Source organism: Athene cunicularia (assembly GCF_003259725.1).
Source record: "Athene cunicularia isolate RWA chromosome 5 unlocalized genomic scaffold, athCun1 chr5_part1, whole genome shotgun sequence".
In the NCBI taxonomy this organism is placed as follows: Eukaryota; Metazoa; Chordata; class Aves; order Strigiformes; family Strigidae; genus Athene; species Athene cunicularia.
Window position 1 is genome coordinate 41,529,124 of NW_020799101.1, and position 72,089 is coordinate 41,601,212.

Below are 72,089 nucleotides of genomic sequence, written 5' to 3' on the forward strand. Positions count from 1 at the left end.
AAGCATAGTGTATGTAGAAGGCAGGTTTGGGGAGCAGATGTATATGAATTTATCTGCAGACCTTACAAGAGAGGGGCTTCAAAATGAGAGCTTGCCTCACTCTGTAAAGAGCCTGAAAGCGGAATTCAGCTTTTGTCTTTCCTGATTATCTAATAACAGAATCGCTAGAATCACAGAATCATCAAATGGTTTGGGTTGGAAAGGGCGTTAAAGGTCATCTAGTTCCACCCCCCTGCCATGGGCAGGGACACCTTCCACTAGCCCAGGTTGCCCAAAGCCCCGTCCAACCTGGCCTTGAACACTGCCAGGGAGGGGGCAGCCACAGCTTCTCTGGGCAACCTGTGCCAGTGTCCCACTACCATCACAGGGAAGAATTTCTTCCTTAGATCTAATCTAAACCTACCCTCTTTCAGTTTAAAACCATTGCCCCTTGTCCTATCACTATATACCCTTGTAAAAAGTCCCTCTCCAGCTTTCAAGGAAGAAACCTAAAATCTGTAAGCAGAATTATGGCACAATTTCAGCAGTAACTAAAAGGATCTGGATCTGGTGATGAGAACAGCTGCACCTAGAGACTTCTTGGACAAACAGCTGGACCAGACCCAAAGGAGGGCTGTAATTGCCTCATTATTATGTTAGCCACTGAAACATGCAAGTTGTTTTGCACAATCTCTTTTCCAAATGATGGTGGTATGGCTACCACTGTTTTTACAAGCTTTTATGGCAGCAATGATGCAAAAGCCCTAGTCAAGACTGGAAACCTAGGGTATTAATTTCTGCACAAATGTGGGAAAAAAACATTAACAGAAGAGAATTATGGAAAATGAAGAGGAGCAAATGTCAAAATCATGCCATGCCTGTCTGTGTGCACAGACATGTGCTGCCCTTGCACAAGGAGGACGCACTGCTCCTGTCTGAAGGAGCTGTCATTCTGGGAAGAGAGGCCAACAGGAAGATCCAGTTGGTGACTGCTCCAGACCCCGAGGGCACCACAGGGCTGTGATGGCCCTGACCAGCCTCACCTGGGGCTTCTCCATGCCCATGGCCCAGGGGTCTCTATTTAAGCTCAGCCCAGCGCCATCAGCCTTTTAACCTCTCAGCCTCTTAACCTTCTTGTCAAACCCATTCCAAAGCTCATTGCCCTGTTTTCTACTGCTGTCTCATCCAGCCTTTCATTTGCTTGACCTGTGGCAAGCGTGGGAAAAAGCTGAGAAGGGAGCCATGGAGCCTGGGCAGATGGGAGAGAGGGATGGAGAGGATGCGAAGGACGTGTCCCAGCTGGCAAACACTTCACTGTGGTCTTGCTGCTAATGCAAGCAGCTACATCAACAGGTTTGTTCTAAAGCGCTACTCATCCTCAGAAAAATGGACCATTTGTTTAATAACAGGCAAATAAAAGTTGGGGAAGGTATGGCCAGCATTCTGGGCACATAAAAATCAGAAAGGAAGCCAAAAAGTTTTTGATGAGGTTTAAATGTGGGCCTTGTAACAGTGTTGGGAAATGATGAAACATCCTAGGCATCCATCATTACCCTGATTTCAAGACAATAGGTCTGAGGGCCTGCTTGGTTGCAGGGTTAGGTCAGCCTTTCCTGCCAACCTTGCAGCCGCTGCGAGCCCAAGGAGCCCCGTACCAGGGGCACAGGAGGAAGCGCTGGGGTGATCTGGGGAGTTGTGTGGACAACAGCCGAGTTGGTAATGCACAGCCAGGAGCCTTGAAGTGCAGGTCCTCCACCTGGCTCCTTCTCTACTCGGTGCCTGTAGCTGAGTGGCTCAGAGGGATGGCTTTGCCCAGAAGACTGTTGGCCCAGCCTAGCGTGAACCCTGGAGACCTGGGGCAGAGACTTGCTATGCTTTTCCCAGCACTGGCTCAGTTGCACTTGACCTGTCTCAGGTCTCTTGTTTGTTAAGCAAAGATGATTGCTTTTGCCCTTCTCACAGGGCTGATGTGCTGTTGATGACTATAATCTCATTTGCTCAGTGCTGCAGAGTCACTCTGTGTGGACAGGGGCTCTGGGGAGTTGCTTGCCTTGGCCAGTGTTCCCTCATCTCCTTGTTAAAAGAAAAACCTATTTCTTGATTCCTTCAACTCCCTCAACACAGACACATGTGATATTCCACAGTGAGCCTTTGATTTGCATTGACACCTTCCCAAAGGGCCGCGGAGGGGTGCCTAGCCTAGAGCAAGGCTCGGCTTTCTCTGTAGGATTTCACAACGCCTTATTTGTGCTTGCCATACTCTGCTGCTCACGGTAAATGAGTGACTTTGTTTAGGATGCTGGGACACTTCTAGCCTGACCTGGCACTCAGAACACTTACCCTGCAGCCAGCTGGCTTGCTGGATAACTAGATCAATCTCTCTCCCTCCCTATCCCTCCCTGTGTTTCTTATTCCCCGTGCATGGTGCTTCAAGTGCTCTGGATGAAAACCTGCACAAGGAGTTGAGCAGCTATGGCTATTCCCCTTCTGCTCTGGTGTAGGCAGCCTCCAGCACAGCGATCCCCACAGGTACATGCGGTTCTAACCACAGCACCATGCTCAGTTCAGGGAGCACAATGGACACAGCCACAATCAGCGCTGTGTTCACTCTGCACGAGGCAGGCAGAGCAGGAGGAGCTTTAGCCAAAATTTTCTCTTCCATGAAAACCACCCACAGGGCTTCACAGAGCTGTGTGTGAGAGCGTGTGTGTCTAGAGACACAGGACGCGTGTTCCCACTTTAGCCATTCAAGAGCAACAGTGTAAATGGGCTCCCCAGGGAGCCCTGGCTGCCTTGCTGCTGGAAGAGACACAGCTGCAACGCATCATTCACGAGGAGAAAGCGAACATGGGAGAAATGGAGGTTGTCTCTGATGCGTTTAAAAAGCTGGTAGTATTGAACTCAGAGCTACTGTTTTCAGCCTCGTCTCTTATTTGATTTTGGGTCGAAATCACATGGTGAGGTCATTGATCACAGCCGTACAGCAGTGTCATTTTTAAAGATTCAGTTCTACGACTTATGATCCTACGAGATCGAGCAGAAAGAAAATCTTGACCTTGAAATGGGGAAAAGCCTCCAAACTCTTAGCCTGGCTAACTCGAAAATAGCCAAGAGAGCTAGGAAAAAACGTACCCAAATATATTTCAGTATGTATAAATAGGTTCTCTCTTCTCCAACATTCTTCCCTACAAAAGGAAATGTCATGTTGAGTTAACTTGTGACCCAGATTAAATTACATGTATTTGTTTATTTTACTTATGCTCCTGTTTACAGTATGTTGCACTTGGTGGACGTATTTTTGTGCCTGCTGTTGCATTCCAGTATCAAAATTATTAAAATGCATTTTTGTATTTGCTGCCCAGACTCTGTCTGAGGAATTGTGTAACAGTCACTTAAATGAACAAGCTCTGTGTGTGTGTGTGTGCACTAAGAACTCATTGCTCTGCAAATTAAACTTAATTATGCATACAGAATAGTGATGAAAGACTTTCTGCTTTTTATCAGCTGCATGATTTTAAGAAGGAGGAGGAGATGGGTTTGCTACCCAGGCCAGTTCCAGGAGAGTGTTTTGGTTGGACCCAACGATGACATTTTAACTCTTTGTTTTAAGGTCTATTATATATATATATATAAGGCACTGTAAGCTACCAGTCCAAGGAATATTTGGGACGCTCCTTTTCACCCTCTCAGCATGCTTTTGCTGCTCTGGACATGTCTTGCAAATAGTGAGCGTGAACGCTTTGGCGGACGGTGGATTCCGTGGGCCTCGGAGGGTGCTTGCCGCATTGTGTCTGGCTGTTCCTGCAGCATGCTTCTATGTGGCATTGTTTTGGACTCCTGTTTGGGTGACGCATGCCTCACAGATGGGGATGCCTCCTAACTGCTTGGGAATCATCGGTAGCTGTTTGTAATGCATTACTTTATTTGATAAGAAGCTATTTTCTCACTAGCCACCTGGATGCTTCCCATACAAACTGCACATGCGAGGGTCTATTCATGTTGGCCTACACAATGGATTTCCTTTCCATGAGCATTCTTGGAAATAAAGCTCTGCTTTTGTGAATAACAAGGTTTATGGATTCCACCTAAACAAAGCAATGGTTTTAGTAACAAGAACATTTGTGGATATTGTTGTGTTGCATTTTCCCAGCTCCAGGTTATTTCAGCAGCTCACCAGTGGCTCCAGTTTTTGTTTGAGTGTTAGCAGGTATGTACAGAAGGGTTGGCTTAGGAGAACGTTGCAGGATGGAGACCAGAGCCCTGGATTGTTTTACTGCAGGAATCGGGTTAACTCATATGAGCTCATTCTCTGCTCTTCATTGCATTGTGTTTGGCAGTTCCTGCAGCATGATTGCATCTAGGTTAAGTGGCATTGTTCTGGAGTCCGGCAGGGAACAATCCTGTATTGACTAAGCGTGGGGGAAGGACAAGATGATCTCTTAAGTTTTCACCATTTTTGGTACCTGTGCTTCACTTGCATGTCCACTGTTTTAACGTTTTTCTCTGCCCAAAGGTGATAACTCTACATGTAGAACAGAGGGGATTGCTCCATGAAACAGTGCAGTTTGGATCAACCAGGCTAGTGCTTTAGGCAGAATGACTTGCCTTCCATTGACTTGGCTGGGAGAGACACTCATCCTGTCAGGCACTGGGCTACAGGCCTGCTTTGAGTAAGCAAAGGACCTGACTTGCCCAGCTATCAACATCTGTATTTGTCAGCAGTAGTGCTCCTCCTTCCCACCACCTCCACTGAGTGCTGCTCTCCTGAGGAGAAGTTATGGGAAAAGCTGCAGTGCACCAGGGTGGAAAAGCCTCTTACTGTCCTGAGTGTCACGCAAAACTTGGAGGGTGGCATCATTCAGGCTCACTGAGGTCTGTATGAGTGTCTGCTGAGCAGAGCTTACGCTGTACAAGCCACACTAGGAGTGCAGTTGGAGCACTATCACTATGAACTTGGACTTCCCTAGAGAAAAAAGGACTGCTCCAGACCAACAAAGGTGTTTGGACAACTAATGTCAAAGAAGGTCAGTTTCTGACACTCTGAGACTCTGGATCTTGCTTTTTGTCCTACTGACACCCAAGCACTCCTTTACAAACCTTCACTGGTTAACAGTAAAATGGAGCTTTCACTGTACATGTTGACCGTGCGTCATAGATCTGAGTACAGATCAGGCAAAAAGACTTGGTTAAAGGCCAGGAAAAATCTGCCTTGAACAGTAAAAGCAGGGAAGCTTATTTTTGACTTGGAAGTGAAAGGAACTGAAAAGTCTCATTTTTTTCTTTCCTCCCTGGAAATGTTTCCTAATCTAAATGGTGAGACTGTTGTAGCAGCAGGAATGTGAAGATGTAAGAGAGACCTTCACATGTAGCTCTTCCAAAAGCAGTGCTCGGTTTTCCCCAATGATCTAGAGGAGCTTCTCCACATGACTTGTTGCTGGTAATGAGTCTTCTTGGTTGCCCTTTTTGCATTGAACGGGAGCATCTTTAGCTCTTGTGGGGCAGATGTTACAATGGAGCTGACAGGCAGCAATGGTCCTGGGACAGGTGGGATATGTGTTGGTGGGGCAAAGGGTGTAGAGTCACTATGTGAGTGCCTGAGATATTTATATGTACCCAAAGACTGCTCAGGCTGCAGGAGGGCAGAACTACGCCCAGGTTTGTCAGTGGTGTGAGAAACTCTGATCATCTGCCTGTTACAGTGATCTGGGAGGCTGGGATCTGCACTCACCTCCACGGCGGGACCTGCAGCACTTGCACCTCTGCAACTTTGAAGCACATAAACTTACCTCTGAACCTTTTGGTCACAAAAGAGATGAAATAAGCAGAAGTGTTCCAGTTTGACTTAGTTGGAAGCAGCTGCTGAAGGTAGACAGGCTCTTGCAGTCCTTCTGAAATTGTTTTATAGGAAGAACCTTGCCACCAGCAGCTCCTTCTTCCATTTCAATTTCTGTCTGTCAGAATCACTTTCTGTTTTCTGTGCTTTCTGTGCAAACCCAAAAGTTCAGAAACAACCAGAGCGGTTTCAAACCTGTCACACAGATTTTATTTTATCATGATCATGTTTTATGTGGCACTTCCTACTCACCCGTGGCACTCAGTGTCTAGCTGACATGTGGTGTGTGCCAGGCACTGGGAAGGGTCCCCCTCCTACCAGCTGCTGGGCAGGAGTTTGCACAGGTCTCCCTGCAGCCCTGTTTGGTGAACTTGCACTTCTGTGGCCCCTGTGCAGGTCAGATAATAAACATGCCTGTGGGTCAGAAGCAGCAAAGGCCCCTCAGGGAGCTGGCTGGATGATTCAAAACAGGGAGAACCTGGAAGGATGGCAAATCAGGCTTGCCATTACTGGTTTGTGCTATTCTAAGAGGAGTCAGGTGAAAAAAACCTCTGTCCCAGGGCAATTTTAGAAAGATTTTTACTTTCTGCTATGGCAGGGGCAAGCTCCAAGGATGTACTGTGTTGCTTGTTACAGGAAACTACACATGCAACTTCTCATCCATCCACAGAGGCTTATTTAGCTTGTGTTTAGCTAAAGGCATCCAAACACTTCTGAAAGGAGACGGGTGTCATTTCCATGCTCCAGTGAGGGAAGCTGGGGCATCAAGCGATGAAGTGATGGATTCAAGGCCACCTGAAGACGAGTGGAAACTCGAGCATTAGGTGCATGTACTCTTCCCAGCATAGCCCCCCATAGCCTCGTGTAGCAAACCCCAGAGCTCCTCCCCTGCTTAGAGAGGCGGGCAGGGAGCGGAGCTTGCCAGAGGTGTTCCTGCGGAAAGGGAGAGGCACGTTTCTCTGGGGTTGAGTTCAGCAAATACCCTGGCAAGGAGCAGTAGGTGCTGCTGCACAGGCATGTCAGAGAAAAGTCTGTTTGTGCCAAATACATTGGAGAAATTGTTTTGGAATGGTTCAGTGGTGTGAAGACATAGCCTCAAAATAGCAGAGGAACTGTAGCAATACGCTGGGGACATGCCAGCTGTCTGCATTAGAGAGGAGGGTGATAGATGAGGAAGGAACATGGGTACATTTACTTCACCACATTTTTCCCCAGATCTCTTTTAAAAAATTGTGCAGGAGAGGACACTGTTTCCCAGCCATGGGTACTTTTCATGACTGCGCTAAGGCAAGGTTCTGCCACTGGGGGAGCACGACAGAAATGCTCTTCCCCATGGGGCTCCTTTGACTCTGGTGGGCGTCAGAGGGTGGATGGAAGATACTGGATTGGAGGTGGGACCTTTGGTCTATATTAAGCTTAAGAAGCAAGTGAATCCTGGGAGCTTGGGGAAATTTCTGACTCCTTTCCTGCTTACTCAGGTGGGATCAAGACATGCTGCTGGTGAGGGGAAGGGCTGCACAGCTATACCCAGTGCCCTTCCTGTGATGAGGTGATGTGGTTGGAGGAAGGAGAGACGTTTAGAGGTTGCAGCCACCCAACCTCCCTCCTACAAGCTCTCCCTAACACTCCTCTCATGCACAAACACAGCCCTCATTGGCAGCGTGATGGTGCAGCTGCCGTGAGAGATCCAGGCAAATCTGATAATAGGGAGGTGGAAAAAAAAAAAAGCAACCCAGGAATGAAAAGAGCCCTCTGTCATGTGCGGGTTATTTTCAAAGGGTGGCATTGCTGTTTTCCCAGGCAACAGCAGGCTGCAAGGCGAGTTGGGTGGGCAGGTGACCAGGGTGAAGCAGAGAGCTACCAGCTCCAGCTGAGATGGGGATGCTGTTTACAATAAACAGAAAACTATAAGAGGAGGGAGGGATTGCTGAGAGGGAGCTAGGGAGATCTCCATGGAGACACTTAACCTGCTGCTATGGGTGCCCTCGGGGATTGGCAGTGGCCAGGTCCTTAGGAAGAAAAGCGCCTGGCATGAGCACGGCAGGATCCTCGCTGCACACGCTGCCCGCAGCGAGGTGGAGCTTTCCAGGCCTGCTATTCAGCACACAAGAAAAATGGCATTGAAACGATGTTAAGGTTGAGACCCAAGCCATAGAAAGCCAAGAAATTCAAAAAGTGCAGGCCAGCTGTTTGCTCTCAGCAAGGGGCCCAAAGCCCTGGGAGGAGGGGGAATGGGCAGAGGGGAGGGAGGGCAGTGAGAGGATGCTGTCTGTGCCTGGGCTGACAGTGCGGTGGCTTTCCTTGTGTCTGAGTGTTACAGAAAGTATCGTCTGCGTATATACTTACTGTTATTATTTCTGATTTCTGAGCAACACTTGAGAGTGTGAGTGATGTGAGAATAGAGATTTTGCTGTAGGATAAAGGACTACATGTAATTTTGTGATTCACCCTGAGGAGGGGACAGCACCTGCTCCTCTGCCTGGGGATATGGGCAAATCGCTGCTTGCTCCCTGCCTGCTCCAGGCCCTGGGGAAGGCCCGGACTAATATCCTGGGCTGAGCTCTGAAGACTTTGCTTTATGGCACTGAAGTCAAAGTTGCTCCCTCCCTTCTTTCTAGCCCTGGGGTAAGTGAGGATGTGTGCCCTGCTGTGCATTTCATAGTTTGGGCTCATCCGCTGTCGCTGTCGTGCCTGACCATCCTATAGCCATCGTGCTCTGTGAAGGGGAGAGGGGTCTGAGGCTGTGGTTTGCTCAAGGACGAGACTCAGGCTGCTTACTTTAGGGTCTCAGAGGGTGTCTGCACAGTGAGAAGAGCAGAGTCTTGACCCCAAGTTTACTTACAGTCAGCGTGCTGCAGGTACACCCTCCATCCTTGGGTTCAGATATCCACCCCCACTTTTCCTGAGGGAAGTCGGGGAGCTACCAGCTACTCCTCCTTTCCACGCTGCAGTGCTGTCCCAGACAAAGTGCAAGATTCATGGCATTAGAAGCAGATGAGGCATGGAGCAGCTGTACTCGGTGAGCCGCAGTGCTTGTCTGGCAGGCACACATCTGGGCTGTGCTGCACCAGCATTCGAGACCGTTCTGCTTGGAAGAGGAAGGGAGCGAGGGATGCAAGGATGGAGTTTCTATTTGAACTGGTGCAGGAGGGTGAAGGGAGATGACAACATGGAACCAGCCCATTTATCTTCTTTTCTGAGAGCTGGAGTGTCAGCAGTGCATACGATGAAGTGATGGTATGGGTTGTGCTCATGCACCAAGTGCGGTGTCACAGGGAGATGGAAACCACCGAATCCACCTAGCGTAAACAAAGGAAATGGGGAAGTGATTTACTGTAAAATTAATAAAAATGCAATCCATCTCAAAAGGGAAACGCACAGACCACACCTTGGGGTTTGGGAAGGGTCAAGAAGACAGAAGGGGGAATAGGCTGGAGAAAAAGGGTTCCTCTCCAGCCTGGAGCTGGACTCATCCAGTGCTGTCATGCTCTGGGGTCTCTCTTCCCAGGAATGGTGCAGCAAGCCCAGGACAGCCTTGAGAAAAGGTGGCTTTGTTTCAACCCTGAAGCACCGGGCTCTGTTTCTGTAAGTGAAGTAGAGAAGGACAGGCTTCTTCCCCCCCAAGTTATGTTTTTTAACCATTTCAATGATCTCTTGGTATCAGTAAAAGAGAGCCTCAGTGACATTCATGGCCTTTCTCAGGGGATGCTGATGGTGGAGAAACCACCTCTGTGGTGTCAGTCCTTGCTTGCCTTCCTCCTGGGCACATGGCACAGGGCAGCTGGTTTGGGAGCACCCTCTTGTCCTGTGGGCATGTGAGAGCCAAGGGAGTGGCTGGCGGGATGGTGAAACCAGCCGGCCAGAACAGGAGTCCTTTCCCTTTTTCCATATTCCCTGCAGGGAGCGGCACAGTGTCAGCAGGTTGAGTGAGGTTTTACCCAGGGAGGTGGTGGAGTCCCCATCCCTGGAGGGGTTTGAGTCGGGTTGACATAGCGCTGAGGGATCTGGTGTAGTTGGGAACTGTCAGTGTTAGGTCAATGGTTGGACTAGATGATCTTCAAGGTCCTTTCCAACCTAGTTGATTCTGTGAAACAGTCACATCTGGAGTGTTTCTCTGCTGCAGCCCTGTGCCTGGCCCTGCACATTGGCTTTTGCCAGTAGGGGTGTGAACAAAAGCAAAATACACAGAGGAAAAAAAGTGAAAATGACAAGGGGGCTGCAGGGACAAACATTGCCTGACTCTCTTCTTTCATCCATGAATTTATTTCTTCCAAGTCAGGCAAAGTTTCTCCAGATTTATTCCAGCAGAAGTCAAAAGGGGAGTGAAGCCATGAGAGAGACAATTGCAATAATCAATTATAATTTGTATATTTTGCTGTTAGCTTGGCTAAATGATGTGTAAGTATAGACTGGACTGTTTGCAAGATTGCAAAGAGGCTGTGTTGAGATGGGTGATGGAGATTAACGGTTCCTCCTGACACCTGACACGTCTGAGACAGTTTCAGAAGGAGAGAGGTGTTGGTGTCATTTAAAACTGCTCTGGTGGAAATATTAAAAACTAGTGTCCAAAGGAGTATTACTGGGTTGAGACTAAGCCACTTTGTCTCAAGATATTTTCTGTCTCTAATCTACAAAATTCTTGGTAGCAGGAGGTAACTGAAAGAGTAGACATTTGTTTAAATGTGCATAAGACAGATAAAGATCAGGGAGGAATTGGGAGTAATAGCCTGACCAGTCATTTATGTCCCTTTTGTGTTTTTAACAGGAGACTGGCTCTTCAACATCCTTCTCTTTGCATTTCTTTCCCTCCCACCATCCAAATTCCACCCCTTAGAGCAGCCCTCATCAGCCCTCCTGCCACATAGAAACTTGCAGGTCAAGATAAAAAACAACCAAACAAACAAGCAAACACCCCCACACACGTTTGTTGCTTTGTTAATGCCTGTGGCTAGAAGACAACCAGATCTCACCCCTCAAGGCATCCTCTGGCAAGAAAACTGCTTCCCCAAACCAGCCATCACACAGCAACAAAGTACTTCCCAAGGGAGTTTTCCTCTGACTCCCAGGTCTGTCAGGCGTGGGACACCAGCACTAGTGGAGAGATGGTCTGAACAGAAGTAGCAGTGGGAGCTGCCCTCAGGACTAGAATGGCTTTTGGAGGACATTAGTCTTGACAGTCATGTTATGTAGCCCAGATGTCCCCTGATTTTCAAATGCTATCTTTGAAATCTCCAACACATCTTCATTCTTACCACCATGACAGTCCTCTAGGCTCTTCCCCTTTGGGCTGTTATGAAGAAAAGCTCCATAGGGGGGACAGAGAGGGATGAAAGATTGGCCAAATTTGAATGGATATGTTATTTCATGAGCAGATCCAAAGCAAGAGCAGTAGGCCACTGGTTTAGTGGGAAGGCATGACTGAGGGGATATAATCAGCAGTTACCTGAATTACTGATTGGCGCTTCCCCACAAAGAGTCTCTTTTCTGAGCTTTGGCTTTGCATATAACCTTTAAAAGCAACAAAGTTACATAAACGAAATGATTAATAGACTAAAGAATTTTTACATTATTTTCAACATGATGTTTCTTTTATGAACCAATGCCAGCTACTAACGCAGGCACAACTTCTTCTGAAAATGCTGGATAAATGCCTGCTCTTACTGGTTTTCCACACAGCTGGAAAACATTCCTTGAGTGGAAAAGTCCCTGGGCAGAGAGCATATATCAGAAAAGACCATCTGTGGACACCATACGAGGATGCACATCTTCAGAGCCTTTCCTGGAACCAGGCTGGACCTGGGGAAGGTGCATTTATAGGGCACCTGCCTCTGTCACACCATTGTGGTTTAACCCCAGCCAGCCACTAAACATCATGCAGCTGCTCACTCACTCATCCCCCTCCCAGTGGTATGGGGACAACTGAAAAAAAAGTAAACCTCACAGGTTGAGATAAGACCAGTTTAATAACCAAAATGAAATATAAACTATTATAACAATTATAATAATAAAAGAATAATAGTTGTAATGAAAGGGGATATAGCCAAATTACAGAGAAATAAACCCCAAGAGAAGACAAGTGATGCACAATGCAGTGGCTCACCACCCACTGACCGATGCCCGAGCAGTGATCTGCCCCTCTCAGCCAACCCCCACCCCAGTTTATACACTGAGCATGATGTTCTGCGGGATGGAATAGCCCTTTGGCTAGCTGGGGTCAGTTCTCCTGGCCGTGCTCCCTCCCAGCCTCTTGTGCACCTGCTTGCTGGCAGAGCAGGGGAAGCTGAGAAATCCTTAACTTAGGACAAGCCCTACTTAGCAACAACTAAACCATCAGTGTGTTATCAGCATTGTACCCACACCGAACCCAAAACACAGCTCTGTACCGGCTACTAGGAAGAAAATTAATTCTATCCCAGCTGGAACTAGGAGAAATATTTGCCCAGAGCTCCTCAGCAAATGGTGGGGCAGAGCTGGGCTGGCCTTTGCTGAAAACAAGAGCTGCTTACAAGTGGTCAGGCCTTGTGTTTGCAGAGGATCTTCCACTCAAGGCATTCTTTCTTCTGAAGGACATCTCCTTTGGTGCTTTGGAGGCAATCTGCCCTCTACCCAAGAGCTCTCCTGCAGCTGTGTGAGGTCATGCTGTGGTCACCTGGGGTCATCCATGCTGTGACTTTGCTCTCCGGCAGGTTTGGCCCTGCATGCTCCATGCAGGGAAGGTGGCATCACAGATGTGTGCTTGCTGTGTGCATCTTGGGAAGGCCGTGGGGTCACCATGCCTGATACGAGCGGTGGGGGGGCTGGGGCCATGGGATGGATGTGCACTGCAGGACCAGGACACAGTGGGATCTGCCACGACTCTGCCCTGGGCACCAAGGGAGAGGCAATGAGTCATGAGTCTGGATCTGATTCATGTCCTGCCCTGGGAGATGCTGGCCGTGGGCTGCCCATGCTCAAGCTGTAGGGAACTACTCCCACCAGGTAGAATGATTCAAGCAGGCCCTCTTTTTTCTTTTGTTTCTTTTTTTTTCTTATTTTCATCTTTTTTTTATTATTTATTTTCAGAGTCCCCACAGTACCAGAAATAGTTTTGTTGAAATATTTTGGTAGCTCCCTGACCCAAAGAGCCTCGAAGCAAAATCTGCTTTACTAGTTCAAAACAAAACCATTGCTTCTGAGGCACAGGGGAATAGATGGAAGAGGCTATCTTTAGTAGTCTTAATGTATTGTAGTCTCATAGTGGTTTTGTTCATTTAAATGTAATTTGGCATTAAATATAATTTCTTCACATAGTGTGGAAAAAATGGACGCTAGGATTCTTTTTCAGTACAGAGACCCTTAGATTAATTGACCAAAAATTATTGCTTGCACATAATATTTTATTTCCAGCCCATCATATTTGCTAAAAATATACGCAGGGCCCTGTGACAAATTGTAATGGCTCCAGACTAGCTCTTGTAATGAAACTGAGGCGGTCTGTTGAGCAAATCAACTATTTCATCAGCCTGTATTTATAAGAAGCTACACTGTAGTATGATAAATTCACCATCTGGTCACTTACGGCTCTACACATCTGTATTGTATTATCGGTTTAGACCACGATGGTGGGATTCATCACTTTTTTATTTAGTGGATAGGTGTTTAGTCTAAGTCAGTTGTCTATGCTTCCTGGTAGACCATGGAGGCATCTTCAAATAGTGGTTTAGCCTCTCCTCTCCTTGCTAACACCATTTATCTTGGGATGGGATTAATTATCATTGGGAAATACCTCTCTTTCTCCCTCTATTGACTTTAAAGAGTGCAAAGATGACTGGCCTAGACCAGATGACAGAGTGGTAAATGGGCTTGGGCTGTATTGACATCTCCTCTGGTTCTGCATGCAGTGAATACGAATATGTGAATACAAAATATGTCTGTTAATATCTGCAGAGAAGGATGCTTTAAATGCACCCAACCAGACCCAGACTGTCAAAACTGAAAGCCTACAGCTGGCAACCTAAATGCTTTATTTAGGTATTAAAATAAGAGCCTGGCCCTCAAACTCAGTGGAAAGGTTCTCACCAATTTCTGGCAGGGGTTGCCCCCATTTCCAGAGGGGCTGTGCACTCACAGTTCAGCTTCTAGTGGAGGTGGTTGCCTGAATAAGTATTATGGACCAAGGAGTCTGGATTTGGCCTCATTGTAGAGTCATTTCCTGGCAGTTTTCCTTTCGTTGTGTCTCTCACAACTCTGAATATCTCCTCAATTTTCTATATTTACTTTCCTTCCCTCCTTTTGTGGAGTGCATTGTACAAGGCCCCTGGCTATGACAATGTCCTTTGGTTTCAGGAAATGCTCTGAACATCACACCAGAGCCATTGCTGTTCGGTGTGGTGAGGTCATTTCAAGAGAAAAGTTTTGCAACACGTGCAAGGTTTATTTTGCTTGGGGATGGGTGACCAGGTCTGGGAACTCCAGCCTGCCAGGGCACATGGGGAAATGCTGGTGAAACCTGTGCAGTACTGAAGTCTCCTCAGTTGGAGGAGTGAACAGAGTCCCTCAAGAAGCAGATGGAGTCCATGCGTTCCCCGGGAGCATGTGGTAAAGAAAACCAGATTACCTGGAAAGCACACACCACAGACCACAGGCAGTGTGTGCTCTACGGGCAATCATGGTCATGTCCACTAGGAAACATTTTTCTCAGTAAAATATAACGATCAAGATAAGTTTTCTTAAGATATGTCTGAGTTTTTGATTCTTGCCTTCTGTCATCAGTGGCCATTTAAACAACAAAACGACTTGGCAATATCCTTGTTCTTTAAAACCAGTAAAGGCAAGGGTGTGAACATTGAGGCCATGAGTACGGCTGCCAGAGATCTTGTCTTCTGCATGCAGGAAGGTTATCTAGGGCAAAAGGCAAAACTAATAGAGGAAACATGTGGCCTGGCCGTAACATGGAGGTTAGTGAGTGCATGTGGCCCAACGTGAAAGGTTCCTGTCCTCCATGGGGCATTTGAGGGAAAGCCCCACCTGACTGTGACCTCTGCTTCCCTCCGTGCATTCACTCTGCCCATGCTGGCTGCTCGGCTCCCAGCTTCGTCAGTGACCGGCAGGCTTTCATTGCTGTTTAAGCAAGCCATTAAACTACACAGGCCATTCAAAATGCAGAATTTGCTGTGGTGATGACTCTTACCCAGCCTGCAGTTTCCATGAAAGGAAAGTTCTGGTTTTATCAAACTGGTGCTTGTCCAGCAAAGCACTGTGCAAGAGTGATCAGACTCACAGGCTGAATGAAGATCCTGAATAAAAATATGTTTTTCCCAGCAATGAACAAGACAAACACACAGACAGATCAAACTGGAGATATGTGAGCACACATTAAACCTTCTCTAGACTGAATGGTGCATTTAGTGAGATTTACTAGAGAGTAACACATTATCTCCTGCCACTGAGGCAGGCAGAAACTGTTCTTCCTTGTTTCACCAGTCTAAAACATGACATCTGCAGTTGTGCATCCTTTCCAAAATTTGGTCCATAGTCTTTATCTAAGCCCATCTGCCCAAATGTGCAGTTTAAACAGGCAGAACCTGGATTCCCACCTGAGGAAATGCATCTCAGGAGCCACCTCAGGGGCTGTGACCATGTAGGGTGGGACAGAGCTTGCCAGCTATGTCTAGCACAGGGCTTTGACCAGCAGAACCTATCCCTTTTGAGTTATAGCTAAAATAAATACATTATGATGAAGCTAAACAGCAACAAGGCAAGCTTCTGTTGCAGCTAAAACCAAAACCAAGCCAATCCAACTTGGAGAAACCCAGAGGCTAAGGTACAGCCTTATTTGTCTCTGTCATTTGAGTTTCTATCTGGATCAGAGAACTGAGCTGAAATGTCGCTTCTCTACGAGAAACTGTCTTCCTCTGCACCCCCAACAAGAGCAAAGCAAACAATGCTTTGCATCTGTTGCCAAATCCTATTGTAGTGTAGTTTATTCTTGTCTCTGTGAATGCACTGGCCTTCTCTGTACTTCCACAGTACAAGTTCTCTCTGTTAACAAAGGCACCAGCGCTGCTGCAGTCTGCCCACCAGCACTTTAGCACCCTGACATCCCGTTTCTTACGAGCAAGGCTCAGTGTGATGATGCAACAAAAACGCAGCTGTCTGATGCAAGGAGCCCAGGGTCTCTCAACTGCAGCTTTTCCTACATTGGTGCATGGTGGCCCAGGAAAGTTGAGCACAGGCACTGTTTTGGTGCATCACCATTGAGAACCCTTTGGTGTGGACATGGGTGACCGGTCAATACCGCACACTGGAAAAGAACCGTCTCAGTTTTCCTGTATTTCACTTATTAGAGAATCCAGTTAAGACTTGAAATATTTCCATCGACAGCCATCTCAAAAAGTTTATGACTCTCCAGATAGGCCAAGGAAATTTTTAGTTTGCTCTGATAAAGTTCATGAGCACAGGCAAAAATTCTGCATTTGTCACAGATGGTTCACAAAAAACAAAATCGATTTTTATGCATCTGTGGGGTGAAGTGAGATTCCTGCACAGCTTGATCAGTACCACGGCCCACCCTTGGAGTGTTCCTTTAAACAGCTCTCTGAAATTCCCAGAGTCACTGTCTGAAATCAGCAGCGTGTGACTTTTGCAAGTTATGGCAGTATTAGGCACTGGGCCACTCTGATGCAAGTTCCGCGAAACCTCAGACCATTTCTAAACTTCCATACTGATATATTTCCTGGTTCCAGTGGTGCATAAAAGAAACAAACCGCAGAAAGCCCCGCTCTGGATTTTCCCTTGCTCTCTTGTGAGTCTTAAATCCATCATGCTACTCGTTAGTAGCACCCGTGCTATCACACAGGTTCTGTCGGGTGTCCAAGAAGAGCTGACCGCCTTCCACTTGCTGATGCACTCAAAGCCTGGGAGGGAATTGCTGAAGACAAACTTTACCATACTTCCTTTGCAGGGGTTCCACTGCAGCGACATAATTCTTTTTATTCTCATTATCTGTACATGGCAGGCGTCGATCATATTACCTTTTGTCCCAGTTCTGTTTCCTGAGGTGCCTTGGTTTTATATTGAAGGACAGCCCTTATCCTTCCTCCCACCCGGTGCCTATGCAGGTATATTGCATCTTTCTGCAGGCACAAACCACCTCTGATGCCGATGAGCTCACTCAAAGTAAGGCTTCTCCTGTCGAGGGATCCTTTGGGGATGTAATCCATATGTAATCTGTATGGAGAGCTTCCTCTCCTTCCACATCTTTGTGACTTGATGACCCTGAGTAAACAGAATAACTCTTGTGAGAATGAGTAGCCAGAACAAATATTGACCAGTCTGGTACCTAAACAACCCAAAGTGTGAAAAAGCACAAGTCCTGCCATTCGGCTGTATGCTTGTTCATATGTGGCCTCATATAATTCAGCCACTAACGGCTTTTAGGCATTAGTTCCATATCTTTAGCCTCCTTCATGCTTTGCAGCTCCAGGTTCTTCTCCACAACTTCAGGTCCCAGTTCTCCTGTGGTGCATCTTCTTCTGTGGTGCCCCAGAAGGTCATCCATGGCATATATGAAGTTAGGTGTGATGAATGAGGACCTTGCTTACTGTGTCCTTATCTGCTTGGCACTAACGACTCCCGAGCCTAAGTAGGTGGATGGAGGGGTTGGAATAGCCCAGCCTGAAGCTCAGGGAGGATTAATGCAGCTGCACGTGGCTGGCAAAGGAATATGGTAGCAGGAAGAGCCACAACATTGACACACTTGTGCATGAGGGACAGATGGGAATGAAAATGCTGGGAGAAGCCATGCTGGGGCCAAAGCCAATATGACTTTGTTACCACCTCATCCTCCCTACAAGGTCAGACCTTGCCACAAATTTCAACACCACGGGTGTTTAATGACATGAGTTTTCTGCAGATGAGGAGGTAGGGAATGGGAGAGCAAACAAGTCCTTTCTTTACCCTTTGTGCCTCTCTTTGACCTCTCCCCTCACCTTTCTCCTGAGCCTCATCTTCCTTTGCAGGAATATCTCCGCACACAATGACACTCCTTGCCCCCGCCCGGGCTATGCATGGCGTGTGAGATGTGCCACAGACAACACCATCTTCCTCTGGGCATCGGCTCATTGCAGCTCAGTGTCAGGTGGAAGCAAATATCCCCGGGAAGCCACACGGGGTGGGCGGGTGACAGAGGGAAGTGCTCGAATAGGACAAAAGACAGATGTTGTCTGCATATGGTGGAGCCTCTGGAGGCCAAGCATACTGCGAGCACCGAGGACGTCTTGTCCTCTCCTATCCTTCAAGCTCCCCATGGGACTCAGCACCTCCTCCTCCGTTCGAGGATTCACTTAAACTTTCCGTAAGTCATGTCTGAGGCCAACAGCTCCCTTCCTTCATTCCTTCCCTGCTCTGCAGCATAGTGCCGCTGCTGAAGAGCTTTTCGCTTTGGCTGTTTTGGGAGTAAATAGCAAAGTACTAAAGATTTGCAGAAATTCAATGTTTTCTAACTCCTCTCTTCCAAAAAAACCCTATGAAAACCTTCTCAGTGGACATGTTTTTGTTAAAAAATTGCCTTTGACCAGGGTCCAAAACAATAACCCGCAAAGAGAACAGTTCAGTGATAGAAGTGAGTGAGTACAGAGGGCGAGGGTTAGTGCTGAACGCATGATTTGTGGTTATTACCCAAGCACACTTACATTGTCTCACAGTTTACCAGGCAACCCCAGATGTCTTTGCTTCTTTACTTTTCACAGAGAAAACCGGACGAAAAAGATTAAAAATCCTGGATCCCGCTTGTCAGCTGTGGGAAGCTTCCTTCTCAGGCTCACGTCCCACCGAGTGCGAGCGCTCAGATCCCTCCCTGCTTGAGGGAGCAGCGGAGCACCCGCTCGCTGCCGGCCAGGAGGCGTGTGGGTGCTCCTGCCTTGATCTGAACGTGTCTCGCCGCATCTCAGTCATACACCAGAGCAGGCCTGTTCCATGCACGGGTATTGCAACAGGACAGGCTTTCTCCCTGTGAATATACGTTGCAGTAGGAAATGAGCTGGAATTTCTCCCGGAGTTTTCCCAGCCTGCTGATGAACCCTAATTGCTCCCAACAGACGCTGGTGCCTTGGAGATACAGTCATGGGCAACTACTTGCACATTTCTTTGTAAGTATTTTCCTCAAAGTGTCTGATATTTGCTACTTAAGTTGTCTCTTTGCGGTGCTTGGTTGCTTTCATCACAGAGCATTGTTTCTGTTCCCTAACTGGAGGAGCAAGCTAGCTTTTCAGCAGGACTTCCCAGGTTTTCAAGCCTAGAAATTGGTTTCCATAAAGGTTTACACCCACAGTTTCAGTGCTGGGAAGGCTCTTGCTAGAAGGACTCAATCACAGGACTCTTTCAAAACTGCAGGGGCTCAATGCCAAATAAAACAAACCAAAAATCCCTTTTTTTGGCATCCTTTTCCACTTAGGAAAGGTGAGATTTGATATGACCTATGGACTTTGCAGCATGATTCCCCTAGAGCAGGCAGTCTTCTCCCATCCCAGCCTCCCCAACTGCTGGTTCTTCCCCCCTGGCTCTGCTGCTCCCTTCTCCTCCCAAAAATGCATGTGACATGAGGCTCCCCCTTTTCCTTTTGCTCCACCACCCAGCCTTCTCCCCCTGAAAAGGTCAGGCAGTCTGAAGGCAGGTGCCTTGTGCACTCGGAGGGAGCGCGGCAGCGCAAGGCTGTGACAGACAGGAAGCCTTTTACTCTAATTAGTCTTTGCAGAAGTTTGGCATTTCTCCTCAGAGCAGTTTCCCCACTGATGAGGAGCACGTATCCAGCTCTTCCTTCTCACCTCGCACGTCCGAGCCTCCCGCCATCCCCTGCTGGGCTGCAGGGGTTCAGTCGTGGATCACGTTGCTCGGAGGAAGCAGGCAGGGGATATGTGAGGAGATAAACAATGTTTTCTGACACTGGGAGGGATTTCTTTCAACTTTGCCACGTTCACGACCTGAACCTGGATCGTTTTTGCTACCCGCTCCCCCTTGCCTCCTGCCTGGCCCAGCCTCGCCAGGCTTTTGTCTGCTTAATCAGTACAACTCCTTCCAGGGCTTCCTGGGGGCTCTTTGGCCGCTGGGTTATGAAGACCCATGAGTTCATTGTTTAAATTAAGTTCTTCTATATGGAAACACCACTGGTTTCCCATATGGTCTTGGCAAAGCCACCATCCGCTCCCCACCTAAATTAAATTTCACTAATTAAATTAGTTACCATTTTATCAGCTGCCGCTTTGCAGTAGTTTGCGAACCCCCAGGGGCCCAGGCCACGCGCAGTCAAGAGCTTCCCCACCTCACTCTCTCATTTATCATCGTGACAATGCACAGCGCTGGGAGAAGCAGGGGGGTGGAGAGTACCCTGCCCTTCCCAAGCATCCCAGCCATCTCTGAGCATCCTAATGATTGACCTCTGTGAGCGAAGCAGCCCTGCGCTGACCCCGGGCTGCTGAAAGGAAGCATTCTCCCCTTTGTAAAAATCCCCCTGCGACGGCGGCGCGGGCCGGGATGAATGCAGGAGTGTCAGAAGGGAAGCCCTGCGCGTGGGCAGCGGCGCCCTGGGACGTCGCAGCTTCCATATGCCAGGGGACTAATAGTGACAGGCCTGGGCTCGGGGGACAACGCCACCCCGCCGGCCTGTGGGCAAGAAAGGGAGAGGGGGACAACACTTGGAGAGGGACGTCCTGAAATGGGACTGCCAGCGTCTGGCAGTGGAGCGTGAAGCGTGTCACCTGCTCCGGCCCCCGCCTTCCCTCAGCAGGCACCGGGGCACGGCTATTGTTGTATCCCGGCGGGATGCTGGGGATGCGGCACCGGAGCGGGTGACGGGTGCCTAGCACTGCCACGGGTGCTTCTGGCTGCTGGACTGTGCCTGGATGCTTGGGGCTGCCAGTGTCCCCAGGTGCTGGGGGCCACTTGGAAAGTGTTGGTTCACATGTTACAGCTTTTGGGGGGGCTTGGGAAGGGGGAGAGGTGTGTAGAAGCATCATCACCCCATGCTTCCTGACCGGCCATCGCTGCACCATCGTGTCTCTGCAGGGGAGGAGAGGGGGTGTGCAGAAGCTGCAGACAGGCTGGGGGTGTAACCCTCTGGACTCAGACCACAAGGAAATGTTTTCTAGGGACACATCAGCACTGCATAACACTTAGTGGTGTGGGAATCCCTCTGTGGTGGAAACCAGGGACAGTAAGGTCAGCTGGGCCATGTGGGCTTAGCAGGCTGAGCTTATCAACCGCACCAGTTTGTATTTAGACCCCTCGCTGAATGGAGACACTTTCACCTAATTTAGATGTTGCCAGACTAAGTTTGCTTTGTGGTTGAGACAGAGACCCACTGGTAGTGATGATCAAGTTAGGTATCTGCAGAATGCACCTGAATAAGAGCTGCTGGCTCCTGTAGCCAAACTCCGCTGCTTCCAAGACAACTTGTCAAAGGACAGCCTGGTTTTCCTCTGTGGACCTGTGATGCAGACAGTGCGTAGACATCCGTGAAGGGAGGGAAGCCAAACTTGAGAATGAAGCTGTTACTCCAGCGTTGAGCAAGGTCAGCATCCTTCTGCCCACAGCTACACACCCACTTGCATGGGTAATGGGGCATGTACTTGCAAACAAAACAAAATAAATATCTGTTAAAAAATGATCAAAGCTGAATGTGCATTTCACTGAAGCCTGGCTAACACCCAACGTATCATATGTCCTTGATAAAATGCCGACTCCTTTCAGAAACCCCGCAAGGGTGTTTGAATATCTGAGACAGAACTGTCCCAGGAGTACTCGCCGGTCTTTCATGCTCAGCAAGGGGTTGGTGCTTCATTTTTAGTACTAGTCACCAATTTATGCCCCCTGACCAATGTGAACATTTCCTCATAAATCATCCAAAAAATACATACAGTGGTCACAGTAACAAATGAGTCAGAAAGTGTTCAGAACAGATTTCTTGTATAGGAAGTGGGATTTCTCTGAACTGATTACCGCTTTCATCCTTTTGAGTCATGCTGTAGTCTTTCACCTGGCTTTCTGCTAAGACATACTATTGACTGCCATTTTTTCTTCTGCAAATAGACTTTAACAAAGATCAGGTATTGATTTTCAAAGCAGACCATGACTGCATTAGTGAGGTTATAAGATGATGAACAGAAGCGGTGAAACTGTGTGAAAAGTCCAGCGCTCATCAAAGCACTACAAAAGCAGAAGGGCTGAAACCTCAGCATGGCCCAGAGCTTTGGATCTACCAAAGTGGTGGGGATGGCAATATGGAAGTGTCCCTGCCAAAGTGGTGAGGGGTTTGGAACAGCATTTGCAGCATCAGCATAGAGAGGAGGGTTTTGGGCTCATGGCGGGAGCAGGGAGCTGGGGTGGAGGGAACAGGCACCTGGGAGGGACATCTGGCTGAGGGGAGCTGAGCAGGGCAGAAGGTGCAGGATGCGTACTCCGGGGGTACTGGGGTGTTTAACTGGTCTGCCTCGCAAGAGATCTGTTGTGAGCCAAGGACGGAGATAACCTGTGGGTCTCTCATCTCCATCACCTTCTAGTGCATAATATGCATGAGGTTTAAATGTGGCTGAATTTATGCACAATCTCTGAACACCCCAGATGAATTGCTTTAGGCCTGTACTGCACCTCTGCTCTCCCCCTGTCCATGCAGAGTTGGTGTTGAGCAATCCCCCAAATGTTTACTTTGCTTTTGGAAGACAATGGAAATTTACTCCAGAGCTTTACCTCATCACTGCTGGGACGTTTGTGGGCAGCAGCGTTTCCAGAACCGTTCTGGTTCTTCCTCTGTCTGGCTCCTCCTGTACCAGAGGCAGCTGGCTTTGCAGCAGTTATTTTTTCCCCAATTTCATTTGAATCTATTGCCTCCAGAACTTCTGTGAAAACTTCATTCACATCTTCTTCTGAATTTGCATGAGCCAAAACATTAGTCATTGAAACCTCCTCTCCTCCATGCTTAACAAAAGCTCTCCTTTTCCATGGCGGAGCCCTGAGGAGCCAGGGGCTCTGCATGGGATCACATCCCCTCTCCATGTGGTGCTGGCTGCGGGGCACCTCCAGGAGGGAGGACAGACTTGCCAGCATCCATCCGCTAGCTCCATCTAGTGAGAAGACTACCACGGCATCCATCAGCATGGGGACGTGGGGCCAGGCTCCCCACCCTTCCTGAGGCCCCTGGCAGGATCATCTTGGCTTCTCTGGGACCCCAGCTGGGTTGTGCTGGAGGATGCGAGGCTGGCTGGAAACCTGTGGGCAGAGAGTTGCTGAGGCCACAGCAGGAGGTGTTGAGGAGGTGTGGGAGCACGACAAGGCACGGTGTGCCGGCTCCGTGGGGTCCATGGCTTCCTCCAAGTGAGGAGTGAGCTAGAGTATCTCCTGCTGGGCTGGGGGCCAGAGCACTCTTTCCAGACATCTTCTCCCCGGATGGCACATTTACAGTATGGATGTGGAGTGAATTTGGTCTTTATACTGGGCTTGGACCTGCTTTAAACTGGCAATGTCTTCCTGCTTCTTGGCACCATGATTTTATGGCCATTAACATCAACCATTGCATGTCAGACATAGATGCCAGCACTAGGAAGTTCATCCTTCTCCTGGACTGGCTGTCGAGGACAGAGAGATGAGTATGGTGAACCTAAGTCTGCATCATCTGCAAGAGAAAGATTGTGCTTTATTGTGAGTCTGTTTAAGTCTACATGGGTTGAAGTGCTTTTTATAGCAGGCACAACAGGTCACCCCACACCACCAATGTACAGAGTTGCACCGTTTCCTGGGAAAAGAGGTGTCTTTGCCCCCTCCAGAGAAGACACCACCTTTCCTTTTCCACTACTGGCACTCATGGGTTCATCTTTTGCAAGACATGTCCCACTCAAGTCCTCCTTTTTCTCTAAGCCTGTTAGGTGGAAAGCTCTGAAGCTGATTTGTCTTTTCCCTTGGCTGCTTTGGGCTCAGCCATGTTGTTTTTCCAATCTCTAGCTGAAGTACATGAGTTTTAAGGTGATCTAATAGATCATAGTAATTTTAAATTCTGCAATAGCTTGGCAAATCTGAGGTTAGGAATTGAGACAGGCACTCCTAGCATATTCTTGACTGCTGCTGTTGGACAAGATTGGTGGAAGTAGGGATTTATCTGTGATTTCCTTTGTTCACTCTGTAACACTTTGCTTTAGCCAGTGGATTCCTTCAGTGACTTATCTGTACAGTGTTTATTCCCGCCACTTCACTACCTATTGAACTCATCTCTTTCATGGGAATGGCATCTTGAAAGATAGTAATCTGGGAAAGACATGGGAATAATTATAGATTAACTTCTGGGTATGATGACATAATGTGACAATTTGGCAAAAAAATAAAAAAGGCCCATATTGTCCTTGTGGTATCCAAAAGGGGAAATCAGGGTGCATCAGGAGGGCACTGAATTTCAGTGGTGGTAACCACAATGGCATCTTGGGTCTGGCTCTAACTAGCCATGCTTGAAGAGGTTGAAGGAGGCTGAAAAATTGCAGATGGGTCAGATAAGAGTTCGAAGAATAAAAAATCTGCAGTATGAAAAACATGCTTTTTAGTTTAACAAATATTAATACTCCTTGAAGAAGGTTAAGAAGTTATTTTATTTTTGCCTATAAAAATCTACATCTAAAGGAAGTATCTGATATCAATGTTTTATTAATTTTTTTCATTTAGTCAACAAGACTAATACATTCTGCTGACTGGAGATTTAAGAATCTAAAGCTGAAATAAGGGTTATGTTTTTAAGAATAAGCATAACAATCCACTTCATTTGAGCAATCTGGGGAACTGCAGTGTTATTCATAGATTACATTCCTCTTTGCAATAGAAAAAGAATCATTAATCTCTTTTTTTTTTTTTTTTAAGAGCAACATTGTAATTCCTATCTCCCTTTCAAGCAAAAGCAGATGATTTATGTGTGTTTTGAAAATCACCCTGTGCTTGGTGCCTAGAACTACGGAGGATGAGTCTGTGAGATTCAAGAGGTCTCTTGTGTTTCTCTATATTTTGTTTCATTCGCTCTCAAACTAAGGTATTGTGTTAACGCCTTCAGCAGTTTGCAGATTAAATGGTGAAGGATTTTTGTCCCACTCAGGCTGTTTTATGGTTTGGCAAAGAGGAAGCCTTGTGCAAAGCTGACCCGCAGCAGCTCCTCTCTCCCGCTCCCTCTGCTTGGAGCACATACTTGGCACCATGTCACAAGGCAATGGAAAAGAAAGGCAAAAAGTTAAGTTTGACTAACCAAACAAGGTCTTCCACCAGAAGGAAGAAAACCATGTCTTGTGTCCTGTTTCTGTGTCACTCAGGTCTTCAACCTTGACATCTCATTTTTCACTCTCACCCACTGGTTTTTACCCTGCAGTGTCTCTCCTGCCTGGCTGCCCAATAGAGATTTGAGGAAACGTGGCACATACCCTCACACTAAGAGAAGCATTGCAAGAATGGGAAGATTCCAGGAATAGGAAATGTGGTATTACTCAATAAACATTAAATAACAAACACCCCCTCAAGCCATTCAAGAAAAAAAGCGTTCATTGACCTTTTTGGTACAAAATAATTAAGAAAAGAGTGGATGATTTGAAGACATTTGATGTCCCTCTCCAGTGTGAATACTGGATTTATTTACTGGAATGTCTAAGGCTCAAGCTGGAATTGAGGGGAAGCAAGAGAGGGGCTTTCCTCTGCACATACTATAAAGGAGAGAAGTCAAGTGTCTTTGCATTGTGCAACACACGATTTCTGTAACTTTAATCGAAATGTGTGTGCAGGGCAGGGGGTGGGGGGAAGATCTAGATTGTGTTTATAGGATATTGCTTAGAGAAATTCCAGTTCCTGAAGCTCTTAACGAAAGTATTTGCCATGAGGAGGGGGAAGGGTTGGCAATGAAGGCTTTTTTTTTCTCAAGAACTCCCATTTGGAACACATTACGCTCTTGCAACATGGGATGGATAAACATTGTATTAATGATTAGATGTAGACCAAGAGCTGAATTTGTTTGCATTTGATAGAGCGGTTGTTCTATTGACTGTATGTCTTTACTCTTGGGAAGAGGTAGCTGTTAAGAGAAAGCGCGTCTCTTTTTTGTGAAAATGAACTGCACATGGAAAGGGAACAGTCATCTGAACTGTGCCTAAAACCACTGACATTTTACCTCTCTGACAGTTCCACTTTCAGAAACCAGCTGCCAAGTTATCAGGCTGAGAGATGATCATTTCAGTCTGTTAGGTTTCCGGGGATACATGTGCCAAACATCACAGGATCATCATGAACTGGGATCCAACGTATTGGAAGCAAAAGGAAAAAAACCCATGCACATATATAAATAGGTAAATACAGAAGTCTTGCACCTGGGCTGATGTGAAGGTCAGAAAAGCATCCAGATTTGCCCTAGGTAGGGATCACTTCCAGGTCTTTTTCCTAAATCTATCTCTTAGTTCTTGATCCACAGTCCTCAAGTTTTCAGATGCCCTTTCCAGGTGCAAAACATTGCTTGGAAGAACCACATCAAAATCTGAGCTTCCAGCTAGCTGCCTGAATGGGCGGCCCCACTCCTATTTGTCATGGCCAGCTGAGATGGGGAGGGGATCCTCCCAGAGAAACCGCTTCCCATGTAACCCAGCGGGGCTCTGGAAAGGGCATGGACAAATGTGTTTCTCAAGATTTTGTGCCTGGGGCTCTCCTACCAAAATTTTTAGGAATTTTTCCGCTACAACTGAAAACAATGATTCACCTTTTAGATAGGAAATAATTCATTGGCAGATTTTGAGCTGGAATTTCTCTCGGACTAATCTGTCATCAGGAAAAAGTCCAGCACTGGGCTGATAGGATTAGCAATCTTTAAATTCAACCTTCTATTAAGTTTGTAATTTATTTTCTTTTCCAAAATGAACCATATGTTCTTTGCTGGTTTTCCTGTTGTACTAAAGATGTGTGGCTTCTATGGAAAATTTGCATTTTGTCTGGGTGCTAAAGTTTACTCCAGGTATCATAAATAGTCATGAACTCAATTCTGAGCCCAGTAAAGAATCTAAAGCTCCCAAGGATGAAAAATGCTGGGTTTTGATAAAATTCAATACTTTCTCAGTAGTGGTAACTGTCCGAAATGCTCTGCCAGTGCAGAGGAGGGTTTTATCTGCTGCCTCTTGGAGAGATTTCCTCCCTCCCTTAATCAAAAGGAGAGAGCATTTCGAGCAGCCTGAAGGACCGAAGAGGGCTCCATTTTGAGAGAGACCAGTTTTCCACCCTTCAGTGTAAGAGCAAGTCTTGTTCCTCCCTTATCCAGGAATGGGAATGACTCAGTGTCAAGGAATGACAAGCGATGAAATTTGGGATGCGATAGACCACAGGATGAGATGCGCGTGGGGATTCTGTTGGACTGAGAACAAAACAAAACAGGGCAAAAAGAAATGAGGAGGAACATCTACAGACGCTCATCATTGCGCAGGAATCTCAGATGGGAGGTTGGAAGCAGAGGTTATACATATGGTGTGGTTGGGAAGGAAGCAACGTGGAGAACAGAGAAGATTTTCAAAGTGGAAAGAGAAGGAGAGTAGCTGGGGGAGCTGCCAGGGTCACAGTGACAGAGAAGCTACCTTTGAGCTGCCCGAGTGACAGGGCGTTTTCAAACACCATGCTTCTTAAAGGAGGCATTGCCTTGAGTGAGAGGGGAAGGAATTGGGCATATCTCAGACAGGCACATGGGAAGGACAGTGGCCAGTAACTCATCCAGACCAGACATATTTCCAGAGGAAATACAGGAGATGGAGGCAGATCAATTGGACAGGCACCACAGTCAATGAGGGAAAGACTGGAAAATGAGAGGGTGGAACAAACTTGGGTCCCTCACAGGGACAAGCCAGGTGACAACATGTACAATGCAGATTTGCTGGGGCACTGAAAGAGAATCTAGGTAGGAGCACTTTATAGAGGACTGGATTCAGACCGTAGAAGGGCGCAGTGATGAAAACCCTATTGTAGCCACGATGTCTGGGTGTGCTCAGAGGACCTGGAGGTCCACGGGTTCAGACCACTGGGCCTGGCAGTGCCAGCAAAGAATGGGGGCTGCTTTTCTGTGCTGCAGCTGGGAAGGGGGTTATCACTTGATTTCTCTTAGCTGGATGTGAGTTACTGTTGTGCCATCTATGGTCCATACATCAAAAACAAAGGGAAGAACTTTCCATAGAAGTTGTTCCTCTCTTACTGACAGCTTGCTGACTGCTTTCTACAGGAGATTGCAATTGTTTAGTTCCAGTGACTGCTAAAAAACGAAATAGCCCCAAAGGTTAGGAGCTGCTGCAAGGTATTTGCAAGCTATACGAAATGACAAGGGTTGAGTGGTGTCTTCTGGTGTCCTCACTAAAGCAGAGGTAGGATGTTTTTACACTTTGTTTTGAAAGGGAGCTGGTAATCAGCTCAGTGTGCCGTACAGAACAGCTAATGCCAAGGTCAGATGCCAGGTAGCACAGATTGTTGGAAAAGTTTTCTGTGGCTTGATTCCCACTGAAGTTTGCAAGTGTAGGAGAGTGACATTATGTGGAGGGCTGTGAACAGTCGCTAGTTAGCTCTTTACCTAATACCGTGCTGCTAAATTAAGCTTGGAAGAACAGTTGGGACATTTTAAGCAACCCAGGGGCAGGTGAGGAAATGTAATCAGAATCCAGTAGCCTTTCTGTTTCCCTTCTCTGGACATTTCTTTATAGTTCGTTAGATGTATTATATGATATCAGTATTTTATATGTCTGTATATCAACTCATTGTAGAGGCATCTCAGAAATCCTCATTGCTGACCGCTGGCTGTAAATCACATGGACATGAGAGTTGGAGGGGAAGTGCAGTATGGAAGAAAAAAGCTGGAATCAGAAAATTTTGGAAGGCCTCTGTGGCAACAGGAGGGATAATCTCTTCCAGCATATCTCTGAGATACAATGAACGACTAAAAGATCCCCATAGCCTGATGCTGGCGAACCTTCTACATCCAAAGCAGGTCCCTCCTGATACTTTACTTCTCTAGGTTTCAGGCGAGTGCCCACCTCCTCCTCAGCTATGGGTGTCCTTGCACATACCCTGGCCCCTGGCTGTGCTGCTGCTCTCCAGAGCTGCTCATGGGAGAGGATAGGAAGCTGGTGCAGCTGCTGTGTGAACAAAGAAGGGAACTTCCCCGGGGATCCCCGCAGCATCTAATCAGAAAGCTGCCGAACCTCTCTCTGCCATGCTTTCATTCATGCTCTTCAGGATCCTCTTTATACAAAATTGGGTTTTCTAGGAGGAAGTAAGGAGGGATTTGGAGTGTGCTAGTCACTGAAGATCCATTACACTTTTGAACTTGGCTTATAACATTTTAGCTTTCTGGCTTTAGCGCAGCTGAAGTTTACACAGCGGCCAACACTCCGTATTGTCTGTGGGACGTATTTTCAATTAGGTGATGGGGCAAATGAGAGATTTTTCTCTGACCTGGAATCCAATCTTTGTTGCTCATTTCAGTATTGCATTCCCGTGCAGTTAACTGGCTCCACTTCTTGTGCGTTCTTGCTTGTGATTTTTGCAATAAACGCATGGGACGGACAGGCAAAGTCAGGACATGCAGGGATAAAGCAAGGTTATCTGCTGGAGTCAGTTAGTGTGCCGGCTTAGGGGAACAACTCTTTTTATCCTGTATCCTGGGAACTGTTGCAGAGGGGACTGATGGGTTTAAACAGAGGAATTTTACTTGGGTGGTGAAAGTGCTTGCACACATGAAGGATGTTACAGAGCTAATGGGCTAGCCAGATCCAAAAGAGAGGAACATCCTTCTGTCACCATGTTGAATTATCTATTTGCAGCCTGACCCATAATCACTTAAAATCAACTGTCCTTCTTCACTCTGCAAGCAAGTTTATATGTAGGGCTGACATCTTTTGGGGTTAAATATTTTAAGCCTGGTTTTCAGTGATTCAGCCACTGAGATGGGAAAGTAAGGTTTCCCCTTGTCAGGATGAAGTAATGCAGCTGAACAGATGGAGGCATGCGTTTCCTGGAGAGCTAAGGGAGTTGTACTGTAATTTACTATTAGTGCAGCTACTATTGCGCTAATTAGCAACTACTGCTATCCCTGGATGCTAATAGAGGTTCCTGTCCACAAAATCTAGAAGTGTCCTGAGCCTGCTTTCCAGCCTATCTGACTTTGGCAGATAGGACAATCTGAAGCAAAACAGCTTCGTCACCTTCTTGATGATATGTAACAAAACATTACTAAGTACATTGTCAGGGCTGTGTTTTTTTAATGGTTTTACCTTCTCTGAGAGGAAGCACGTGCAATTTATTAAGGAAGAATAGAGCCCCATATAGAAAGGAGTTTAGAGAAGACATGACCCAAAGCTTCCCTGGTACTGTTCTCTCTTCATGTCTTTCAGAGTACTCCAAGTGGAGGATAGAGAACAGGCACTTTTTCCTAGGAATATTGGTGAAGATCACAGGGAAAGAAACTAGGTACCTGGTGAGAAAATGACGATTCAACCCCAAAAGGATGCTCTCCCCCAGCAGTTCCCCAGGTTTATTTTCTGCATGTAATTTGCCTTTTTGGAGACATTTAAAGACTACCAGATACAGACGACTGCTGCTGAGTGTGCTGGTTCGCAGCCTGGGAAAGCACTCTCTCTCCTCCTAAGAGCCCCTGGAGGGAGACTTCCCAGCAGAGCGCTGCCAGCTCTGCGCCCGCTGGAGGAGGGTCTCGGTGGGGTACCACGCTTTCAAACGGCAGCACTGCACCCCAGGCTGCGGACAGGCAGCGGGCGCCTGGCAGAGTAAATCATCTTTCAGAGGCAGCCCGTGAGGAAAGCACACAGGAGATAAAGGCTGTCCCTCGGAAGGCTGGTGTATATCAGAGGAGTCTGTGAAATGCTTTTCCCTACTGTTCCTTTAATGTGGAGCCTGGCAGCCTCAGGATCTAGGGTCCAGTGAAGCATGGCCACACTCTATAGACTGTAGACTTTCAAACTTTATTGGACATCAGTAGATGATCCATCTACCCTTCCTATTTTCCTTGAGAGTCTCATGGGTTTTAATGCAGTTGTTTGATGTTACTAGCAACAGAGCTGCTGTTTCCAGGGCTGGAGTGAAATTTTCAGTTGGCCTAATACTGGTTTTCCCTCATCAAGCAAGTGGACAAGTCAATAGTCACAACGGACTGGGAGATGGGCTCTAATGTGACAGTTGAACAGGCAGTGCCTGAATTAGGTTGGGGAATGGCTGGTGTCCCTTACGGCAGCTTCCCCAAGTACCATCTGCACCAGGGAAGCTGCTCCACCACAGCATTTTCAGCCTTAGCACTAATCTTAAAGGTGAGGGTTATTTGCAGTGGGCATTACACATCCACTTTACATTTGATCTACATGGATTTAACAACTTCCATAAAATAGATTGGTATTGTCTACCTCCAGGTAAAATAGAGTGATAAACTCACGTGTATCACTCAGAAATACTGTCATAACATTAGGGTAATATTGTCTTATCTTGTTGCGTGTGAAGGGGTTAGTTTGGCTGTAGCTAAAGAGTGCTACTGTGCAATAACCTCAACCTTGTTTGCTTCTGGCTGACAAAAAAGATTCCTTTTCTCACCTCGGGTGCTCTGATCAAATCAGTGTCCGAATCGAATTTTCTTTGCTGAGTGCTGTTGCAAGCCACCCATGAGCCCCAAATCCAAAAAGTTTAAATCTGGAGGGAGGAGCCCCTCTTGCAGCTCCAGCATGGTGGAGGGGAGCTGGCGGCTCTGCTGAGAAGCCTGTCCATGAGTGTCGCAGTCATGGCAACTTGTCTGACTGCATTCATGACCACAGATTAGGGTCCAGGAAAGGAGTGTTAAAAGCTAGGGGGGCTGTCTTCCCAGAGTTAGGATTTTAGGGATTATTTTGCAGAAGTTCCATTAGTGAATCATTCATAGATACCTCAGTCCTACTCTAACTGCCTGGGAGTTCATGACTGTCCTCACATGGACAGCTGCATGTCAGGGTCCCGAGATGGCAGTGACATCTTTGTTGAGGAGTACTGGGGACAGAGGTGAGTGAATCAGGGGACAACCCTGCTCCTAATCTCTGCTGGGGACCTCAGAAATCTCTGATACATGGGAGCTTACATGTGGTGAAGAGCAGTATCCCTTATGGCTATTTTCCCCAGTGAAAAACGGCAGCAGAGTGTAATGTATGTGGATGTATGAGAGGCTGGTGAGAGTGCTTATCTCCTGAGCAGCACATAGCAATCCTGCCGAGGTTGATATATTGCTGTCATTTCATGTCGGCTGATACTGGCACCCTGGCCATGGGAACACTTCTTTGTGGTGCCATTATCTTTGAGACTCTGAAATAATTTGTGTGACTGAGCTGCTGCAGAGACCTTTTGTCATCCCGCCTGATTGCTAACAACAATAACGTGTAAACAAATACCATTCCTGTAAATCAGCATTTAATTAGTTCAGTGGAAGGCGTTCAGGGGGATGTAGCCTAGAAACAAGATTTCATAGGAAGTCTTCTGTGGCTTCGTGTCCTGACCACCTCCAGCTTTGCAAGCAGTATGCTGGGCCCATCGGGAAGAGTGTGCCTGTCATTCACCAAGTGCCAGCATCGCCCGGTGGGTCCCAGCAGAGGGGTCCAGCCCCTGCCCATGCAGTACGGGGAACCACGCAACTGCAGGCTGCTCAGTGGGAAGCTCCCCAGAAATGTGCAGGTGTTTTGAAGTGCACTTGAGGACCATACCATGGGGTGCCAGAAGTCTCCTTGCCTTGTAGCTACAGGACTTGTGGTGGCTGATATAACTACACCTTGGAGTTCAGGGTATGTGATACAGAGAGATGTGTTTTATTGCAAATGTTAGTACCAGAATCCTACAGTTTTGCATTTGCATTGTTGCCATCCCAGGGCTGTACAGGATGATGCCACAACATCTTTTCCTCACTTGTGATGAAGGTGGAGGGGAAGTCCCTTCCACACAGGAGGTGATTTTTAAACTCAGGGTGTTTCTGTCCAGGGATGGATATGAACAAGGATACACTGAGATTCACTGAAGAGGAGTCTCTCTCCTTCGCACTGCTTCTGACCCCAAGAACAAGGGCAAGAGAGAAGTTGCTTGAACATGCAAAAGGCTATAATATTTCTGTGGAGGACACACTACGGTTCCTTTATGTGGTGCCTCCATTTATCACCCCTTATTTTCAGACAGTCCAAATTGTATGTGCCAATATGACTTAGCTTTCCTTGGGCTCCTCCTGTGCTCTAACATGAAGAAGCAAGACAGAATTCTTACTTCAAGAGTTATTTCCAAACTGCTGTATTTTCTTTTCAGAGGCTCTCAGCAGAAGCAGGGAACAGCTTTCTGTATGTGTCAGCATGAACTAGAACACTTCCTAGCTTGACCTGCTTCCAGCAGAGTAAACACAGATGCCTGAAATCTGACTTAAAAATTGTATTCTGCACATATAAATAATGTCCTAGCTATGGTAGTAAAATAACACAGCTGTGTCTCTAGAACTAAAGGAGTCGGAGTAGATATATGGATTTAAGTGCCTGCTTCTCTGGTCTTCAGCTTTCCTGAAAGCTGTTTTTCACTATGGAAGATCAACACAGGCATCACTCCTTGGGTTTGGGGGCTCACGGCGTGCTGCTCTGCAGTGGTCTCCCTGGGAGTCCTGGGCTGCTGCCCCGGGCTGTACCCTGAGCCATCACTGCCTCCAGGCTGTGAGCACATCCATGCAGCCCTACCCCAGCAGATGTGATGGACTCTCTCGGGCTCGCTTTTTGCCTGTGTGCTGACTGGTCCAGAGCTGGATGCAGCCATATACACGGTGCCCTGTGCCCAACCTCCTGCCAGTTCAGAGCAGGGTTCCTTCATGGCAGAGCCCTCTTGCTGCTCCAGTCAGCAAAAGCTGTGATGGAGGCCCCGTGCCCTACAGAGCTGCCTCCCCTGTGATGGCGAAGGGTGGGCTTCGGACCTTGCTGTCAGGGATCCGGTGTAGGTACTGCCTTCAGCCGTTGCTTCAGATAATCGCGGCGGCATTCAAGAGCAAAACAAGGTTTGTAAAGCAGCCGGGTCTCAGGGAAAGGACTTTTTTCAGTAGTGTCTCAGGGGCAGGTATAATACAGGGCCCAGGGCAAGGCTTACAGTATTGCCTTACATTGCTGCCCCAAAGATCCCCTGCCTTGGAGGAGGAAGGGAAAGGAGTGTCAGAGCTGGCAGGTATTCAGTGCCAACCCTCACAGCTCAGCCAGTGTGCTGCTTTACTTGCCTCTTATCTTAATGTTAATCTCATTTTATAATTTTTATGGTTAGGAAAAGGAAAATAAAACCTCAGAGATACAGAACACTCTGAACACAATATCCAGGCAAAGACACCCTTTTCTGGCTGACGTAAATGCAGCTTCTGGTGTTAGTTATATCCAGGCTCTGATCTTCCTCCATGTCAGCTCCTCACGCTATCTGCAATAAATATACATCTTGATCTACACCAGTGCAAATAAGAGATACGGTTCGATGATCCTGGCACTCTGTTTATAGGAAAATTTTGGCTTGACTCCCATTTCAATTTTTTCCAGACACTCCTGGCTGTGGTGGAATTGCACTGAGTTGATGCTCATCCGTGAAGAGAAGGAGCTCTTTTCTTAGAGTCGCATCTGCCAAATCATAATGCACTAAATAGTCCCTGAATGTCAGCATGACAGGGGAAATTCCCCCAAGTTTCCTTTACTACACTGGCAGAAGGCAGTCTCACAGATTTTCACAGTTTTGGAGAAGCCTACGAGCAAAGAATTTATGAGGGAGGAGAGAACTCACGAGATTTCAGAGGATTTTTTTTCTTACTTGCTCTTTTCAAAACTCCTGGGTTTTCCCTAGCAGTGCCGTGACGTCAGGCCTCGATGCTTTCCCAGTTTCTCATTTCCGTGACTCCCTCAGGGCTGGGTATGTCCAATCTGCGAGCTGCAGGTAATGCAGACCCTGTGGATCCAGGAGGGATGAGCTCTGGGGAGCATGCAGCATCCTAGGTGGGGGAGCAGGCAGAAATGTCCCACCACAGTGGCTCACAGGCTTCTCTTACCAAGCTGCTGTGGGCAGCACAACACCTCCCATGTCTAGCTGCAGCTACACTAGTTCTGGGCTCTGCAGCAGCGCTGCTTAAGCTCCTGCTACTGATATCTTCCAACCCGTAGTTTATGAGGAGTCTGAGCTGTTTCCCTTCCCTCCAGCTGCCTTCCTAGCCCCTTGGCAGCCTCATCAGGTAGCTGAAAGGCAGTGGAGGAGCCAGCGTTTTGGCCCCAGGAGCTTCTTGATAAGACATACATCCTGTGAGCACCGCAGAGACCATGCAGAGGTGACACGGTCACAGGCAAGCATCCTCTTCAACACGGAGCTGGCAGCCAGAGCCCACTCGAAGCACAGGCGTGGAAATTGTAATGCAGGCATTCCCATTCTGAGTTTAGGTGAAACAGTCAGAAGCTGCTTTCTATCCTCTTGGATTTGCCTTCCTAGCTTTAGGCAAGAAGATTTCAATAACAGAGCACCTGGCAGTGCTTTGCCATGGATAACAACCTACTTACAGGAGAAAGGAATTGCACTACCATCACATGAGCTTTCAGATAGGAGAAATACTTTCTGCAGCATCATAGCAATCTTGCCAAGGTGGGATATTTCTTTTTATAGGCAAAGGTAGTTGATAATGCCTCTCCAACTACTGGAGTTGTCTTTCCTGTGCTCTCCACCTGTTTGGCTGACTCTTGCACTGCAGGCATTCTCTCTTCATCTCCGTTGGAGTGAAAAGTTGTTGTCTCTACTGGCGTTTTTCAGAGACCTATTTCAGAAGCAGTTGTCTTCAGTTTAGCTCAGCCATGAACCTTTCATTTTGCTTTGGTGAGAAGTTATGCTTTTCAAAGCAGGGGATTGGTGTGTGCACTTGGCAGGAGGGAAGTTCCTTTCCTTCCTTCACTTTTCCCCCTTTCTTCCTTATGAATTCTTTTCAGTCTCTTGAAAATGACTTTTTGTTTACTCACAGCCTTTACTCACATCCCTTCTTCTTTCAGTTGCAACTCAGCTTTCTTCTTTGTGAGTCTTCAAAGACGGGATTTCCTAAAATATCTGGGCAGAATCTCAGAGGAACACAGAAATGGGAGATTTGGTCCCCTTAATGTACTATAAACAAAAAGCAGAGAAAATCTTTTACCATCACGAGAGAATAGCAACAGCTACTTCAAAATGAAAACCCTTAAAGAAATGTTTTCACTTAATGGTAGACCTTTAAGGCCAAGATGATGCTTTTCTGCCCTGGGATCCTCCAGCGGTTGCTCCCTGAAGCCAGCTGAGCTGCTGTGCATTTCCCAGCCCCCCTTGGCTGGGAACGGAGACGGTGATGGCAGCAGCAGGCAGAACCCTGAATGAGCTCAGCCCCTTCCCTGCCCGACCCAAGGTGACACATGGGATCCCATCGCCAGGGCTTCGGGTCACAGTGTCTCTCACCAGCACTTTGTCATGGTGGAAAAAACAGAAAGGGGGAAGAAGGGGTTTCTTAATGGTGAGCTGTATCTGAACTCTGCTGTTCTTGGTAGTGGACCTCACAGTGTTAAACAGAAGAGTGTGTGCTTGAAGCCTGCGGGTTTGTTTTACTTTGGCTCATTAATCTAACTGAAGCATAGCTGGCTTCAGCCACTGCAAGGATTAAGTGGGGCAGCAAAACAAGCGGAAGCCTGAATATCTGCCCAGGTTATCGGCACCTCCCTTTCACCAGCAAACACCCTGGAACTGGTCAGTAAGGGGGGACCCTAACCCCTACTCTGTTGTCTGCTTCATTACTGAAATTGGTCTTCAGGCTTTTGTTGTTGGGAATATTGATCAGATGGATGTGAAATACACAGAATAAACCATTACCTGTGCTGTCAGCCAGAACTGTGGACAGACAGGGTGGTTTCTGGGTTCATCCTAACGGTTCACTGTTTTGCTCTTATGTAGAGAATTGGCAGCTCATCGTGACCTGAATACCACCAAGTGTAAGATCTGTAGATAAAGTGCAGGTGCTGTAGTTTGCTGAAGGATATTCCTGATTATTTTACTCCTGGAGCTCTCATTTCCTTATCAATGCTCACAAGCTTTCCTTCTTTCAAACTCAGCTTTTTAATTATTGGAAGCTGATATTTAGAGTGTTTTCTTCTTCTGGATGACTTAATTCAGCTAGATCATGTTGACACTGTTCATGGCCTATCCTTTGTACAACTCAGAGCTAAAGCTTAGACTTATGTTTTTAAATCAGTTTTAAAATCAGTGAACCTCTGCTTCTCTCCAAGACCTGTGGAGATGTCACAGAAGCAACTGTGTTAGTAGCAGTGAGGTTACACCCATGCAAAATAGACACGAACAATGGGGACTCAGGGCCGCACAATGACCAGGAATAATATCTGCTGACCCTCAGGGTGCAGTTTCCCATTTAGGTTTAATCTGATCTGACTGTGGGTTGATGGTGAAAGGGTGGTCCTGCTCTTCCTGCCTGCTTCTAGCCATACGTCCCTGGCACCTCCCTTGCGCTGGAAGCTGCAATCCTGGAGGCTACAGAAAGAACTGACAGAAGTTTTTTTCTTTTTCTGGTAAATTAGTTTTTCTGCTGGATCAAGAAGCCGATCAGAATCACCCTGCTACAGCAAGACCCCTATCTACAATGCAGGAGACCACCAGGTCAGCTGGCAACCTAGAGTTAGACCAGATTAAGGATAACCAGAAAACATCATCTGTCTTCTATACCCAACCTTTGTGCGCCTCTGGGGAACAACCCCTCTCTCCAACACATGGGTTTGTGTGAAACCATCACTGTAACAACACAAAATGTCCTGCAGAGTAGCCAGCATCAGAGCAAGGGACCAAGATCAGTCCTGGGTCTCAGCCCACACCTGCACTGCCTTGTCTGCATTTCCCACGCTCTTCCTCCAGCTGCACTTCCACCCAGGGCCCAGCACCAACCAGACAACGCTTTTGAGGGAACCTGGGACACTTCCACAAGCTATTTCTACTTCAGCTGTGGTGAGAAAAAGAAGTAAGTGCAATAGTTCTGATCCTCTCCCCTGCAGGTCCCTGGGAGTGGGGATGGCCATGGGGATAACAGTGGTCCTCTTGTTCCCTGGGCTGGTGTGCTCCTGCCTGTGATGTGGTGTGGAAGTGGGTTTCCCCCTCAGCCCTGCTGCTGCCTCCCCTTCTGAGCATTGCACTTGTGCAGCAGCCCTACAGCATCAGCCATCCCCACGGGGGGCTGCCACCCTGCTCTCACCGAGGCCGCGCATCATGTGGTGCAAAGAGCTGGTAGCTGTAAGAAAGCCACTGCAGGTGCAGAGGGGTCTGTGAAAGGGTAATGGCAAGGCAGGTGCATGCGCACAGGAGAACCAAAGAGATGGAAGGGGCCTCCGAGCAGAAGACAGAGTGATTCGGACACAAATGCTGTAATTCCAGCAGCTGGTTGCTTTAGGGATTTGGGCAGTGTATTTTCCAAGGAGCCCTGTGGGGGAAGGCTCATTTGCAAAGACAGGCAGGCAACTGCGACCCTTTGAGGTGTATGCATGTTCTGCAAAGAAGAGACATGCACACTCGATAACACAGTTTGCAAGGAGTAAACCCCGGTGAAACAGCTCCCGATATTTTTCTCTGTCATTGTTATGGACTCAACTGTCCATTTATATTCTTAATTTTCAGCTTCCCACGTTTCATCTCTAACACAGGTTTCTTCTCAGGTTAATTCCCTTCTGGCTTCCAGGAGAGTGGGATGTGACCCCTCCTGACATTTGTTTAGTGAGTTATGCTCGCCTTCCGGAGAACACAAACAAGCTGTTGGACTTCCTCCCCTCAGCTTTAACTCTGGTCCAACTCTTTGCTGCACTTACTCTGGCCTTACACCAATACAACAGGGGATCGACATCGGGCTTCTTGAGTTCTGCTTGCAGAAGTGCCTGTGTGATTTAAAGTTTTTGCTCTGTTTTCAAGAGGGACTTATGTCCAACCATATTAAGAGAAATGTAAGTGTATAATCCCCTTGATTTCACTTGAAATGAAACATCTGACTGTCTTTGAGGTCTGGTCTTAATCATTTGAGAAGGTCGTTTGGATTTAGGTCTGTAAATAGTGATGTAATTTCTAAAAATAAGCCTTATACTCCAAAAACATCCAGACAATGCCAACATTGTCCCTCCTGTCCCAGCCTACCCAGCAGGTAGGAATTTGAGGACTATGATGAGAAAAATAAAAATAATTTCCATCTCCCAACAGCCAGACCTGAATGTCATTGCTGACAAGACTGTAAACCCAGCCTCCCAGTAATGTTTGGAAACCAAAACGAAGCATCCTCCTTCTTCATGGGAACAGAAATTGTATTCACATAACAAAGAAATTAGGTAAGAGGAAGTATATTGAGGAACTCAGGAAGTGAAAAGTCTTTCATTGCTATATTCTTGCAAGAGCTAATACAAAGCAACATGATTAGTCGGTTCTTCAGTAGCTTCCTATTTCCATCACCAAACTGCTTTAATCTTTAAGGTACTGAACACTGTTTTTCTGAAGTTAATCTGGATGAACTTGACGCCCTGCAGCTTGTGTCCAACTGAGTTGCTGTGCCCAGATGTAGTATCGGAGATCTGGTGGAGATCAGATTTCAGTGATATCTTTCACTTCCCACCCCTTTCTCTCTTATCTTTTCATCTACTTCAGCCACAGCAGCTCTTAGTAGAGTCTTTATTCCTTGTATTTTCCTTGTTGTTTTTCCGCAATGCCGTGCTTGACCAAGGGATGAAGAGCCTGGTGGTGTGTTAGTTCTGAGCATCCCAGATTTAGGCCAGGTTGGCTACATTAAGGCCAAAATACTGGACTGTTATTCCAGTAAATTAATTCCACTTCTAGGACTGTTTTGATGTGTGCAACAGGGGTTGACTCAACGTCACTTTCTCTTCTCTCAAAGGGAGATAATTCTTCATCCCTTCCTGCACCCACAGGTTGTGGAAGGAAGGGCCCCTCTGCCATGCCTGCCATCTGTGCCCCTGTGGAGGACACTGCCCAGACATTTGTGAATAAATTCAGTTTTGCAACCCTCTCTGAAAGCTAAGCAGTCATGAGGCTTTGGGAACCTGGAGACACGTTTTGGGAGGCTTGGGGTCTGTCTCCATGAACACCGAACCCGGCTGGGCAGAGGTGACCAGTGCGTGGCAGCACGCTGCCAGCACACCTTGTGTTCAGCAGGCTGGAGACAGCGGTACAGTCAGGTCCTCATCACGGAGAAGGGAAACCTTCAGCCCCTGTGCATGGTGGGGTGAGACTCCATCCCTTACACACCCACAGATCCAGGGTTCAGCAGGACCAACGTCACCCTGAGTTTCCCAGCCACCTGCTCTTGTGCTGAGATTAGTTTACACACAACATATGCCTCAGCTTCCACCTCACTGTAGATGTAGGCTGGGCATTTTCCTGAAAGCTGCCCTTCTTTATGCTGGCTGTAAACAACGAAACGCCACTGGCATGGCTGTCCTTGGTAAGTTCGGTATGGAGCCCCATACCCCGCCCACCTTCAGGAGCCACCCATGGCTGGTGGGAAGGGGAGTCTGCCTGGGATAGGCAGCTTCAACCAAAAAGTCCCTGGAGCAGCCCTGAAAAGTGTTTATCAACAATGCAGTCAGAAGTGTGGAGGATGTTCTGCTTTCTCTCAGGTTACTTCTCTTTCCCTTCACTTTAAAAAATAAGGATGGGGGGCGGGACCGGAGAGACAGAGCTGGAGGTGAGGAAGAATGTGGACAGAAATGTTTTCAAAGGGAAACTTTCTATTTAGCTTGCTTCACTGTATTTTTCAAAACATATGCGTATTTCAAATAGAAAAACCAATTCAAAAAGCCAGCTGATGTCCTCAGCAGAGTCAGCCTCCATAGACAGGGACCCAGCCTGGCAGCAACAGCCTGTCTCCTCCCCATCCCACCTCCCTCCTGGGAGTAAGCACATCCCAGCCTGGGTTGGTCCGTGGAGGAAAGGTAGCACAGGGACCTTTAAGCTGGCCACTGCCTTCCTTAAAGCATCCCCATATCCAGGCCATTAGTTTCAGTCAAGCCATTTATGCTGATCTGAGAGGGGCGGGATGTCCCAAATGTATGGGACCAGACTCCCATGGGCGTACTGCTTATCTCAGTTGCCTTTAAGGCAGGCAGGGATGTGGTCTGAGGTGTGTGCGAGGGGAGGAGTGAGGACAATAGGGCCAAAATCTAAAAGGACACTGTCAAAGTTATAGCAGTGGTTAAAACTAGCCAGGTACAACAGCTTCCTCTGTGTGCAGGTTTCCAAACCAGGCACCACTCTGTTGTTCACCACTGCAAACAGGGAGACAATGAAACACCGCACACAACCCCCCCTCGAAAGTTTAAAAAAGACCTTACTGTCTAAGAAGAGCCAGGCTGACACGAGGAGTCTCCCACTAACCAGAGTCACCTGTCCCCACAGCCGGCAGTGGCAGGCTCGAGGAGGGTCGCTGGGTGCTAATCATGGGGTATTGTGCAGACACCTGGTAAGGCGGCGGTGGAGAAACCAGCCGTCCCCACAGGCTGCTACCTGCAGATTCCGCTTCACCTGTTTTACAGAGACACACTTGACTGCTTAACACTTTCCCAGCGCCCAGTTTGAGATGGGTTTACAGAACGTTTCAGATGGCTGAAGTGGCTTGAAATGATGACGGGTTTCCTCACATTCATCCTGTTTGGACTATTTCTAGTCGGGAAGCTTTCCTGGATGAATCTGAGGATAAAATTGACCAAGCTTAACCCAGAAGTGCAGTGGCTGGTGTTGCTCAGCCAGCAGCATTGACCTGTGCTGAGTCCTGGCGCTCCTGACCCACGTCATACAGTGGAACCAGCTGTGCAGCACCTTCTGACTGCAGAGGGAAGATCCTTTGGAAGCAGAATGAATACCTGCAACATGGGATCAAATCACTTGCCCCTAAAACCCAATACTCTGCAGCAACAGACAGTGATGCTTCAGGAAGACATCTCTATTTAATCTCCCCCCTTCCCACAAAGCAAATAACTGGCTGGACGTGAAAGTGGTATGAGCTTCTCTCCTAGTCCCTGGGCTTGGAGAGCCTCTGTGGAGTGGTGGCAATGGTGGGACAGGTGGGAGCTGCCCCAGCACGCCCAGCCAATGCCGGGATGCTGTGCTGGAGAGGGCACAACAGCAGTCCTGCCTCCCAAAGGTAACCAGACATGTTCCTGAAGTGAGGCATTTTATCATCCTTATCTTCACTGGCTTAGCTACTGCACAAATGTTACGACTTTCTCATAGTATTTTGGTACTTTTATTTCGGGTGCCAGCTGAAATCAGGAAGTATGGCGGTGGGTGGAAACATATAAACTCCGGCATCTTTAAAGTGAGAGCCTGAAAATGGGATAGGTGTCAAGGCAGGTTAATTTTACAGCCTACTGGTGTTGGCAGCATCGCTCTTGCTATTCCCAGAGCCACGCACCTTCCCTCTGACCTCACCGATGATGCTCAGCTACTTGCAAGGAAGTAAACAAAAGGGACTCATGGGGACTTTGGTTCCATAGAAACAGCAGGGAAAATGTCCATGCGTGCCAAGTGGAAAAGGACTAAATCAGTGGGGAAGGAAATTTTATTGTCACAAGTTCAAAGGGGATGTTACAAACAAGAGAGTGGGGGGAAAAAAAAAAAAGAAAAAAAAGGGAAAACTTCAGAAAGCAGTCCCTGAAGTCAGATCGCAAAATACTACTAATGAAGCCTTGCCTTAGAGCAGTTGTCAAATATGATGTGGTATTTACATCAACAGTGACTCGGGCAGCATTTACTACTTCCCCTTTAAACACAGCAGGACGCTGCCTGCCCTCAGAGATTTGTGGATCCTAACCCTGCAGATGGATGGATGGACCCAGCGCTGGTGGATGGACGGGAAAACAATGCACCGGGCAAGGAGATGGGAGAGCACGCAGCCCCATTATCCACGGGTTTGGTGCGAGGGAACCAAGTCAAACGGCGTTATAGCTGTGGTGGGGAGAACGCCCTGAGACATTTCTGCATTGCGAGGGTCTGCAGCCAGGTAAAATGCGCTCCCAGTTCACTGCCTGACAGTTCTTGCAGAGCAGGGGGCTTGCTGTGGCCTGATCCCTGGCTGATGTGGTGCCAGCAGTGCCTTGGGGCTGGGGTGGGATCACTCCAAGCTATGCCATCTGGCCACAGTCCCCAGAGCCACCCCAACCGGGGCATGCTGGAGGGGAGCAGGCGCTGCCAATGTCCCTTTCCACTCCGTCAGCGGTGGGAAGGATGTCATCGGGGCTGTCTGGCATGGCCCGTAGGAGAGCCCAGGGTGGTTTCCCCTGGGACACAGCAGGCCTGAGAGTCTGATTGTTTGATCACATCCTGGCAGTGGCAGCATTCAAATATCACAGATGGGAGCCCCTAATTTGTAAGAAGGAGAGAATATCCGAAGGTTCAGAGGGGAAATATCTGAAGACTACAATGAACTTCACTTTAAGCCAAGTGCCAACATGGCTTTAGATCTCTGAGAAGTAGATTTAGGGTTACAAACAGAGAGGGAGGGTATAACACAGCCACCAGATCATTCTTTTATTTACCATTGCCTCCTCCAGTTGTGGAAGCCCTTCATAAACGTGGGAGCGGCAGGGCTCTGCGACTCACAGGACAAAGTGGTCACTACATTTAAGTGCCGCTGGTGGCAGTGGTTGCATGCATCTACGTGCTACTCTACACTTCACGAAGGCTGAAAAAAGGTAGTTTTCATACCCCTCATTTTCCTGAGGTCTTGAAAGTTGAAACAGCAAAGCACTATGAACAGGAGGGCAACCCTCGGGTGGGCTGTGCCCGCCGGTTTGTGGAATAGCATCGGTCTGGGTACCTCTTTCCTCCAAGGACCCTCAGCTCTTCACACCCCCATGGAATGGTGATCAGCAGGGAAATAAAATGCAAGGTCCCTGCCTCTTCTGTTGCCACGTAACTGCCAGTGCTCATCTGAGCTAGCCTAGAGCAGGCTTTTTAAGCAGTAATTAACTTTGATAAAGCTGCCAGTTGCTCCTGCCTTGCATCACTCTGGTGGCAGGCTACAGAATCTGAGAGTGCCTTCATCTAGTCTCCAAGATAAAACCTATCATGTCTGAGTTGGTTTAAAGGACATGGTGCCCAGGTTCGCTGCATGCTGCAGCAGGTCTGAGTCACAGCAGCAGACTCCATCTTCACAGGGTTAAACTCCACCGAAAGCTTCTGCACTCCTGTGAAGCTGTAGGTTGGTCCCACACCCTGCTGGAGGTGTGCTCCTGCTTGCGTATGGGCAAGTGCATGTGGACGCTCACAGAGAGGGCACAGGAATAACTTCAGCAGCTCCTTTTGACCATCAGGCTCAAAAGCCCTTGATTTGGGGCTGTGTACACTGAAAGTGGAAGGATATTTTCCAAATCCTTATTCATGCCAAACTCACTCTTCTTTCACCCTCAGTGCACAGTACGTGACTGAGCTTGTTATATTTGCCTTCAGATGATTATTTGTTCACATTACGCATTGAAACTTTGTGGCATGCTAACACTCTCCATAAGGATCTCTAAGAATCTCTACCACAGTGTCAAAAGCATAGGCATGTGCTCTGCAGTGCCAGACTCTTGGAAAGTTGTTTTAACAGGCTCCTGCTTTCAATTAGCGAGTAAACTCCTTGGGGCACGAGTCTGGCTTCCCGTCAGTCCTGTCAGGCGCTCTGGTACTTTCTAAGCAAATCATCCTCGTCCTCATCTTCCTACACAAGTTGGCAAAAATCCAAAGGTAGCTCAGATTTCAGTCACCCCCATTTCCACACCTGAAAGAGCTGCAAGCTGGTGTCTGGGGCTGGTATTATAAAGAGAACAACATCCCTGCATGCTACCTTCAGGTCCGCTCCATGTTACTGAGCATCTGAAAGCGGGAATTTTGGCCTCATGTCTCTAATCAATTCAGATAAGACATGAGCAAGATGCAAATCGCACCTGTATGAGCATCACCTGGCTAGGCTTCTCCCTTGCTTTTTCAATTTACTGGGCTTGTGATATGGTCAGGTCTCCCCATGCTCTCTAGAGCTTTAGCCAATTCAGCACTTGCCTGCTGGGATTTTGACCCCTCCCATCCCCCATGTGTTTGTTTGAAGAGATAACTCCTTTTATATATATATATATATACTTGCTCTTTGGATGGGGGGGAAACCTTTATTGTTGTCTCTGAGCTTCTGCAGCATAAAGTTCCAGGATTCCTCCATTCCCAGCTGCTGGATTCAGAAAGCTTTTCCTTTTCAAGCTTCCTGTTCACACAGGGTGGGGGTGGGAAGTGGGGGACGAGGGGGGAGGTTAGGCATTGAATAAAAGGAATTAACCATTTCCCTTCTCTGACCTTTGGGAATTTCCGTATGTGAAAGTGGCAGCTTGTGTGTCTAAGAATTATAAATGATGGGACCTTGCAAGTTACTGAATGGATGTGTGACCAAAGACCATGGGCTGCTCCCTGAGCAGGGCTGGCAGTGAGGAGGGCAAAGGGGACAAATAAGAAGCAGGAAAGACTACAGATACTGAAAGACCACAGGTTTTATAGGAATGAAAACTGCTTATCGTGCTCCAGAGAGCTCATGCTATTGCAGCTTCCCTCCACCATGCCTTAGTTCATCTTCTGTTCTCAGTGCACAGCAAAAAGGAGACCAGGAAGTAAGTTTCCATGAGAAGCTCTCATGACTCAGACCTCCCTCCTGTAGGGTTTCATCAGTTTCCCTAGAACAGGGTCACCATCCTGAGAGGAAAAGAGCCATCCTGACTGGTGTTAAACTGTATGTGTATTTAATAAACATAGCGTGTGTCTGCATAACCCTTTCTAGACCCTTAAAATGGACTTGACAGTGCTCGAAAGTGGAACTTGCATCACTGTTTCTGAGAAACAAGTGTGTGTCCTCTAAGCCATGCTCGTCCCTGGTTCCTGGGTACTACATACAGGACACAGACTCTTGGTGCACACACCACAGACACTCCTATGACACACTCAGGCACACACAGATGCATACATGCACAAGGAGGGTCATGGCATTTGCAGAGCAAGACGTGGGTCCTACTGCCACTGTAATTTTTGAGGAGCACCAAATACTTCTGGAGGGACTCCCTGGCAAGCTGAGACCCGGCGTGCGTGGATTAAAACCTAACACAGCCATAGCTGGATGCAGTCAAGAGAGTGTGTGTGTATATGTGGACTGGTAGAGGGGAGCACCAAGCGGCATCCCACGGGGGCATGCTGTAGTAGTGTTGTTCACGCTTACTTGGGCAAGTGTCCCCAAACAGAACTAAGCAAGTGCGCGTTGCCATACACACACAAGCTGATATCCTCTGCGGCCCAGAAACTGGTAGTGAGTGCTTCAGGTCTGTGTGACCAAGGTTATCAGAAGCAGCCTGGCCTGTGGCCACTGCCCTTCTCCGGGGCCACCTGCCACCCTCCTGTGCCGAGGGCACCCCAGCTGCCCCCACAGGGGCTACACATCTATGTGAACCTGGAGAAGTAACCTCACCCAGGGAGGTTCCTGCTCTCTTTTTTTCTGCTTTCTCCCCATAACCCACAGGGAAATTTGATCTTGAGCTTCACTTTCTGTCTTCTCCCTAAAGCCACTGAGGCTTATGGACAGGTGAGGGGAGTTAGATGAGCCTGAAGGGTTTGCCAGGCAGAAAGGAGATGGCAAAGACTGGCAGCTGATGAGGATCAGCAGGACTCATGCAGGTAGCACAGATGGGGCCTCATAAAACCTAGTCCTGGCCTCCCAGACATCCCATCCGTTACTCGCAGCTGATGAGCACGTGTTCCCACAAACACCAGGCAAATGGTGAGACCTATTGCAGGACTTCGGGCAGAGCGAGTCCACAGCCCTGTTTTCAGGAAGCTGTCTGGGATCACTGTGCCCTCCCGGAACGTGAGGGTCTCACTGGCAGACTCTGTGAGCTACGTTATTTCACGTGCCTGAGAAGTGGCTCCAAACTGAGCATACACCTTCATTCTGACACCCAAAGCACACTCAGCTCTTCCTTCTTCACCAGCCATGGCAGAGAGATTTCCTAAACACAGGAGGAAAAAAACCTGCTCATACTCACTGCTGGCTGTGATTTGCAAGGCGCAGAGGAAAAAATATGTTGCTCAGCAGGGCCCCTGCTGTATCCTGTATGGCATTTCCCTGGAACTAGCCAGGCCCATCTGTCTAAGCGTTTACAAATTGTAAACCTAACAGGGATGACCTGGGGAGTCCCAGGCCCTGCTGCTTTGCCCGGATGACAGAACCAGACTGAGGACACTTTATTCCCCGCCACGCTGCCAGAGGATGGAGCAGGAGGGAAGCGAGTGGCCTCTTGCCTTGAAGGATACGGAAGCACCCAAACAGCATTTAGTGGGAGCCTGAAGGGGTGATATGAGGTGGTTTGGGCAAGATCTCCTCCTCACCCCTCCTTTTCTCCCGCTGCTGTGGGATGATGGGGACAGCTAAGAGGAAGTTTGTTTTCACTCTGTAGCTGAGCACCCCTTGTCCGCTGCTGCCCTCAGTACTTTCATCAACCTGTAGATGCGACAGGGACCAGCCGGCACATCAAAGGCTTGTTAAGTTACTGCTGTGCTGTGAAAGAGAGGGGAAAAAAATCCTGTTGACTGTGACGAATTAGAGAAGTTCAGGGGTGGCACTCACCCTTTTATTGGAGAGCTGCTTGAGTCTGTGCACTGCTAAAGGGATTAGAGCAGCGTGTGGCATGTTTCTGGTTCTGACAGAAACTTGAACACGCTCTAGTAGAGCTATAAAGAGAATGGCCACATCAATGGCAGGAGGGCTGGGGAGGGTTGTGAGTGATTAGCCACACTTGGAAGGCACCAGGGGGTTGTGAACTGTACGTGCTGTGTTAACTGTCAAGGTGCTGAATTCTCTGAAGTGTTGCATTTGTGGCACCACGAACAGGCTTTCTCTTCCCGTGTGTGTTTTCGGGCACACTGAGCGCTCGCAGGGTCTCTGGCAGTGTTGCTTCCTGGAGAATGAGGCCCCTACCCGTAACAATCCCCTCTAGGGATGGAGAGGACTTTGGGGGATGTCCGTTCCCACTCAGATCTTGCTTATTCATCAAAGTTGGAAGTGAAAGCATTGGGTCTTGATATTGCACAAGTGAATTAATGCCAATGTGATAAAAAAATGAAAAAAAAAGTCATAATTTATTGGGAGGTAAGACAGTCGCCATGCCTAAGGCTCAGCATTCATTTAGGCTTCCAAGTCACCAAGCCAGTCATGCATCCGGAGCTAACTTGTATCTGGTTACTCGGAACTGGATTTCCTAGAGGTTTCAAGACAATGGCCATTTTTAACATGGCACACTGGAAGCCTGCTCTGAGAATGAGCTCAGAAACTAACCCTACAGCCTGAAGCAGAACCTGAATGATAATATTCCCATCTGCTTGGTAATAGGGACACAAATCACAAAGCTGAAGATGTTAAGAGCAACCTGGCACAACAGACTTGGAGAGGTGGGACAGGTACGTATGGAAGGAGCATCACAACTTGTCAAGCACTGTGTTCCCCAAACATGTCCCTAAAATAGGGTTATGCTGAAGTTCTCCAGATGGAGCAGGCAGGACCCAGATCAGTCATTCATGTAGATTTATATCAGCTCTCCAGGTTAACAGAGCTCACAGTCAGTTGGGTTCAGAAGTGTTTGCAGTTCATTTATGGTAAAAATGGACATGAAATTTAAGTGTAACAAACCACTCTGAAGTTCCCAGAAAACTGCCAGCATATGGTTAATAGAGAGGACACCGGGGCAATGATTTCAAATCTGACCAAATGACAATTTTCAGCTGCTGCAAGACCTAAAGCCACTTCAAGAAGTCAGCAAAAGTCAGCATGTGTCACACTCCCTCCTGCCTGACAGTACCAACGACAGCTTGTCAAGTCTAGGTGTCTAGGAGGAGCAAAGGTAAAGCAGAGATGACTAAAAATGCAGGGGACTCCATGAAAGCAAGGGAAGAAATCAAACAGCAAGCCCTAGGAGGACGACTCAGGAAAGAGAGGTAGAAAAATGCCTGTGCAAAAAAAAGAGTAAAGCAATACCAGTGCAAGAGGTGACAAGAGACCCTTACAGACAAGGCCATTACAGAAATTTAATTCTCTGCTGAGGAAGCTGATAGTCATACAATTTTCCCACTGGCAAGGTGTGAACCAGAGACAGACAGAAGTAGGGCTCTTCACTTTCCTGTGAAAATATTTTTTTAAAAATGTTATTATTCCTATTTGTGTCAACACAAAGATGAGACCTTTGGAAAAATATAATGAGAAAGAACCCAATCCATCTTTCTCTCACTGCAGAACAAAAATGTGAACAGCTACATATGTGGGACTGAGATTCGGGTTCGTGCCCTTGCATGAGGTTATCTCTCGCAAATCCACTGCCCTCCCAACCACTAGCCCATTTACTAATCTGAGAAAAGTCTAGAGGCAGCTGGAGAGACTGAAGGGTTTGCATGAGTCAAAGCATGCCCTGAGCTCCTCATCCCTCAGCTCCAGGGAAAAACTAGGAGCAGAGCTGGGCACAGCCCAGCCTGTCTGTCCTGCTGAAAGCAGACCATGGCAGAGGGGAGCAGGTCAGCACAGTGCAGAGCATCTGGGCTGCATGGACTCAGGAATTTAAAAAGCACCTCCCAGTTAGGTAAAACACATTTTTTCACCACCAATCACTAGATTTCATCAGAGACTTGAAAAAGCTACCCCATAGAGTATCCAGGAACTCAAACAGCTCTGCAAATATTTATTTTTAATGAATCATCATTTGCCCACAAAAAAGAAGCATTTCAGAATATTTTCAGCCAGTTTGGGTTCTAGCAGAAATGTTTACAGTGACTAACCAATAATGAACAAAGAGCGACACTAATAATACCTTAAGGTCAGAAAAAGAAGTAGGGAGAGCACGCACGAGAGACACTAAGCATACAGATGCAAAAAGACTAGTGCCTGCCAAATGGTTTGCATTGTAAGCAAAGAACTGGGAGATGCAAGTCAAAAATTTAAATGCCATCGTTGAAGGCCTGCTTAAAAATTTGTGATGGTGGAGTCACCAGTAAAGCCATTGTACCTTTCAGTGCAGTTGGAGGAAAGCTCATAAACCCTGGGAGAATGCTGCTGTAGTCAGCTTTACCAAGAAAGACCAAATGCAACACATGTCCAGCTGCCTTTCAGAGTTTTGCAGAGTTTGCTTCTTGTGGGAGGCAAAGGAGTGATTGGGGCAAAGTTAAAGGAAAAGCAGGCTGATTTTTGACCTGGAAGATCAGAGGCTTGACCACATTTTTAAAAACATTCATCAAAGAGAGCACAGGATGGAGGAAATCACTCATTGTTTTTACTCATCAGAAATAATTTGCTAGCCTTCCCCATGAATTTGGGAAGTTAAAATACTAGCATCATCCAAGACATTGGTTAGCCAAAAAGACCAGCATAGGGAATTCCTACCCTAAGCTGTGCTGGAGAAAGAACAACAGCCTGGCTTGACAGTACAGAGCGCTGGTGAAGCATCACCAGTGCAGACACCTGGAGCCTGGCTTGGACCTCGGGCAACCTTTGAAGAATCCAGACTTCAGTGCATGTTTTTAGTGATGTGCCCAGAAGATACTTGGAAGTCTACAAACCACTCTTGACTGTTATATAAATGAATTACTTCACAGAGTGCTTATCCTACGCTTCCAGAGTTATGAGTTTCATGCTCGGCTGGTACAAAATGGTATGGCCAGGAGATGACTTCATTCAAGTCTAATTCTCCTTTCATTTAACCATTATTAATGTCACTCAAGTGAGCTCAGACTAACCGATTTACATTAGCAGTCAGTAAGAAAATAACTAGGCTTTCCTGACTTTCATTGAGGAAGATCTTCAGGTGGATTAATACACACCATTTCACTGGCTTGCCAATAGCCTCAGGCTTTTGAAAAGCAAGTGACCTGGCCAACACTGCACTACCAAACGACAAACAAAAAATTTCTTGCAGTGTTTGGAACTCTTCCCTGGGTGCTAGTTTCACCTTATTATGCATAAAGTTGCAACATATTATTTTTTGGGATGTGCTGAGTTTGCTTGCTTTGGCATGTTACATTAAACCCCAAACTCATATTTGCAATACTAGTTGGGGAAGGTTTGCAAAGTGTACAGGGGATCATCAGCTGCAGTGGCATTGGGGGATCTCTAGTTTTCTCCCTGGGCGTGTGAAATGTTAGTGAACATCCCTCACCCACTTACAGCCCTCCTTGGATGTTCACTGCTGTTGCCTTCCTCTGTTCCAGTGCCATCCTGCTGGCTTTCACCCCATCAGGCTCCTCAGGTGTCCCAGATGGCAGGGCACTGCCTGTGGCAGTGGGAATTCTGGCTGCCTGGACTTCCCACCGCTGGTGCCAGCACAGGCTGCAGCAGGACTTCCCCCAGTGATTCCCCTCCCGACCTCACTGGGAGCCCAGAAACGTGACCTTCCCCTCAAGCCCAGCACAGACCCCAGTGGTGTAAGCTTCCTCACAGCGGTGTCATGTCAGCCCCACCAGGCCCCGACTGGGTGACTTAAACTGAATGTAGGCTCAGTTCCCACCCTCAGCTTCAGACCATGAGTCAGGGTGCTCACACCATCCACCTGCTTCCGACCGACGGCACTGAAGAGGTGAAGCGTGCCTTGTTCTGCCTTTGGTATGGGGTACACTCACTTCCGACACCCAAAACTGAGTCAGAGCTACATCTCACTATTAAAGACGGTAAATTGAAACAAAACCTCCCCCTGACATTTTGTATGTGGTTAATCTGACAGCGCTGCCCTGCGTATGCATCACACAGCTACCAAGGAAAAGTACAGGAAGCAGTTAGGGATGAGAAACAATCTGGCCTGAAATAAAACAAGAGGCTCCTATTTAGCAAGAAGTAAATGTTTCCCAGCTACACGGCATATGCTACGCTGTGCGATGTCTCATCGCCCAGCGTTTCCAGCTGTTGACACAGCAAGGATTAGCAAAGCAGACATTAAGGATGGGATGGGTCAGGGAGCTGTGTGCATTTTCCACAGGACAGTGGGAATACAGCAAGCGGGAGCTGAGTCTAGCCAGGCAGATGTGCTCTCCATGAGCAGTTGGGGATCCTTCTCCAGCAAGCTGGGCTGAGCATGGAGCTTTTAGCTAGGAATTATCTCTTATTCCCCTACCACAGGGATTTTTCTCATCAATCTGCCTTGAAGGTGTCTAGTCAACTAGTAGTCAGCCGAGGGATGGCAGGGGGAGGCTAGCAAAGGCACTTGGTGTGCTGGAGATACCCCACTCTCACAGCACAGCAGTATCTTCGGTCACATACAAGCTCTCCACTGTCTCCTGGCACCAGAGGAAGGGTCCTTTCTTGGCGCACTCCTTTGGTGGTGCAGACACTGCCTGCCACATGCCCCCCTGGCATGTGTCCCTGCTGTCCAGGCCAGGAGCTTCTGAAGGAGCAGCTGTTCTGAGCAAGCCTGGTTGGCTCTTGCCTGATAATCGAATGGTGGCATTGATTTTGATGTCCCTTGTGGGTCAGCACTGGCACCTGCAGTTGGAAGTCCTTCAACCCTGTGGGGGCACCAGTCCTCCCTCTGCCCAGGGCACTTTCCCACCGTCCTCACGGGCAGCGCAGACTGGGGACACAGCCTGGCGGGTCTGGCTGGACAATGGGCCAAGGCAGCTTCTCTGCCAGCAAGTCCTGCACAATTTAGGCAGGACTTAAAGTTCACCTCCCCAGAGACACTCAGAAGGGAAAACAGATGTAGCAATACCTCCAGCGGTGGAAAGGAGGGTGAGTGGAAAACCTGGGAGGTGCAGTAGGAGGTCAGCCCAGCCCACACCATTCCGCACAGCACACGGATGGGACTGTAGTCTGTTGAGCTGTAAACAGTGGCACAAACATGCAATCAGCCTGAGCTCAGAAAGCTTCACATCCTTCTTGGTAACAGCATGATAGAAAATAAGGCCTTGGCTCGCTGCCCTGAGTACATTGCTGAAAGTGGGCTGGGTAAGGAGCAGGGAAGAGCTGGAACAGAACAGCTGAGCTGTGATTTTCAAGTCTGATTACCCCAACAATGTGATCTAGGCAGTCCCAGCAAGGGATTCTCTGGATCTGGATGTCTGGGGAGGGTGCAGAGCCTTAGGACATCTCTGAGGTGCTCAGCACCCTGGTTGCAGCTAGCTCTTAGGGAAAAGCTACTTGTAACATCTCGCGATGTACACAGGTACTATCGGAAGCTGCCTTCTGTTGGTCATAGGTACTCACAAAGCATCTGTTACTCTTGTGTCCAAGAATACTCACAGGCCCCTCTCTTCTCATGAAGTCAGGCAGAAATGTCATCCCCAACTCACAGGTGGGGAGATGAAGCATAGCAAGATCAAATGATCATGCAAGAGCCAAAGGTCCAACCTGCTTCACAGGGAACTGGTAGCAGCAGAATGGCACACAGACCCCTACTGCAGATGGAGAAGGGGCACTTCAGTTTATAGCTGGTGAGAAACCTTCTACTTACGATCACACCCACAGACAAAAGCACTGGACACCCAGCTATATGAATGCAGTAAAACCTAGGCATGAGTGTAATAAAAAAACCCCCCATATCTGATAAGGCTTAAAATCCTGTCCCATGGGCTGAGTTAGTGTCTTCCCTGCAGCAATTTCTTTTAGCTAGCAAGCTTTAAGTTATGATTTGCATTCATTAGATTCACTGAACGTGTTGATAATTGGCTGTCTTAACAGTCATGCACAGACAAGACCGTGGTGTTAAGATTTCATCTGAGGCATCAGCCACGTAGCAAACAGCAAGGGACATAACACTGGCTTCTCAGGCACATGAAAGGCTGAGGAGACTTCACAGTCCTAGGTCTGAGTGTCAATACAGCGATCCTGTTGCTGAGACCTCCAGATTCCCAGCCCACCCCTTTTGCCTGGGGGACCATTCTGGGAGACAGACTGATCAAGGTGCATCCAAACCCAGGTTCTTGGTGTCAAAAGAGACAATGACACTTGTCACTTATTTAACAGGAAAATCCCCATTAAACCTCTGTTTCCCCTCCTCTTGGGGAACATCCATGACTGACTGGTTCACATTTGCCACAGTATTTTCAAGAAGGACCTGTGAGCTCTGTAATTCCTCCCTGGCAGGAAGCTGGAGCAGCACTGTGCCCTCCCTGCCAGGCCTTGAGAACAGACTGCAGGAAGGGGGTTTCTGGAGAAAGCAGCCATACTCTTCCATTCCACACAGGTTGTTTTTTTCCCCACCCTTACTTCACCGGAGAAGTCCTTAGAAGAAGAGACGTGCATGCAATTTGCCTCCTTACATTTACCTTGGGGAATCTTTCCAGACATTGTCCCCAACAGCATCTTATTTCTGAGACATTAAAAAGCCACCCTATTCAAATGCAAATCAAGTCCTTCCTGACAATAACTGTTGAGTAATTTTGACGTCAATACAAGCGCTCTAGCCGGACGTTCCAAGAATAGACCTGGTGTTTGGGAACGGAGCAAAAAGGAAGCGACCACAGATAATACACAGGAGCAACTCTTTAAAGGAGAGACTGTGAGGGGAAGATAGCACAGCCAGGGGTATCAGGTACCAAAGCATCAGAGGTTTAGAGCAAGGGACAGGCATGGAAAGCTAGGCTGGAGAGGGCTGAGGTGCGGGCTCTCCTCAGACCTAGGGTGGGAAAGCTGGGACTTCCATCTTGGGTGAGTTCATTTGCCCAGAGTCAATCCCAAGCTCTTTCCCTTAGACTGCATTTTGACCAACGTTTATACATCTGGTGCTTGTCAGGTGCCTCTGCCCTGTGCTATGATATACGATATGCCCTCTGGAAGTTTTCTTCTGCGCAGTGTGTGCTGTCACGCTCCTAAAGCTGGATGCAGAGAGGACACTGAACTTGCATGCTTTCAGAGGGAAAGTCTTTCAATCAGAACTTGGTACCAAAAAGTACATTCAGACGCAGAACTAGCTAGCCCACCCCAAGGAAGAGATCATACAGCGTATATTGCTGATGGGTTGATAGAGCAAACTGCTGGCCCCCCAAGGCTCTCCAAGGCAATAGCATGCTCTAGAACTGAAGTAGACCCCTTAGGAAACATGATCCAGCAGAGATGCCATTGATGTGCCTGCGTGATCAGAGGAATACATGCAGGGCTTCCCGAGTGACGTGGCATTTGAGCACTATTTGGAATACAATGGCCTTTCTGCCTGTTTTGGAAATTTCTGACATTCTAAGTACAATCGAATTTGTAATGGTTACATCTGGCCTTTCTGATCTGCTTGCTCATCAGCCAGTAGAGAGCCCTCAGGTACAAATCTCCTTTCAGCTCTGCCCAGTTCTGCTACTTTGTCTTGTGCTAATTAATCACCCAGGGCTCTCAGAGAGCTTTCTAGCATTAACCCGTTCACCTCTGAAAAACTTCCCTCTCCCATTCACAATGAGTCGCATATTTATCTGCCAGAGAGTAAGTGATCAGTGAAGCCTGCAACCAGCACATTACAGTAGGCAGTTAGTATTTTATCCCCCTTCTTGTGCGAAGCTGATTTATCCAAATTCACAAGGCAAGGCAGTGACAGAGATGGGGAATAGACATGGTGTTCAAACCTGTAGCCACTGGTGAGCATTCTTCATGAAAATGCTGTCTCACCTTTTCATACAAACCCAGGCATAACCTCGGTAGGCTGGAGCCCACCTTTAGTCACGAGTGGGACCAGATTTACCTCCTGAAGGCCATTCTGCCCATTTCTAGGAGACTATGGATCTTCTCTTATTACTAGGAAGTGACATGGTAAAATGCTAACTTGTTAAACAAAAGGCTGTCATCAGTCACTTTATGCCCAGTTGAGAAGAACAACTCATTAGTAGATGCCACCTGCTGTTCTTTGTGGCCTGCTTCTCTTCCATGTCTCCAAGCACAGCATCACATACCTATGTTCTGGGGGAGCTGCACTGCGTATGCTCCCAAACATGTTCCTCTCTCCCCATACATTTTCTATATCAGCTGTGGCTGTCCTAGAGGGGAGGATGAGGACATGGCTGTTGGGGCACGCAGCCCCTGGTCTGCTGCTGCCCTGTGCGACATGTGCTACAGACCGTGTCATGGGGTGACCACAGAGCTGCACAACCTTCCCAACCAGACTTGGCCCCAGCTTCCTGCTTGAACGGGATCTCGGCTGTGCACAGGGAAGGGAAAAAACACCTTCTGAGTTTCCTATTTAATCCCTCCTTTCATCTTCAGACAGGTCTGGAAACATTTCAGTACGTCTAAAGCAATGGAGGAGCCATGTTCTTCAGTAAATGTGCCTTTACCAGAAGAAAAAAAAGAGAGATGGCAGTAAACAGAGAAGAATTGCTGAAGTACAGCTGACACACGGACCCCAAAAGAAATGCTGACCTCATCCTTCCTCATTAATATGATCTATATTGCTGCATAGAGAGGAGGCTACTGTCAGGAAACGGTGCACCACGTAACCCTGCAGCAGATCCTGTGCTGCTGCGGGGCCCCTGGTAGCCAGCCTTCTGCCTTGCCTTCGGACAGGAGATGCCGTGGGCTGTCCCAGGCCTGGGGGGCTGGCTCTGGGTGCAGTCGGAGCCCCCTCAAGCACCTGGGTCCCTCTGGGGCTCCTCAGGCAAGGTCCTCCCTTGCACTGGGATCCAGGCTTCAGCTGTATAAAGAAGAGGGAAGGCAGTTCCTGAAGGCCTCAGCTGGTTTTATCTGGACCCTGCAGGTACATAAACCATCTCCAGGCTCCCTCAGCCCAGGCTCAGCATCTTACAAAGTTCACTTCGTGTTTAGGATAGCAAGACACCCCAAATGTCCTTCAAACTCCCAGTTGCCTTCTCTGGGTGCCTCCAGCAACCCTTCTCATGTTCCCCATCCCCGGGTGAGGCCAGTGTCCTGGCCAGCCATCCCCACCACAGCAACCCTCCTTCACTCCCCATGACTGGAGATGTCGGTGATGTGCAGCCATCCCCTCCTCGTGACACTCCCAGGGGAGATGTGGGGCTGAGCCTCGCAAGTGCAGGCCCTTGCCTGCGATGGGCAGCAGGCAGGCAGCGGGCAGGCAGCGGGCAGCAGCCAGGCCAGGCGCGCAGTGCAGGAAGCACCTGCTCCTGAAGTGACGGCTCTCTTATCTGACCCCAGTCACATCAGGTGGCTTCCTTGTTTGCCTTGGCAGTGGGCCCCCGCGGCCCCCTCCGGCTGCCACTGCTGAGCTGCTCCTCCATTCCTTTTTGTTTTCCTCCTGAGGGTGTCCATTGATCTGAGGAGAAAACTGCTTAGAGGCTTGGGGCAATGGTGGGGAGCAAGGATGAGGGGTGCATTGTGCACCCCCCCACCCTCCGTCCCACAGTAAATCTGCCCACACACCAGCCATGTGCTTGGCTACCATCATGCAACGTGTGTCCCTCTCCCCTGTGAAAGAGCCGGTGCCCGAGGACCCCTGTGCAGCGGTGGGGGACGGTGGGTGGCCGGCAGCCCCCCGTTGTGGGTGGTGGGAGAGCGGCACTGCCTTCCTCAGACCAAAGGTTGACGTGTGGGGCTGTGGCCACCCCAAGCCAGAGTAGCAGGGCTTTAAAAAATTAAATTAGTGCTTGCGGTTCCTCTTCCTTCCCCTCTCTGTCCCTCCCGCAGTCTGGATGATTTACTGAGCGATGGCTGGTCCCGGCCATGCCGGGGGCCTCCCCCAGGCAGCACCGGGGGAGAGCCCACCTGGCCACGCCGCGGTGCCACACGGCGTCCCGCAGTCATCCCGGGAGCCCGGAGCTTTCAGGACCAATTCCCCGCATCTCCTTCCAGCTCTGCCTCAGGGGCAAATCTCGAGGCTTCGAGGGGCGCGGGCACTCGAGCTGATCTGCATTTCAGCCGCAGAAGTTGGCCTGACTCCAAGACGGTGCCGTTTCAGTTTGACATCCACCTCTTAAATAATCTTCAAAACAAATTTAACCGGTGGGTTAGATATTGGCACATTGAAATGTAGCACTACCGCCATATAAAGATAACAACAGATGCAAAGCACATACATATTTTAAAACCGTACCCTGGTCAACAGCCCCTGTAAATCATAGATGTATGATAGAAATTGTTGGCTTTGGATTTTATGAGACACGCAAGGAACAGTCTTGCAACATATTTTCCTTTTCCTTTTTTTTTTTTTTTTTCCTTTCCTAATCCTTAGTCTTAGACTCTTTTGATAAGGAGAAATCATTTCTCCAGGGGCAAAATTTGCAATGAAAAAACCCACAGAAGAAACTTTTCATACTTAACATACTATGCAAAGAGGAACAATAAGATGATAATGGAGCTGAATATTCATTATGCTAATCAAATGTTAATAAACTGTGGGATGCAGCTCAGTTTGGCTCTCCATCTCTCTTCCTTTCTCGCCTGCTTGCTTCTCTTCTCCTTTCTTATTTTTTGCTTCTTCCCTTCTCCTCCTGCCATAGGAGCAGAGCTTGGGGAAGCCATCTTGACCAAGACGACAAACATTCAGATTGAAAGCGTTATTTATTTAAAACAGTCCTGCAAATAGCAAACATTGTCAAACAGATGTGGAACATCTGTGTGGTTCAGGCAGTTGGTGAATATTTCTACTCCAACCTCGGGGAAGCCTCAGATCCAGAAATAGACAATAGCTGATAACCGGAGAAGCCCCAAGAAGATGTGCGCAACTATGTCACGTTCAAGACATGAATAATTAAAAGTGAAAACTACCTCATGCAACTATCACCTTAAAATGGAATAATAGTTATGTTTGAGCATCAGACATCCTCACAGTTATGTGGACAGTATTTTAATTTCACTGCATTAATTATGAGAGCAAACAAAAAAAAACAAACCATGGGGTAACACACTCATGATCGATAAGAGCAAAGGCTTGGGTATAATATCTGTAACCAGAGATGCACCAACATCGTGTGTCTCCAGTTTCAGATAATCACCTGGTGTCAAATCCTTTGTGCTGGGGGTGTGCCGCAGAGCAAGGGATAAGAGACTAAACCAGTGTGCAATGCTGAAATACAACCCGGCAGGTGACCCTCTCCCTCTCTCTCTCCATCAATACCCTGCCTTAGATACACCACCGAGCCTGCTACAGCAGCAGGCTACCTCTTTGTCTCCCGGGCGAGCAGCCAGGTGAGCAGTAGGCCGACTGGCATTACTCTGAACCCAGTGTGTTGTGTCTGGCCACCTCTGGGACGCCTCCTTCGTCATCAGCCTGATGGCCAGGGGTGCTGCATGCCCCTGCTCCCTGGCCCGGGGGATCCTCATGTTGGGGACAAGCAGCCCAAGTCCCCTTTGATCTGCTGAGACAGTAGGAAACATTGGTCTCATTCCATTTGGGCAAAGAAGAGATGGCTCAAGGACCAGCACAGACATGGTCTACGGGTCTTGAAGGTGCCCATACAGCGCTGCAGCTCCTCAGCCCCCAGCATGGTCACCGGAGGCTTGGTCTTTCTCTGCCGGATGAGCTCTGGGTGGCCGATGGCAGGGTCAGAGCTGTCCTGACCTGGGCTTTCATCGCATGGCATGTTATGGGAGTCACTCAGCAACCACCCCGTGGGAGATGAATATTAACCTCACTAAGTACGGCCGGAAAGGCTGCAGGGTCGCTGCAGCAGTGAGCCCCACAGGGTTGCTCAGGGCAGGCCAGAGCGAAGGTCAAGTTAGGAAGAGGTGGGCTGCAGTGACAGCCCTGGTGAAGGCGTGTGCCTTCTGCTGGCCCAGAGATGTTCTCCCACTGATCCCCAGACCCTGAGCATCCCTCTCTGGGGAGAGACAGAAACACCAGCTCCTACAGGTGTGCTGCCTCTTTAGCCCTTTTTTTCTCCTCTGTCACCACGCACGTGACTGCTTCTCAGTCTGCCTCTTGAAAGGGCAGCAGAGCAGAGACCCGGACTCATCACCGCACTGCTCCAGACTGACGCCAAGACCTGTTCGCTGTGCTGTGCACACCGTGACTTCCCAAGCAGTGGCAGGGGGCTTTCATTGGTTCTGCTGAAACTTGCAAAGTTTTGCTTTCTTGATCTTAGGTGTTTGTGCTGTGCTGTGAGACCAGGAACTCTCCTGGGAAAGGTCCCTTTGTACTTTGCTAGCAGTGTGCTAGGGACACTGCCCTGCTGGGTGGGCAGCCAGCAGACTGTGAAATAGCCACCATTCTCATCAGGGGGTGGGAAGGGGCTGCAGTCTCCTTTGTACTGAGGGACTCACAAAATGCCTGGCCTTTCTCAAACTGACCCCAAATTAATATTTCCCATCACCCTCAGCCTGGGACATACAACTAAGCTGATCCATCTGATCTTGCCATAATTTGTCACCAGCATTAACTTTCTTGGCCATATTTGTTTTTCTTTCCCACTCTATAAAATTCACTTCACTGCCTGTTCTTCCCCTTTACACCAGCTTCTGTCTGGTATCTCGGCTGTCTTTGTCATGGGGCTCATGCTGTGCCCTCACCCCTGTGAAGAAAAAAAAAAAAAAAGGAAAGAAAGAGAAAATAAGAAGACCTCACAGGAAGATGTTTCCAAAATCCAAGCAAACATCACTTGTCATGCAGCTCCACTGTTCATGGAGCCATTTTGGGAAGAAATCAACTCTATCAAGTCTACACATCTTCCGAATATGTAGGAGTACAGGTGGATGTGTGCCAGGCAGGGCATCCTTAGGCATGTATGAAAGCTGCTGCCTTCAGGATGACCCACAGCCCCCCAACTCTGAGAGACAAAGAGCTCATGCCTCCCTCAATGCAGTTTCCAACAAGGATGCGTATTTTAAATGTCTAGGCGATTGCTTGGGAACCAACGCCAGCTTTGCTGAGTGCCTGGCAATGCTGTCCACGCTGCATTGCCTCCTTTTTTGCCCATCCCTGACAGGCTGCCTGTGGAGGGGAGAGATGGGACTCCGGTGCTCCCTGTGTGATGGTGTTAGCTGGTTCTCTGCAGTGGAACAGTTTACCCAAGTTGCTTGTCTAAATAGAGCAGATACCTGGATACCAGCATCTGAAGAAGGAGGGTGCTGTTGTAGAGCTGGGTGCAAGCCTGTGGCTGCTGCTGGGGAGGGTTTCATTTTTCTTTCATTGGCCAAGCATCCATATTTGTTTTGGCAGAGCTGGGGTGCTGGTGACAGTGGGGGCTGAGTTCAGGACTTCACCAGAAACTGAATTTACAAATTCATTTGTGTTGAAATAACAAAGGCAATTCCCTCTCAGCATGCCACACTCCACCCACCCAGCTGTGCTTGATGAGGCTGTGGAGCTCTGCTTCTTCCGACCCATCCCTGGAGTCCCAGCTCTCCCTATCTGCTTGCTGACTACAAGGAACATGGGGTGTTTCAAGGGGCTTTGCAGAGGGAAGCACTGCCCCACCAATGCAGGCCGCTTTCTGCCAGACCTTACTGTTGGCAACCATGAAGCTTAGCCTGGTTGCCCTGCCCCTCCTGCAAGGCTGCATTCTGGGGGCTGCTGAAGAGCCTGCGGGCTGTGACTCCAAGAGAAGGGCTCCAAGGGTGGGTTTGAGTGGGATGGTCCTTCCCTGCAGCATTCCTGCTGTCAGGAAGAGGGAACAGGAGCACCAGATTTCTTTGCTTGCTAGGGCTGGAGACACCTGACTTCCTGAGCCCTTTGCAGGACACAGGAGCAGAGAAGTTCAGCATGTCCTGATGCTCTTACGACACCGATCAGGTGTTCCCCCTGGGAATATCTCCACAGCAGGAGGAAGGGGATGCAGCCGTAGCAGTTCCCTGCCCTGGCTAATGTCACGTCCCTGCGGACACAGACAGCTGCATGCGGGCCAGGTCCACCTTGCCCACTGCGGAGTGTGAAAAAGGCTGGGAGGGAGGAAGCAGGACTCTGCACGCACTGACTGAGTCACGGTGCACTGCTGCTACAGGAGGGCTCTGGGTCTTACGCAGGACAAGGCTCCATCCCTCCATGAAATCTGAAAGCAAGCACAGCTATCTCGGAGGAGGTAGCTCATGGGGTCCCATCGGCATCAAGCACAGCACAGCATCTCCCTGCAGTACTTACCCTCCACCACAAACACACATACTCCTCTCTGCCAAGCAGCTCCTGCCCTGCGTGTAACACGCCCAGCACAACGTGACTTTAAAAAGCCCACTGGGTCCCCATGTCCACGCAGCGCTGAGCATGCTGTGACAGAGACGAGATGCAAGTTCCCTGGCCAGCATGCAGGGTATCAGATTCCTTCTCGAGGCACGTGGTCCTGGTTCTCCATTTCTCATCCTGTCAGTCTTCTCCAGAGGCTTGTTTGTTTTGCCCCTCACCAGAATGTGCTGCTGCATGTTTAGGCTGAGAAAGTAAAACAGCCGACTCAACAGCTGCTGGATTTGGGGAAGGGGAAGGGAGAGAAACGCTTTCAGTTTTGGCTTTTAACCACAGAATGCAAACTGGATTCTTTCTGACAAAAGTGACAAGAAACAGAGCCATAGGTCTTTGCTGGAAGCAGAGGCAAAAATGACAGAGAAGATACTCCCTGACTCTGTGTCCCTCTGGTGTTTTCTGTAATAGCACTGAGGGAAGGCACCGGATCAGGCAGGAGGGGTAGGTGCTGCTGCCCTCTGCTCAGCTGAGCAGAAGAGGGCTACAACTATGCCCGCACGCTGGGCTGAGCAATAGACTGAAAAGTGGACTGAAGCATACTGCACCCTTGGGCCTCCTGCTTTTCATCCATCTTCTTAGCTGTTGCTTAGTGTCCGTACGGTGCCTTGGAAGATCTGAGCTTTTCACTGCAAGACCAGGTTGGTGGAAAGCCAACAGGAGAGAGCCCAGCATCAGGTCTGATAAACCCTGCTACTGCTCAAGAAAGTCACTACCTTGCCAGCTCCAGTACTATCCAGCATAGCCCGTAGATGACCAGACCTCCTGGCAGAAGAGGTGTCTGCCTAGCAAGTAGCCTTGTGCTGGAGTTTTTGCCAGAATAAGGCCCCATCCCACCAGATTATTGATTCAGGACCCACTGCCACCCACTGTTCCGCTTACTGTCTGACACACCTTTTACTCCTTCCTCACTCAGGAACGTTACATGCCATTTGAAAGACAGATGCACCATGTCATGCCTGAGTAGGGGTGGAACAAACTGTAGCACTGCAGGGCTGCTGACTCAGTGTAGTGCTTTGAGAGGGGTTTGCATCTGAACCCCCCAGAAATGACATCTTGTCTCCATGACAGTCAAGGCTTATGGAAAGCACCAAGTCATTTACCCAGTGAGGGAGCTAAAATGAGATCTGATAGACTCAGAGGCTCTACAGATATGAATGCACTCGTGGACTTTCTTTCAGAAGAGGACCAGTACTTTGTTAGCACGAGAAAAGGCCTACTGCTAGACAACATGTCCTTGACTGTCTCAGAGGAAATGCTCTTTTGGATCCATTTGCTCTATAAACAGAAACAAGGAATAATAGAATAGAATCATAGAATGATTTGGGTTGGAAGTGACCTTAAAGATCATCTAATTCCAGCCCACTGGCATGGACAGGGACACCTTCCACTGTCCAGGTTGCTTCACTGTCCAGCCGTCCAACCTGGCCTTGAACAATTTCAGGGATGGGGCTTCCATAACTTCTCTTTCACAGCTGTGCCAGTGTCTCACCACCCTTGTAGTGAAAAATTTCTTCCTTAGATCTAATCTAAATCTGCCCTCTTTCAGTTTAAAGCCATTACCCCTTGTCCTGTCACTATATGCCCTTCTAAAAAGTCACTCTCTGGCTTTCCTGTAGCCCCCTTTAAGCACTGGGAGGCTGCTGTAAGGTCTCCCCAGAGCTTTCTCTTCTCCAGCTGAGTCCCCCCAACTCTCTCAGCCTGTCCTCACAGGGGGGTGCTCCAGCCCCCTGAGCATCTTCTTGGCCTCCTCTGGACCCACTCAAGCAAGTCCGGGTCCTTTTTATGTTGGTGCACCCAGAGCTGGACACAGCACTGCAGGGGGGTCTCATGAGAGCAGAGTAGAGGGGGAGAATCCCCTCCCTCAACCTGCTGGCCACACTTTTCTTGATGCAGCCAAGGACACAGTTAGCTTTCTGGGCTGCGAGCTCACACTGGTGGCTCATAGTTTTCCATCCACTAATACCCCCAAGTCCTTCTACCCAGGGCTGCTCTGAATCCACTCATCACCTAGCCTGTATCTGTGCTTGGGATTGCACCAACCCATGTGCAGGACCTTGTACTTGGCCTTGCTGAACTTCATGAGGTTTGCATGGACCCACCTCTCCAGCCTGTCCAGGTCCCTCTGGATGGTCCATCCCTTCCCTCCAGTGTGTTGACTGTACCACACAGCTCGGTGTCATTGGCAAACTTACTGAGGGTGCACTCGATCCCACTGTCCATGTCACCGACAAAGATGTCAAACAGCAGAAGGAAGAAGAGAGGGACATGGTAGATGTGTCATTAACAAAACTACCCCTTAGTGGATGTATTTCTTTTCCAACTTAGGGTGAAAGCTGCCTTGCAGACATGGGGCTCTGTTGATGTACGGCAGAGCTCCACCAAGTCAGTGCAGTTTCTGTGTGGATGAGTCAGGCTCCCCATGGGTCATTCCCAGTCAATATTCAGAGGTTCTCCATACTGACTCATGACTTACTACGACAGTCCCCAGCAGCAGCACAGGGTGTTTTTTTGTCCCCATAGCTAACAGAGGAGCCACGCCAAAGCTACACACTCAAAGGATGCAGAAGGTGCTTGTTGTGCATCTGTTTGGCCAGTGAGGAGGAAAAGGGAGCTTGCCCAGGTCTCAGAGGTGCTCTGTGACTGCTCAGCAATAGGAGCAATTATTCTGGGACAGGAGGAGGCAGAGGGACCACAGTTTTGTCAGACCTCGGGAGTGCGAAACGGCACGGATCCTTGTGCTCTGTTCCTCTCATGCAGCAGTGCAGCAATCAGGTGTAGTCAAGCTACACGTAGTCCTGTCCCACAGAGGAATATTTCTCATTGTCCCACTATTTTTTTTTCCGCCACTGTAAATTTTATTACCTCAAAGGTATGGAATTAGGAAATGAAAGATGTGGAAAAATTCCTCGGACCAAAGCACTCATTTCCATCATTTCCACCTTGCCCTGGATTTCCTTCTCGATTAGTTCCAGCAGTGTCCTTGGTTCAAGCCTTGGAGTCATTAAAGTCCTTTTGAAGCTCTAGTGCCCCACGCTAGTTCTCATTGCTCAGCAGAATGATACATCAGGAATAACAAAGTCCACTTTGATCAACTACTTCCATCCTTTACAGCTGCTTCTGCAGGAGTGATTAATCCCAGCCCTTCCTCCGCTAATAATAAGCGCAGAGAATCAGCTACATCCTTTGTTGTTGTTATTTTCTCTTTTCATGTCCCTTTTTGGGGAGAGCTGTGGGACTTGGTGACTTTGGTCCAGTTTCTGCCAGAGGCGTGGCCATGGCCATGATGGTGATGAAGAGGACAGGCACCTGGCGGGCTTGAGCGGATCAACCTCTCCCCGAGTTGAGGTCCTGGGTTTCCTGAGTGCCGAGCTCCCATGCACCTGTTCTGGAAAGCTTTGCAGCAACACTCATGCCTGAAATCCTACCTACGTGCAGGAGATTAGCGTTTCCTATTGGCAGGGAGCCTCTGGGAGATGCAGGGCCATTTGATAGGAAACACTAGGCACATGGACTTTGCTGGGAATTAGGCCATTTTTGAGTAAACCCTGCAGTCCCCTGGGCTGCTGATCTGGCACCTTGCTCCTCTGTGAACTTCTCCTTACAAATAAAAATTATTGTAGGCCTTCAGTTTCTGTTTTAAGCCAACGCTGAGCCGGAATTGCTCTTGATTTGCACTAATCTAATTGAGAGAAAGAGGAAGCACACTGTTTATTTAATGACAAATGCCAGCTAAAGGAGAGGAGGTTGTATTATCAGTGACCACCAACTTTTACAGATAAGATGTCAGTGTCTATGCTTTTGAGGACTGCAGAAATAAAAGCCTTGGACATGGGAAACACCTCTGTAGAAGAGCATTTCACAGCAGAAGCAGAGTTGCAGATGCCCTGTAACACCTCCTGGTAACGGCTGACGCAGGCTGAGCTATGTATTATGCATGTTGCATACGAGGAGAAGACATCGTACCTTTAAACCTAATCTGTCTCTTTACTGAAACAGCTGGTACCTGAGGTGTATCCTGGGCATATGCACCTCCAGTTATCTCTTCTGGGATATCAAGCTCCATGCAGATAGGCCCTGGTACAGTGAGGGGAGAATTTGGTATGGTTAGCAATGGGAAAGGAAAAGAAGAGGGAGATGTGGCTGCTGCCACTGGTTTCTGTCCCAGGCACAGGGCTGGGAGCCACTGAATGCTGTTATGATATGAAAGGTGCAATGGGGAGAGGAAATTCCAAGTGCTGGAGGGAGCTGGTTTGTGTTTTCTGTGAGATCCAGTTTGGGGAAATGCTGGCTTGGCCGGGGCAGACTGCAGCATCAGGCTGTTGTTCCCCAAGATTTTGGGCCTCTGGCTGTCAGCCCGACTGATCAACACCATCAGTTCTGGGGTGGAACATTGCATACCGAAGAAGAAAGAGCTCTATGGCCAAGCACCCTCGATAAACAGTGCTCTCAGCTGCTCCCCTTATTTCTTAACACTGCTTCCCTCCTGGGTGTTAGTGCTGGGTGGTATCCTCTGTCTTTGATGTTGGGACCTTAGGTTTGAGGTTTGACACAAGCAAGACACCATTGCTGTAGTAAGAAGGAACACCGGGACCCAAAGTCTTGTCTAGCATGTCATGCGTGTAGCACGGATTTGCTGAATCAAAAAACCCTGGATTCAGAGGCAGGCAGTGAGAGCACTGCCCTAATGTACCCCTCTACCTAGGCCTGTCTGTTCCTCCAAAGAGCTCCCTCAGGCATGATGTGCCTTACTCTGCCTTACTCCAGCAACACCTGGGGTCCTGAAGAGATGCTCAGCTCTGTCCCATCAGTATAAAAGCAGAACAACTCTTGCTGCACTCTGCTGCACCGCTGATCAACATCTGTTGCATAGTCCACTTCAGCAGATAGCCACTGGACTGCAGAGGTACTAATAAGGACAGAATTTATCCCAGAATGAATTTATGTGGGTTTTTTAATCTTTGGCAAGGATAAGTATGTAAATATGTGAATGAAATCTCAGTGAGTAATCTTTCTGCTTTGTTTTTTTAAGGTATTCTGATGCTTTTCAAAATCCACAAATCCCAAGTTCTCAGACTCTTCTGCAGCTCTGCTGACAGAAGCAAGTTAAAGTGACTGCATTTCCGACAAGTGTAATCCAGCAGAGTCCAATGGACTTTGCTGATTCTGAGATGCCTGAAGATACAGCCCAACCACACAAGGAATTTTGTCTAAGTCTAACATATGGCTTGAAAGTGTGCTGACAAACTAGACTGGACTTAATCAGGAGGGCTAAATGGAAGAAAATAATTTGCTGTTTCAATCTGAATGCAGCAGATATGTTTTCCTTTCTAATGCCATTAGGTCTCTGGAAAATGGCTTCAAATTCTGAGAAATCAGGAGAACTATGTAAAAATGTGTAGTTCTTCCCACTAAACTCATCTAGTCCTAGTCATAAACTGGTCTAGACATAAACAGATAAAAAGAAACTGGCCCGACAAAACAGGCTGAAACTTGCAACTGCTTTGGAAGAGCAGCCTAGGCAGCCTTGGCAGGGTTCATGGCCTAGAGATCACACGTGCCCCCTGCAGAGTTGGTAAGGAAGAGGGGACCAGCATGCCTGAGAAGTGGCTCAAGGAAGAAACCACCGTCATGGCATGGGTTACAGTTGTTTCACATTCCAGTCACATCTGGATTTCACTTGTTTCACCGAAAAGCATGCTCCGGCAGTGAAATGGCCAACCTTCCTCAGGGATTTCTATTTAGAAAAAATATTTACAGGGCACTTCTGACATCACCAGGCAGTAAAGCCATGCATGTATGATCCCTGTGTGCATGCAGGGACATGCGTACCAGCAAACATTGTGTTACATGCCTGTGCATTCCTACATGATTATATAGATCAGGCTTGTTAGGCTGGAAGATGGGGACAAAGTGACAAAGTATAGTTCAGATTTACCCCTGGTCATCTTTGAAGCCAAAGGGAAGAGCAGGATTTAAACCTGCTCATCCGATTTGAAACTGGTGTCCAGGCTGAGCTTCCCCCATGCTAGAGGACATTTGGATCAAGCTCCTGCCTCAAGGCTGGCAGAACCCAGGAAAGCTAGTATAAAGCAGTACCAGCTGGGTAGACACATCCTGAGAATCTTACCCATGCCCAGTGGCCACCTATTTACAGCTGTAGCATCTTGTCCTGAGTTTTTCACCTGAATAAATTGTCGCTGGAGTTGTTACTTCACATTTATACCTGCCCAGTGCAGTGGGAGGATGGATGTTGCAGGCACATCTCAGAATTGCTGCAGGACTCCGTGTAAGGCTTATTTGCAATATACAGTAATGTTCCAGCTCAAGTTCATCAACTTGCATGCAGTATCCTCAAGGTCAAGAGCCATGACAGGTAATGTCCCTAGCTGGGTGGCACCTGCAGCAGCCCCTGTTGTGTGCCAGGCTACAGACGTGCTGAGGGGGGTGTGACTTCAACTCTCCTCCCCTCTCACACATCTCAGAGCTTTGAAACAGTGATAAAGTCAGCCCAGGAGAACAGCAAATGTACTCCCCTGGACTCTGGTCCACTTTGCATGCTCCTCTCCTATGCTCCCATGGATCGCCTGACCCTCTGGTCCTCTCCCGTCTTCCTTCCACTCATCTCCAGGTCTTCAAATGAGCATCCCTACCTTCCCCATTCCTGCACATCTTTCTACACATTGTCCTCATAATTTCAGCTCCCCACACTTCCTACCAAGTACCTCATCCGATCCCTGTGTCACTCTTGGTCCTGCTCTTACATGCTAGGGAAACTGCCCTGGCTACAGAGCGAGAGAGGAGGAGAGAGCATCATGGCCAAGGATGGACACACTCATGTATCAGTTGTTACATCTTCTGGCCTCAGTCCTGCAAGCCCATGCAGATACGTAGCAGCACTCACAAGGAATAGTCTCACTGAAGTCAACAAAGTGTTGTCACTACTATTATTGCCATTTCTTTTAAAAACTGTGGCATCCTTCTCATGTTTTATTATCGAATGCAGCTCAAGTCAATTCACTGAACTTGGTGGAATAAGTCCCCTTCTGAAATCGATACTGAGAATAGAAACAGGCTGATGTGTGTTTTTCTATCATGTGCTAACTCACCCTGCCATCCTGTGAATGAGCTTCTTGTTTTCTTCTCCTTGATCAGACAGTTCCACCTAAGCCAGGACTGGACACAGAAGTAAATCTGGTAGGAGAATACACTTCCTGTTTATAAAAATACCCTTCCTGTGTGGAAGAGCCCTCTTCCTGCACACACTCATCTGCGTAGAGCATCCCAGACCTGTTTCTATGTGGACACAGGCAGAGCCACTGGGGGTGGGGGGTACAGCTATTATCGATATTTCATCAGGCTGAACTACCAAATAAATTAACATATTTATTGTACCACCTCTGGAAATCAAACTGAACCCAAATCAACCACAAACTGTGATCAAGATGTCATCCTTTTGAAATGAAGGGCTTTATCTCTTTGGCTTACAGCTAAATCTATCTGTGAATTTCCGGAACCGGTGCCTCATTGCCATGAACTTATTTAGCTAACTTATAGACAGTGTATCCGGCTCTTGTGATTTGATTGTGGCTCATGGCTCACACGTTCATAGCAGCTGAGGGTTTGAGCTGTGTACATGAATTGATATATTAAAAAAAAACCCAAAAAACAACCCGAGTCTCAAAAGGCTGGATGTTTCTATTCATATCCTTCACTGTGGGTTTTCCTGTAAGTTCTTCCGAAAGCACCTGGCTGAGATCTTCATCAGGGCTCCATGGGTTAATCCACTCTCCCCTCAGGGGACCTCTCCCCTCACCCACATCAAGAGCTTAGGTTGAGAGGACCAGATCCTCCCTTCTGTCATGACTCTTAGCAGCATCCCCAGACCCTGAAAGACTTCAGGGATCATCAGACAGACTTCTTCAATAAACCATCTTATGAAAGGCCCCAGTCATCGTCCCACCTTCCCTCCATACTTTTATCATCTCCCTTTTCCCCTTCAGAGAATTCCCCTGCTTTGCCACTTGCCAAGACCTTTGGTGCCTATGCAGCATGATGTCTGTAATGGCTTCTCATATGCTCACACGTCTCCTTTGCTTTGATTCTTGGATGGGTCCCACTTGTACCACTCTGTGTTGGAAGTTAACATTTGCTGTCACCATATGGCCTACATGTTCTGCCACCTCATCCCATGTCTGGTTATCACTCAGATCATGCTGCCTCTTGATGTCCACTGCAGATTTCACTTACCTATTTTACGTTTATTCCCATTCTTTCCTCTCTGGGTATTTCCATCATGGTCCTGGTCAAGTGCAGGATTATTGTCATGTGTTATACAAAACTCCAGTGTCCTTCTACAAAAGGACATGTTCATGGAGGAGGACATGCTAACATTCAACTTCCTTAATCTGTCTCTGCTAACTTTCCAGTCAGTGAGCCCAAAGGCTGGTTTTACAGGCTACCCCCAGACATCCCCTACACCTGTGCACTAGCCACAACATTCACATTCCTGGGAGAGTCCCACATAGCATCTGATTAAAACACTGCAGTCATCTAAACTCAGAGGTAATTTATATGCAGAGGGGTTTTGTCTCTTGGAGCAGGAACTTGTGAGTGAGAGGGTGAGTGCAAAATCTGAGACCTTGTGCTGCAACCTGTCAGCATGCAGGAGGGCTGCCCCAGCTCCTGCGCATCTTGCAATGTCAAGCTGCACAGGTGAGTACTGGGGGAGGACAGGAGCTGCATCAGAGATGAGCATGGCTGCTGAGGACACTGGGAACTGGAAAGGTTCACTGGAAGGACAATGTACTTTCTTCTGGAAACTCTGCTCCCTCCTCTGTTAGGCAATGCCACCTCTGCCCCTTGCTTTGCACACCATGAAGTCACCTTCCCAGCCTGAGTGACGACATGGTGATTAACCTGTTATCTTTTCCCTCATCACAACAATGTTCCTTTCTGCAAATTCTTGTTGCCAAACAGGGAGCTGGCAACCTCACCACACCAGCATTTATCACTTTTATGGCCATGCAGTGCTGGGAAGAGATTAGCTGGGTGGAAGGCAAGATACTGACTCGAGGAAAGTCCATCTGGCTGGGGCAGTGCTTGCTCTTTGGGTTTTCTCCTGCCCATGTCACCTCCTGTGCCCCACAGCCCTCACTGGTGTCCCCACGCTCCCCTGGGAATGAAGCTGTCTGATGGTGTGTGCCCCCCAGTCAGGGACTCCTGCTGAGTGGTGGCAGGGGCACGGGCAATGGGCAGCCCCAGGGGTGGCACCTGCCTCGCAGCGTGCCCTGCCTCTGCTGCCCGAGCCCTGCCGCAGCTGCTGGGACCCCAAGGCACTCTTCCGCCCCGCTTGCCCAGATTTCCTTCACGGGGAAAACAGGATACAAGCGAAGGGGGAGGGGAGTGGAGCATGCCTCCGGCTCATCCTGACACAGAGGTGACAAACACAAACATGCCTGTCCGCACAGGCAGCACCCCTGGGTCCCATGGTGTACATACGTGCTCATCCAAGGAGCCCAGGCAGAAGGCTGGGAGGCCATGCTCCTCAGCTGGGCACCTGCGTTAAGGCTTGAGGCCAGAAGTACAAACATCCCCTTTCCTCTTCTCTTCCCACTCCCCAGTTTTGAAGAATTGTCTCCCCAGTCTGAGTAGCTGATGATCTGGAGGGTGCTTGCCATCAGTTTGCCAGGCAACATTACAGAGGTCACCGGGCTCAGCAACCTAGCTGGGATCCAGACAGAGTCTGACTCGTTCCCACACCTAAAGAGATTGAGCAAGCTGGCTTGAGGGAGGCAAGGACTGGCCAGTTCTCCTGTTAGATGACATCTGTCCAGTTCATGTCATGCCTGAGTCTGCTGATGATGCCCAGGGAAAAAAAAAGAGAGGCCAAGCTTCATTTGATTATTTGTGCAAAGATCAGAGACATAAGAAGGCAGCTTGACTGTGTTTTCGCTACTGAAGTCAGCAGATCTGACTCTGAATGTACACGGGGATCAGATTGGGCAAGATCTATTTATACAAAAGCACTTTGCAGAGGATGACTGCACTTTAACACCATTCCTGTAAAAAGGAAGGAAAAAAAAATGGCCTGAACATTTGAAGGAAAAACACTTGTTTCCTGTAAGAAGGTTCAG